This window comes from Cannabis sativa, chromosome X (genome assembly GCF_029168945.1).
Source record: "Cannabis sativa cultivar Pink pepper isolate KNU-18-1 chromosome X, ASM2916894v1, whole genome shotgun sequence".
Lineage (NCBI taxonomy): Eukaryota > Viridiplantae > Streptophyta > Magnoliopsida > Rosales > Cannabaceae > Cannabis > Cannabis sativa.
Window position 1 is genome coordinate 3,719,473 of NC_083610.1, and position 62,188 is coordinate 3,781,660.

General features: G+C 28.3%; 4 protein-coding genes across 8 annotated transcripts; 2 read left to right on the forward strand and 2 right to left on the reverse strand.

The window, feature by feature from the left end:
* Positions 1 to 7,859: 7,859 nt before the first annotated feature.
* On the reverse strand, positions 7,860 to 9,039 carry LOC115707579 (protein ENHANCED DISEASE RESISTANCE 2-like). The gene has a single exon (XM_030635595.2). It carries the CDS (start codon positions 8,978 to 8,980, stop codon positions 8,069 to 8,071), a length of 912 nt encoding a protein of 303 aa, XP_030491455.1. The 5' UTR covers positions 8,981 to 9,039; the 3' UTR covers positions 7,860 to 8,068.
* A 21,160-nt stretch (positions 9,040 to 30,199) lies between these two features.
* Positions 30,200 to 32,176, reverse strand: LOC115707564 (uncharacterized). Of its 2 annotated transcripts, XR_004009754.2 has the most exons (3): positions 31,977 to 32,175; positions 31,772 to 31,881; positions 30,200 to 30,587 (listed from the first exon to the last, which is right to left on the reverse strand). XR_004009754.2 is itself a non-coding variant. In XM_030635579.2 (2 exons), exons 1-2 carry the CDS (start codon positions 32,070 to 32,072, stop codon positions 31,822 to 31,824), a joined length of 156 nt encoding a protein of 51 aa, XP_030491439.1. In that variant the 5' UTR covers positions 32,073 to 32,176; the 3' UTR covers positions 31,562 to 31,821. The 2 variants fall into 2 exon arrangements, 1 of the variants encoding a protein (XP_030491439.1); XM_030635579.2 differs by lacking the exon at positions 30,200 to 30,587 and having other exon boundaries at positions 31,562 to 31,881; positions 31,977 to 32,176.
* A 2,391-nt stretch (positions 32,177 to 34,567) lies between these two features.
* LOC115707555 (uncharacterized) lies at positions 34,568 to 41,007 on the forward strand. The gene is made up of 14 exons (XM_030635567.2): positions 34,568 to 34,813; positions 35,276 to 35,402; positions 35,486 to 35,732; positions 36,211 to 36,252; positions 36,818 to 36,889; positions 36,983 to 37,118; positions 37,273 to 37,430; positions 37,822 to 37,906; positions 38,855 to 39,057; positions 39,198 to 39,359; positions 39,575 to 39,724; positions 39,838 to 40,098; positions 40,182 to 40,454; positions 40,569 to 41,007. Exons 1-14 carry the CDS (start codon positions 34,759 to 34,761, stop codon positions 40,815 to 40,817), a joined length of 2,220 nt encoding a protein of 739 aa, XP_030491427.2. The 5' UTR covers positions 34,568 to 34,758; the 3' UTR covers positions 40,818 to 41,007.
* An 11,110-nt stretch (positions 41,008 to 52,117) lies between these two features.
* Positions 52,118 to 56,071, forward strand: LOC115707545 (probable protein phosphatase 2C 59). Of its 4 annotated transcripts, XM_061106563.1 has the most exons (10): positions 52,150 to 52,301; positions 52,515 to 52,559; positions 52,659 to 52,815; positions 53,710 to 53,837; positions 54,410 to 54,508; positions 54,607 to 54,765; positions 54,921 to 55,007; positions 55,092 to 55,183; positions 55,290 to 55,364; positions 55,465 to 56,071. In XM_061106563.1, the coding sequence occupies exons 3-10, from the start codon at positions 52,736 to 52,738 to the stop codon at positions 55,612 to 55,614; spliced, it is 870 nt and encodes a 289-aa protein (XP_060962546.1). In that variant the 5' UTR covers positions 52,150 to 52,301; positions 52,515 to 52,559; positions 52,659 to 52,735; the 3' UTR covers positions 55,615 to 56,071. The 4 variants fall into 4 exon arrangements, with proteins under 4 accessions (XP_060962544.1, XP_030491415.1, XP_060962546.1 ...); XM_061106561.1 differs by lacking the exon at positions 52,515 to 52,559 and having other exon boundaries at positions 52,118 to 52,301; positions 52,602 to 52,815; XM_030635555.2 differs by having other exon boundaries at positions 52,143 to 52,301; positions 52,515 to 52,815.
* Positions 56,072 to 62,188: the final 6,117 nt, after the last annotated feature.

A 62,188-nucleotide genomic window follows, 5' to 3' on the forward strand; every position in this document is an offset into this window, starting at 1 on the left:
TACCTTAGCGATGACCTTATAAACCACATTACAGAGTGCAATTGTGCAAAGATCACCCATTCTTTCCGGATTCTTCTTCTTTGGAATGAGCACCAGATTTGTATTGTTCAAAGCTTCAGGAATAGAGGCGGAAACAAAGAAATCTCGAACAAGCTGAACCACGTCCGAACCCACTATATCCCAACACTTCTGAAAAAAAAAACCCGGAGTCATACCACCAGGACCAAGAGACTTGTCAGGATGCATCTGGAAAAGAGCCTTTCTTACTTCTTCAGTAGTAACCGGAGCCAACAAATCAGTATTCATTTCTGAAGTAATAGCAGGAGCAATACCATCAAGAATATCAGTATGAAGACTACCCGAAGTGGAAAATAACACAGAGTAGAAACTAACCATATGATCACCCAAACCCAACTCCCAATCAAGCCAGCTCCCATTGTCATCTTGAAGCTTATGAATCGTATTTTGACGTTTACGAGCACTCACTGAAGCATGGAAATTACAATATTTCAATTAAAATAATAGGTAATCATCTACAATTTTTTTTTTAACTTTTATACACTTAATCCTCTAAGCTTTGGAAGCTTTAGAAATCTAAAATTAGATTTTAAAAGCCCAATTAACTAGCCCATAAGAGTAATCTTATTTAATCAACTAATTCAAATGTAAAATAAAAAAGTGAAGAGATAATTACATCATATATTGAAATTTTTAATTTTTTTACTTTTATACTGTGGTGCGGAATTTTTTTCAAAAATATTGTGTAAGTTTTATATTGTGTACTGTGTTAAGTTTTTACTGTTGTTTTTAGTTGTTCTGTTTTGTGTTACACTGTTGTTTTATAAAAACACAGTATTTTTGAAAAAAAAATTATGTGACAGTATTTCTGTAAAAGTTAACTAAAATTTTAATATTTTTATAAATTTTCCTAAAGCAAATTATTAAAAATATTTCAGTCTTTATAAATATTTTTAGTAGTATACAATACATAATAATATACATAACATAGATAAATATCTTAAATTCTTTAGTGGGATACCTTATTGTATCACATCTTTTTAATATCTTTATAAACACTAGTCGGAGGCACACGTGCTCCGCACGTGTATTCAACACGATTTTTTATTTTGAGGGGACTCATTTATTATAAAAATATAAAAAAATTTATTTGCATCCCACAAATTAACTACAAGAAATGTTATTTTTGTCAGGACATTTTTGTTTTGGCAAAAGTTTAGTATTACGCTGGTAAAATAAAATTTACTCAGATGCATTGGCAAAAGAGATTGGCAAATCAACGTTGGTATTAGAATTTTTACCAGCACAAAATGAAAAGCGCGGGCAAAAATAACTTTTCTCAGTGCGTAAATACACTGAAAAAGTTAGATTTTAGTCACTACAAATATGCACTGGTAAAACTTTGACTTTTTTGCCAGTATAGTTTGCGAGCGCATTAGCGAATTGTGCTGGTAAAAGTGACATTTCTTATAATGTATAATAAGTATATAAAAAATAAACTTAAAATAATTTTTAAAAATCACTCTTAATATTTTTTTGATTTATTTTTCTCACATTATATTGTGTTAATTTTTGTATTTATTTTAAAAAAAAGTCATAATTATTTTTCAAATTTATATAATTTTTTTTTTTATTTTTCTAATAGAATTTCGTATAATTTTTTATTATAATATTTAATTTTTTTTGATAGATTTATTTTTTAACAATTTAAATTGAAGGAATTTTGATTAAAAAAAAACTACTATAAATACAGATATAAATTTTATTTAAAATAAAAATTATTAAAATAGTGCATTTATAAATTTTTTAAAGTGTAAATAAAATTCCCCTAAAGATATTTGTGCTCACTGCCCACATTAAACAAAAATTATAATCACTTATACTAAATTAATTTTGTGGAGCTTTCTTACTATTTTACTTTACAATTATGAAATTAGAAAATACATATATTTTTTAAGTGTGATATTTTTTTAGTAAAGGTTATGGCTCTCACACATCAATAAATGGGTTTATAAATCTATTATTTTAATAATCTAAAGTGACGGAGAGAAAAGTAATTATCACATATATATATGTATTTATATAACTAAAATTGTGTTTTTTTTTATTTTTTATTTAATAAAATAATAAGTAAATTATTTCCATTAATTGAAATAATTTTGTAAATTTTTTGTATAAAATAATATACTTTTAAGTTATTTTGTACAAAGATAAATTATTATTCATTAATTAAATGTGGGATATAAAAAGATTTCAAAAATAATTTTTTTTAAAAAAAAGATTACAATATGTATGGTTGTTTGACTTAGATTTTTTTTTTTTTTTGAGTTATAAAAGAACAATTTATTATTTTTTGTAGTTTAATATTTAATAAAAGTTAATTAAGTTTACTTAGTGGAACCCAACAACATTCTTTTTTTTATAAAGGTTATAGATAGAAAAAAAAAAAGGAAAAAGAAGGAGAATTTGGTAATTTACTTTGGGAAGCCCAAAACCACATTCTCCTTTTTATATAGTTATAGATTAATGTAGTGGGACCATTTTTGCTCACAATGATACTAATTAATTATCCATTAATCAACACCCCAAATAAATCCCTAAAATCTATATATAGGTTTTAAATTAATGTAGACGCTTTTTCTGATTTATATACATCAATATATTTATTTAGAATCAATGCTTTAATATTTGATACCGACATGACAAAATTATATCTTCTCACCTAAATAAAAATTGAATTTTTGCACTTCAAAATGTCAAAATTCATTTTAAAGATTTCCATGAAAAGAAGATTTTGCTTGGGCATCAACAAGGACTGCATTCAAAGCTTCCATTTATAGCATTATAGTCTTAATTAAAAGTGTATTTATATATATAAATAGAGAAAAGCTAAAGGACACTATTATTGCTTAGCACATTCCTATGTGTCAATATCGCTATTGGTACAACTAAGTATCGGGTCCCATATAATTTAATATAATAGTTTTTATCGAGTATCGCTAACAAATCGCAACGCGACATGTCAAGAAAGTACTAGACACCACTGGTGCCTAATAGCAATGCTCATATAAATATATATAGATATTAAAAATGTTTTAATGATTATATCAAATATATAATTATGATAGTTACATTTACTATTAGTCATTAGTTCATTATATTAGACGATTGCGATTGATTTAAAAAATTATTAAAAATAATTAATAAATTACTTATAACTTGAATTTATTTATTTTCTTAAAATAAAGAAAATTATAAATGTTAATTTTTGAAAAGATTTTATTAAATATTTTAATTTTAATTAAAAATAATTTATTTTAAGTATATAATTAACATTAGTTTAAAAATAGAAATTTTACTTGTGATTTGTTAAAGTAAGTCATTAAAAAATATAACTATCATGATTATATTTTTGCTACAATCATTAAATAATATAAAAAATATGTATTAAATATTATATTATTACTTTTATAAAAAAAATTATATCTCGTGGTGGCTATATAATATTATCACGTGATAATCTTTTAAATGCACATATTACTTAAGTCTTATTTCATCTTCTCTTCTTTTCATATATTTATTCTATATTCTCCATTATGTTTTTGTAATACAACGTATCACTCTTTTTATCAAGATAGACCATACTAATATAAAATTTGAGTTTTAAGTTTTGTCTTGTTTAAAAACATGTCCTTTATCTTTAATGTATTTAGAATAAAGTTTTTATATAATTAAGTTTAGAATAATTAATAATAGTGTGATTAATTTGATCTGATCACTAATGAAATAGTTGTTCATACTCTAAAGTTTGACATGCATTATGAGAGAAAATTCAAGGAGTGTTAAAAAATCAAGTGCCCAAATTTTGACACAATTATTAGAAATTTCACATTTTTTATATCTCATATTAACACTACTAATGAAAAAAAAAATTAATTAGCAAATTTTTCAGTTCATACATCCAATGCCAAGAAATTATAGCCCATAATTTGGAAAAAAAAGTTTTGATTAACATATTGGACTAATGTTACTAGTTTATTTTCTACAATAAATTTAACATTTTAATACAAAATTCAAACATAAATACAAAGTACTTTTTTTTTAAAAAAAATCCCAAGTGAAATTTTGATTCTTTGGAGAAAAACCTCTAAGAAAAAAAGACATAAAAACTGTAGTCATTCACCCTTAAATTTTATTAATAATTGTCTTTTCGAAAAGATACGTTCATTTATAAAATACTAGACCTCACGGTTGTTACACCAAATATTCATAGGAATACTAGCAACATCAAGACGTTTATAATAGTTGAAATAAAAATTCATCTAATTACATTATGAACCATAAAATTACAAGTTACTAATATTTGTCGATAAAGCATAAGTGTAAAGTTCTATAAGTACTTAGATTGCAATTTTGAGTAATAGATTAAAAATTGTTACATATAAAATCCAAGTTTTCATTCGTGTACTTTCATTTATTTTATGGCCGACCATATCATATAAACAATAAAAAAAAAATCAAACCTAAATCAAAAGTTTGGATGACATATTTCTTTTTGACTTTAAAAATGAAAAAGTAAAAAACAAAAATAATAAAATAGTAAGTATTTTTTTTTTTGCTGAAATAAATAGTAAGTATTATTATTGGCCATTTTGTCACGAGTGACGTCCAAGACCATTATTTATTTTGATTCGAGTTTTTGTCGTTAGAAGTAATACGACAACTTACAATTCTTCTTCTTCTTATTATTATTGTTATTATTATTTACCAATTAATAAAATAAATGTCTTATATGATCCCACCACCAAAATCTCCACACCCCATCCTATTTTGGACCTTTATGCTATATCATTTTGTTTTTATTTACATTTTCTTTTTAATTCTAGCCTCTACTAAAAATAAATAATAATTGAAGAAAGACAACAACAACAACAAAAAAATCAATAATTGGATGTGATATTTCTACGAAATAAATAAAAAGATAACTTTTTGTTTACTAATTACTATATCTTAATTAATCTTTTATTATTGATAAAAGTACCTCTAATTTGTTCAAATATAAATGGGTAAATGGCGGCAAAACTCCTAATATTTTCGTTTTAGTTTCACTAAACCCCTACAACCTAAATTTCTGCGGGTAAACCCCCAAAATCACTATTCTGTTAGCAATTTACCCTTTCCATCCAAATTTAACTGTTAAGTATCAGGTTGGCTTGTCCACGTGGACACAATATACACGTGACAATTTTATTGGTCCACGTAAATAATTATATTAAAAAATTAAAATAAAATTAATTTAAAATTAAAAAAATTATAAATAAAAAATAAATAATTTTCTTTTTTTTTCTTTCTTTTTTCCTTTCATTTTTTTTTATTTTTTTTTTCTTTTCTTTCCGTTTGAAAACCCCAACACATCTCTCTCTCTCTCTCTCTCTCTCTCTCTCTCTCTCTCTCTCTCTCTCTCTCTCTCTCTCTCTCTCTCTCTCTCTCTCTCTCTCTCTCTCTCTCTCTCTCTCTCTCTCTCTCTCTCTCTCTCTCTCTCTCTCTCTCTCTCTCTCTCTCTCTCTCTCTCTCTCTCTCTCTCTCTCTCTCTCTCTCTCTCTCTCTCTCTCTCTCTCTCTCTCTCTCTCTCTCTCTCTCTTTTCTCTCTTCGGTTTTGATGATGATGATGATGATGATGATGATGATGATGATCTTCGAACGAGATTTGGGGGTGGGTTGATCCCTCGCCATTGACGCTCGGGGTGACAACGCAGGTGGCCGAACGCCACCAGTGCCGGAGATGGAAGCAGTAGGTGACCGAGATTTGGGGGTGGGTTGATCCCTCGTCATTGGCGAATCGGACGGAGAGGTCGTCCCCAAGAACGGCCTGGAGTTCGGGATCCGGTTGAGGATCTGGGGCTTGATTCCCCCTCTGTTCGGCTCGCCCCTTTCCACAAGGCCAACTCGTTAAAGCTCAGCTCCTGGCAAACCATTTCTGGCTTCAATTCGGTTCTAACCCAAAAACTCTCCGCAGTCACTCCTAGCCCTAATTCCCCGCGCTCTCTCACAGTCGCTGCCAAAGGCTACAAAATAAAAACCCACAAGGTAAATTTCTTTCTTCTCTAGTAATTATGATCATAATTTTTTTCTGGGTTGGTTAGCGAATTGGGTTCTGTTTGGTTCGTGAGAAAACGTGGGAAAATGAAGATATTGAATGAAATTTGAAATCTTTGTATTGTTTTTTTTGTATTAGGCTTCGGCTAAGCGGCTTAGGGTGACTGGTAGAGGGAAAATAGTTCGAAGGAGAGCTTCGGCTAAGCGGTTTAGGGTGACTGGTAGAGGGAAAATAGTTCGGAGGAGAGCTGAAATTTGAAAATTTGAAATCTTTGTATTGTTTTTTTGTGTTTGTTTGTTTGTATAGAATTGGGACCCTAATTTTGGTAAGTGTTTAGGTCTCTTTTGATGTGTTTGGATCTGAGATGTGGGGTTTTGTTTGGATCTGAAAAAGAGGTTTCGGTGATGGTTGTGGTGTGTAAATGTGGTTTTGATGGTGGTGGGCAGATGTGGTGGTCTTGGCGGTGGTCTGGGCGGAAGAAGTGGGCGGTGTTCTGTCGATGTTGCTTCTGCATATTAGAAAGAGAGAGAATCGCATTGAAGAAGAAGAAGAAAAAGAAAGAAAAAAAAAAGGAAAGAAAAAGAAAGAAAAGAAAAAAAAAAATTATTTAATTTTTTATTTATAATTTTTTTTAATTTTAAATTAATTTTATTTTAATTTTTTAATTTTTTAAATAATTATTTACGTGGACCAATAAAATTATGCCACGTGTATATTGTGTCCACGTGGACAAGCCAACCTGGCACTTAACGGCTAAACTTAGACAAAAAGGGTAAATTGCTAACAGAATAGTGGTTTTGGGAGTTTACCCACAGAAATTTGGGTTGTGGGGGTTTAGTGAAACCAAAACGAAAGTATTAGGAGTTTTGCCGCCATTTACCCAATATAATTTTATATTTAGTCCTATTATAGATTTTCCTCTAAAATTTAAGAACAATTTGATGTATGTCAAAATTAAAGTACAATTTTATAAAATTAAACAAAAATCATTAAATCTAATAATAATAAAATTTTAGGCTAATTAATATTTTTGCCCCTGAATTTTAACATGTATCAAATTATACCTTATGAACTTTTAAAGTCGTTAAAAATAGCCCCTGAACTATTGAGATTGTTAAATTTAAGGACTTTTATCTAATTTCATTCAATTTTGCTATTTCAGTGATTGTTTATATACTAAACCATGCTCCCAGACTTTGATATCTACCAAAAATTTTGACATGTACTACATTATACTCCAAATTAGAAAAAAAAATCTTTAAATCCAACCTCTTAAGGGGACATTTTTAATGACCTTAAAAGTTATGGAACATAATTTTGTACAAGAGGGCAAAAATTTTAGTTAACCAAAATTTTAACATAAAAAAAAAAAAAATTAATTCAAAGAGCAAATATCCTGATAGTATGCTCAACAATACTACCAAAAATATACTATGTAATTTCATATCATTTTCTGAACATTAAGAACACAACATTGCAAAAATAAGTGTATACTTTGATTTTATATTGAGTCTAACTTAACAAAATATAGCTAATTAGAATTTTTGTTTAATTTTAAGATATACAAAATTATACTTAAACTATTAAAATTGTTGAATTAAAAAATCTTAGATGAATAAAAGTTCAGAAAACAGAACATACTTTAATATAACAAAATTAGTAAAAATGAATAAAATTAATCAAAAATCTTTAAACCCAATAATTTTAATAATCTACTAAATATATAAATATAATCTACTAAATATGCACTAAAAATTCGAATCCATTATCAAATATGTTTTGGGTGTTACTTTTCTCTTTTCTTTTTTTTTTTTATTATCTACATGATTCAATATCCACCGTCCAAGTGTTGACCCATTATACAAGGGATTCTTAAATCACAATTACAAAAAAAAAATTAAAATAATTATTTAAAAAAAAGATTAAAAATATCTAATTAATTAAAAGGTTCAATTAATTATCGTCATAGTCACCATCGCCGGACCTATGATGATTCACCTTCGCTATACCACGCACTACACTCGGCGCGTGAGGCGCGTCAACCACAGCAGCTGACGACATCTCCATTTGACAAACCCTAACTGCACCGACTAATCTCTCCGGCAACTCTTCCTCCGTCTGCGCCTCGATCAAAAACCCCATATCGATCGCAACGCTCGTAACGTAACCAAGCGCGAGGTGAAGAATCGCACTGGCTATGGCGGAGCTTCCTATATCAACGTCGATCTCAAGATAGTTCGTTCCTCTATGGTAATTACAGTTCAATGCCTTACCTAACAAACAAGCACTGTAATTCCCCACCGTTTTCTTGACGATCCACGGTCCTTTAACGATCCGATTCACGATCTTGAACCGTTGATTTCTAAACGCATCGTCACCGTTAACGAATCGGTAAAGAAGCGAACCAGGAGAGATAGGATCGTCTGTGGCGAAGTAAAACACAGCGCTATGCTGATCTTTACCAGGAACTTGAAGATTCACAGCGAATATAAAGCTCTTAAGAGATTTTCCCTGACCTTGAGATCTCCTTAACGAGTTCGCCACGCGATTATCGGAACGAGCGAGAACGTTATCGAGTTTAGTACTGGATTTGAGCCAGTCCATACCGATCGGAGTGAGTAAGTAATCTCCAGCAGGAGATTTTTGTCGTTTAGTGAGATAATTCTTGGCTCTGAGTGAGAAGAGATTACCTGGTGGTGAAGCCCAGCCGTTAATTCCAGTGATTAGGTCAACCTTGTGTAGAGATCCGCCATTGATCGATTCCGTCATCCAATCGGTTTCTCCGGTCGTGGATTCATCGGATCTGGAGCTTCGGCCGGCTCCGGCGGCGGAGCTACGGTGTTTTTGCTTAGTTGTTGGACACATTATTTAGAGAGAGAAAGTAGAGAGAGAGAGAGAGAAATTGAGAGTGGTGAGAGTGAAAGGGAAAATTGGGTCTTTTAAGCGAAAAAATTAGAGAGATTGGAGCTTCGAGGAAATTACGATAATGCCCTTGGTTATTCCTCCAGCTTTTTTATTAAGAGGACCAGCTAGCCTTACTTACTTTCTTTATTCTTTATTTTGTTATGATTTATGGGACTTCTTTTTGGGAAATTCTAAGTAAAACCCACACAATATTTAAAAAAGTAAGTTTAAAATATTTTTAATTTTTTTTTAAAGAAAATTTTAATATTAATTTATATTAATTTCAATATTTAATATTTAATTTATTTTAATAATTTTTAAAAAATATGTATAATTTTTTTTTTATTTTTTTAATAAAAATTCACATAATTTTTTGTTGTAATATTTTAAACATAATTTATATTTATTTGATAAATATATTTTTAAGAAAATGAATTGGAAGAAAAAATTAAAATAAACTAAATAAATAAATATATATTTATATAAAATAAAAATTATTAAAATATAGTCCATTTATAAATTTTTGGATGCAAATAAAACTCTCATTCTTTTTTTAATTAAAAAAGTGGATAAGTATTATTTTGAAAAATATACAGATTGGATTTGTTTTTATTTCCTTAAATGATAAATTGAACCTATATTTTTTAAAATAAAACAAAATATTAAAGATATATTTGTGACGAAACTTTCTTAACATTTACCATTGTTACACATATGATTCTAGTTAAAACTGTGATAATAAAAGTACCTTATCTTATAATTTTTAAGTGTTGACTTAGAAACACGTAATATATTATTAGACCATATATTAAATAATTACTATTTATTTTTGATTTTTTTTGTTAAAATAAAACTTAGTAATAAGTTATATGTAAAGGTGTTATGATATGACTAGTTAGATTTTTTATATCTGTTTATGTTAGGAATTATCTTTAAATTAATTATATTAAATAAAAAATATTATCAAAAATTAAATTTAAGATACTATTTTATAATATTTTAAAAAAATATATGAGATTTAATTTCTTAATTAATAAGGCATAAAATTTGATTAATAATTTTTGTAAAATAGAAAATTAAAAATGATATTAATTAAAATATATCTTTTTAATTATTTGATTGGTGGATGGATAATTATTTAAGTTACTCTTGCACATTTAAAACGACCTAAATAAATAAATTTTGGTTCAACCAAGTAATAAACAAACAAAAAGATTATGATTCCAAGATGATAAATTTTAAAATATTATTAACTAATTTCAGTCTTGGAGTCCAATAATAAAATCTGTATGTAAAAAAAATATTGTTTTGAGTGTCAGATTATTATATCTCAAAATAAAATATGACTGTTTTGATAATTAGTAATAATAAAAAAATACAAAATTATTAGTAATAACTTATAAGTCACACTCCACACAAATATATACATACTTTTATTTTATTTTTAATAAAGAATATGTGATATTAATTGAATTTTTTTTTTTTGTTTTTGTGTAAGTTAAGAGTTGGATAAAGGTTATGTATGTGATCAAAACAGCTTTTATTGGCAAGCCAGCAAGGAACTTTAAATTAATATATAATAATAAAAATATTTAATAAATTATATAGTTTTTTTTTTCCTCTTGCTAGGGAATAAAGTGCTGTGCAAATTATTATTGTTAGAGAATTATAAAAGGTACTAACAGTCTTTAGTATTTTATTATGTAAACACATTTAATATTTTTAGATTTATTTAAATTCGATGTAATTATATAATGGATATTAAATTTTACTATCTCATTTAATTTAAATTAATTTTAATCATTCAATCTATTTAACATTCGTTGATTATTGTATTGGATCGGTTCTATCATCTAGATATTTTTCATGTATATTTGTTAGTTGGGTAAATAGTAGTATAAGTACCTAAAGTTTTGGGTTTATAAGCAGTATAAACCCAATAATTTTTTTAGCGGTACTCAATGTTTATAAAACTATAATTTTCTTCCAGTTTTATCAGTACAGACTTTGTTATTGTGAGCCTGTACTAATAAAAATAGAAAAAAATTACATTTTTACAAACATTGGGTACTTATACCACTAAAAAAAAAATCATTGGATTTATGCTGCTTACAGACTCAAAATTTTAGATACTTATGCCGCTATTTGCCCTTGTTAGTTTGATTCAACTTTATTCAACATCCACAGAATACATCTAATATTTTAGTTTCAGTATACATTAGATTCCAATCCAATTCAAAAAAATTAGAATAAAATTTTAATGTATACATATATACTTTATGTATAACATAAAATTTAATTACTCATTCAAATTAAATGAAAATAATAATTAGTTTGACTGGATGTTATCCAACCATCTCATCCAAATCAATTGCATAGTTAAAAATAACATCCAAATCCGATCACAATTAGATATCAAATATTTAATATTTGGTTGTAATTAGATCGGATCGATTTATCCACACCCCTACATAAAACTTAAAGTAATGACTTTTAAATAATTATAAGGCGTTACCTTTATATGATAATAACCACTATTGGTGCCTAATAATAATATTATTAAGAAATAGAGTGATTGTGTAATTGTTGATAAAATTATAATTTAATAAATATTATCCACAAATACAAAGAATTCAAAGTTGAGTTACCAGTATGTTGGCTTAAGATTTTTTTTATTGTTATTTAAATATTATAAATTTAGAAAAAGAAAAAGGGAAAAAAACAGAAATATACAAAAAAGGAAAAAAAAAATTACAAAAATACTATGGGCCGGCCCATTAAATATTTATACAGTCCACATACAAATATTTACAAAAATACCACATGCACTAAACCTTCAGCTGCACGGAGCGAACGATGAAGATGAACATACCTCGATCATTTCAAAACAGCAAAACAACCAAAACGAAGGAAATACAACCATTTATTCCGGCGAAATCAACTGGAAAAGAAGACCTGCAATGATCTAAACAGAAAATGACGAAAAAAAACCAGAAAAACTGTGAAGAAATTGAAATTACACATTTATTTCTGTTTATTCGATCAAAACAACTCCCCATAATATCAAAATCCAAATTCATGAAATGTAGATCTGTAACAAACAGATTTGAAGCTCCCACTGAATCCAAAACAGTGTATGCTGTGATTTTTTTTTAAAAAAAAAATCTCATGAATAATAGATCTACGTTATATACAGTTGTATTTTGATTGATTACTAGTTTCCAATGTGGAATATATTTTTTAAAAAACACAATAAGAAGAGCAAATTCGAATTAAGGTACAACCAGTTACGTATAAGTTTGTTTATTTTTTGTTTTGGTTGCCTTGTAGTTGCATTATCGTTTTATGATAGTTTATATATTATGCAGGAATTTAATTTGACGGGGACCAAGAAATAGCAGTTATACATAGTAAGTTTTGTGCAAATAGTTGCATATTAGTTTTATAATGAAATAACATATGCAAGTAGCAAAACTATAATAAAACTACAAAACAACTTTTATACAAACTAAAATACAGGAAAAACTCTTTGAACATCAACATCCATGATAAATCTCATTGTTACCCATTGATGATATAAAAATGGACAAGAAACAACTAGACAAAAAACATATTAAAAAAAATACATACAGAAGGTGTTTACACTATTAAAAAACTATGAAAAAACTATTACAAAATGAGAAATCAATAAACACAAAACCCACAAAAGTTGAATGTGAAAAAATTTCAAAAATGGGGGAAAACCAAAAAGAAACCGAAAACAAACCTGCGATCGAAGAGGAGCACCATCCTAGTCAATTTTTTGAGCAGGAGCATGAGAAATTTTTTCATGGGCAGCAACCTTTGATATCTTTTTAGGAGGAGCTCGGTCACGTTTCGACAATTGATGAGCAAAATCGGAGTCATCGTCTTGAACAACAGGATGTTTGCCCTTATTCCTATTAGCTACAGATTTTAACCCCATTTTAGAATATTTTTTTTGGCACAGGGGAATGAGTGGATGAAGAACGAGTAATAGCCATATTTATAAATGGATTAAGAGCAAAAGAAAGAGAGGGAAAACAGTTATGTAAATCGGTTAATGTGAGTTGAAAAAAAAAATAGAAGAACAGAAAGAAGATGGAAAATGGGTTGGGATCCTGGAAGGAGAAGAGTTCAGCTATGGAGGTTTTATTTTTTTAAAAAAGAAAAACTGAAAAAGAAATTGAAAATAATAAAAAAAAAAAAAAGTGAGAAAAAGAGTGGGAAGTGATGTAAGATATGATTGATAGAAGTCATCAATCAATGACGTGTACGGCTGCATGGAGTGTGTGTGCAAGTGGTAAAAGTGTAATAAAATAAAGTTGATAAGTATAAATGTTGGTTTGACCGTGTGAAGATATATATGTAATAAAATGTGTATTTTGTATTTTCGGTGTAAAAATTTCAAAAAAAAATCAATAAAAAACGAATATAGTAAATTAATTTGATTTGGTTTGAGTATTTGTTTTAGTCAATAATCTAGTTTGTTTTGCTTTTAAAAATTTACAAAAATCACTTAGTTCAAAAAAAATATTTGTAAAATAAAAAAAATAGACCAGTTAATTTGTGGACAATTTTACTTTCTTCTATGGGTCTGTTTGGCACGCAGGATTATATTGAATTGGTATTCCTTCGAAATTGTTGTGCCTCCCTAAGCTCGTCCAGTTTCATGTCTTCGGGTCCATTAACAGTGGGCATCCCAGATGGATACGGCTTCGATTCTCCGAGTTCGCTCCTCGGTTGGGTGAACCTTCTTTATAAATCAACTTGGAGGGTCTTCTAATCGGGCCTAACTTTCATATTAGGCCTAGAAACGACCTATTTCTTGGTTATCAAAAAACACGAATAATAAGTTCTAATAATTTAAAGAAAACATAATGTAGCACTATACATGTTAACTCAAAATTAATATCATTTTAAAATTTTAATAACGTATATATGATAACTCAAAAATATACATTATCACCAATTTTGATAGTTTCATGTATGGGAGGAGCCTCAGCTGGTAATGTGACAGTCAGTAGTCCCGTGATCCGTAAGGGAAAATACCGGGTAAGCTGTGCAATCCCACATCGCTTGAGGACAGTCAAGTGTGATGATTCTGAGGCTGTGTAGGTATGTGACTACGCAGTTGAAGAGAGGTTAATGAATTGATTGATACTATCTATATCAACAAAGTGCATCTTGTTTTTCAGTAGCCCATCACGAAAGAACTCCACAGTTAAACGTGCGGGCAATTTTAGTGTGATGATTCTGAGGCTGTGTAGGTATGGGACTACGCAGTTGAAGAGATGTTAAATAGATTGATTGGTACTTACATCTTGTTTTTCAGTAGCTCATCATGAAAGAACTCCTCAGTTAAGCGTGCTTGACCTGAGTGAGAAGTTTTCTCAAGAAGCGTGTGAGTGAGGACAAAGCACGCTGAAAATACTCGTGTATAAGAGTCATAAATCTGTGGGTGTAAGGGCCTTATGAAGACTTGAAGCGGGAACGTTACAAGTAACCATCTTACAAAATTTATATAAGTTCAAGTTTTCTTTTTTGTGGTCTCTGAAATTGTTGTTAACTCGAAAATGGATGAGCAACACCTAACCTCTTTTCAAAAAAATTTAAAAGTAATGGATTTTTTTTTTTAAATAGTAACTTGGGAAGATGTGGAGAAAAACAAGGAGGGGCCGGTTGGAATTTTCTGGTGTATTGATGAGTTTGCTCAATTCCAAAAAAAAGACTGATTTGACTTAATAGATATGACACGTGTCACAAATTAATAATAAAATAATGATATAATTAACACTGAAAGTTACGACCGAGCTGTGCACGGTCACCGAGTGCCTCACCCTCCACACGTGCCATTTTCAATTTATTTGAACTCGCCACCCTACACAATTATATAATATATTAATTTAAAAAATAATTTGTGATATAAATACAATTTATTTTTTTTTTTTTGAAAAAAATACAATTTAATTTTTAATTGTAAATAAATATTTTAGTTTAATTTTTAACAATATTAATACTTAAGTTATTTTATGAATTTTCTTAAATATTTAATCATATTAAGTTAATAATGACGTAGTAGTTCTTGATTAGTCTACATTATTAATTTTATATTTTAAAAAAATTAATTTACCTATGAAAGATCAATAAAAAATAATACATACCTGCGAAAGTTACGAAAATATAACTTACAGATAAAAATTAAACTTAAGTATTTATGCTGCAAATTACTCTAATTAAAATATTAAAGCGAAGAATATAATTGTTTGAGAATTTATAATTGTATGGACTCACATCCTATGTCTATTAATCCTGTCTACTTTCCTGTCTACCCAATTAAAAACACCTCATTTAATGAATTAACAGCATTACATAGCTCCTAACTTGCCGTTAGCACTATTTATAACTTTCCGTTTATTATTTTAACAATTATCTTCTTTCAATAATTTTTTTTTTCATTTTGAAATACATATATTAATTTAAGATAGTTCGACTTGCCATACTTTATTAATTTTTTTAATTCTTCGTTTTTCTACTTATAAATATTGTTAGAGATATTATTACAATGGAAGATAAACCAAGATATATACAACTCAATTGTAAAAATAATACAAGGACAATAAAAGAGATTTGATGAAATATATGTTACAATACATATATATACACTATAAATTATATATATATATGAAAGGTAGAAGAGAAGATTACAACACATGCATGTAATATAATATATGTATATATAACAAGAGAATAATATATATATAAACACTCACTCACAACCTTGAGTGTAGATTAGTGGGGATCACCATGACTTGAACAAGGTATTACACCTTTGTCCAAAAGCTTATTTCCCCCTATCTCTAAGCACTAAGGGAACTCTCTAGGAAATAGCTTTGGGAATTATCAAGCCTTTTAGGGTTTTCTAGCAAAGTGCTTTCTTGATAGAAAACTTCTTCTCCAAAATGAGCATCTTAGACCTCTTTATATAGTGTTTAGGATATCATCACCATTTGAAATTCAAACTCATAACCCCATAGATGTTATGGACTCAAATGTAACTCCTACACACACCATAACTCCTATAGCATTAAGAATTTCAAATTAAGATGTGTAACATCTTTTTACACTCTTAATGTTGGTGATGATGGTGGAGGTTACTCATAGTAACAAGTAACTCCCAAATGTTACAAAAAGATGACAACTAATATACATTGTCATATGTTACATATTATTAGTTTATTACACATATTTAATCTATATATTATATTATTATAAATAATATAACAATCCCCCACTAGATTAAATATTATCTCTTTAGTAACAAACTTGTAACTTTTGTAACATTTATTTAATCAATCAAAAATATTATATCAAAATATAACATTCCCCCACTTTGATTGACTAAATACACACTTTTAAGAAGTCTTGCTTAGGTGCATTAGATAAAATGTCTTTCGACTTGAATTTTATTTTAGTGTAATTACCACAAAGTTTGATGAAATTTTGGTTGCCGTAGCATTGAACCATTATTCCTTTAATACAAACCGGTGATAACACACACACCCTCGCTAATGCTCACTTGAGACCGCATGTCTCGCTCTTGCACCGTTAATGGCCATGTGCAAAATTCCAATTCATGGACTCTCTAGAGAATAACTCCCAATTCTCATAAAAGGCGGCACCACCTCTAGTCCATATAGGTGGATTTTTAGTGTCTCACCACTCGTTAGACACTTCTTAAGCTTAAGTGAGTTTTCTTAAGCTTAAGCTCCATTAAAAAACCTTTCGGTTTTAACCCTCAATTTTCACAACATGTACTCATCCATAGATGGGACAATTGAGTACAATATTCACTCTATTGACTTGTTATTACCTATTGAACTTAAGACTAGATGTTTACTAGTGTTAAGATAGGTTACCATCAATGAGAGAAACACTAAGGGAGTTTAGGTCCCATCCCTCGAAAATTCATGCTTTAATCTTGTACGGAGATTAAGCGATTTGTTATAACCTCTCACTATTGATTCCATGTGAATCATGCATGCCAAAATATAGTGTTCACTTTGTGACCACTTTTCTCCTTAAGTACTTAAGCTTGGAAAATTCAATCATAAAAGATTAATTTTCACACAACTCAAATTCTCAATAATTTTGATACCAAGCATATCAAAATTAAACACTAATTTAGACACTAAATATGTCTAAATTTTCTCATATTAGAGTATACACCCCCACACTTTCACATTTCATTATCAAGAAAATATCTTGATTTTAAAATATAGAAGACCACTTTGTCTCTATAATTTTTCTTAAATTTAATTTCCTTCTTGAAATTATTTTTACCAAAAATTTGACACCAAATATGTCAATATTTTCACTTATGCACATAGCCAAACTTGATTTAGAATTTGAATTCAAAATCAAATAAATTAATCAACAATGTCTAAACACATTTTGATTAAATTTGTGGCTCACCCCCACATTTCTAGCATAAAGTGTATATAAAATATCACTTTTGTGTATTTTCCTCTTGAAATGACTCTTTAAGGACACCTCAAAATACCATTTGACATTTTTAGTTTTCTCAACAAAACTAAAATATCAAACTCACATTACTACTCATAAAATCATGTGATTATTTTTACCCATAATTTTAAAGTTATCTCCTCAATGAGAGTAACCCAAATATTATACCAAAGTTAACAAAATTTTCATCAATTTTGTTCACAACTTTGATTATTTAAGATTCAAAATTGCTCTCCAATTTTGTTATCTTTTTACAATTTTTGAATCCACCATGATTCACTTTGATTTGGGTCTAAAATTGCTCTTCCAATTTATGACTCATTTCATAAGTTTAGATCAACTACTTTTGATCTATTTATTCTTGCTATGACAAGACAATTCTCATAAGTGTAACTCTCATAGTTCACTTTTCTTATCTCATAAAATGAGATAATTATCACTTTTTATTCAAAAAGAATGTAACTTCTCACAAGTTACAATTTTTTTTTTTTTAAAATCACTATTGAAAAAGAATTTCAAATTCTCTTTATTCACAATATATATGATAATAATCTCCACATCAATAGTAATTAACACTATCAATATTATCATCATATACATTATATAATTTGTATATTAATGTACAAAATTAATATATAACTCCCATGCATGAATTATAACTCTCAAATAATAATTCTATGCCTATTAATATAATATGTATGTGACATACACAATATTAATTATATAAATATATAAGTTATATATCTCATATACATATAACATATATACTTTAATATACATATATATCATATACACATAATACATATATATATTAATTACACAACTATATATGCTACATACCTCACACATATATAACATATATATACATATTAATATACATGATATATATTATATACACATATATAACATATATTATATATGCATGTCTCAAATAAATATATAGAGATAATTATTTCTACATATTTAATCTCACTAATATATATTATATCACATGCTCTACATATATATAATATATATTACTCATATATATACATGTTATATATTATATATCTCACATATATACATACAATAACATGATATAAAATTTAAATATCATATATATAATATGATATAAACACATGATCGCATATATATAACTCATATATATATCATATATATTACTATCATATAAAAAATATAGTAAATCACATAATATACACCACCATGCTCACCCATGAATGGTTTTCACATATAATCTCTTATCCTTGTGTTCTCACACTTGATTTATCACCTCTTCCATTGAAAAGGGATAAGCTTTTGATTGTTAGAGATATTATTACAATGGAAGATAAACCAAGATATATACAACTCAATTGTAAAAATAATACAAGGACAATAAAAGAGATTTGATGAAATATATGTTACAATACATATATATACACTATAAATTATATATATATATATGAAAGGTAGAAGAGAAGATTACAACACATGCATGTAATATAATATATGTATATATCTTGGTTTATCTTCCATTGTAATAATATCTCTAACAAATATATGTACAGACTATAGTATACATAATGAACAATAATATTATAATTATATAATCTTTCTTATAAAAAAATAAAGTATATCTGTAAAGCAGTTTTTGCAGTTTTTTTTTTTGTTATTTTTGTGTTTTTGTGAAATTATTCCTTAAAATATAAAGCGGTTCTTTTTTATTTTACATTTTAAAGCAACTGTTTTATATTTTTACGAAAATTCACGTAGTAATTCATATAATAATTTACGGAGCAACTTATATCGCAATTAAAATCCACATATCAACCCACATAAAAACTACTGAAGCAACCCAAACTAAAAATTAAAAAAAAAATAGTATATGGAGTAGTTTCTTAAATATATATATACAGTAGAACCTCTATATAGAATATTTAAGAATAACCTTTAATTTATTATAAAAAAATTAAGTCTCGATACGGGTAAGTAATAAATAAAAATAACCTCTAAATTATAATTAATTAGGGATAATTGCACCAAAAGTCTTCAAAATTGATACAGATTAGTCCCCAACCTTAAAAATCGACAGTGTAAACCTGTAAAAATATAAAAAAAAAATCATTAAATATAAAAATATAATTTTTTTTATAAGAAAAATAGTACCTTATGTAATTATCTTTTTAAAAATTATATAAAATTAACTTTTTTGATGAATAAATTATACAATACAATTTTTTTAGGCTAATCAATTATATCATACAAGGTGATTTATAAAAAAAGATTTTTATACCACATACTGAAATTTTTCAATTTTTTTACTTTTTTTATAGGGCGGAATTTTTTTCAAAAATATGGTGTAAGTTTTATACTGTGTACTGTGTTAAGTTTTCACAGTTGTTCCACGGTTATTTTTTAGTTATTCTACTATTATTTTAATTGTTCTGTTTTGTTGTTTAACGGTTGTTTTATAAAAAGACAGTATTTTTATAAAAAAAATTCGCCCTATAATAAAATTATAAAATTTTGCTCAAAATTTAATATTTTTGTAAGAATCTCTTATAAAATTATATAGTTAGAAAAAAAGAATAAGCAGTAAAAGAATAATTATTTTTTTGCTGCACAGTGCACCTTATATATTATTGTATTTAGAACAATATATTAATGAGTGAAGGTTAGATAGTTGTTAGACGGAAAGTTTCCAATAATGCAAACGGTAAGTTAAGGGCTATGTATTAAAGCTATTAATTCATTAAATGATGTGGACATTTCTAATTGGTTAGACAGGAAAATAGACAGCAATATTAGACAGAGGATCTGAGTCCTAATTGTATTTGGTTACGATGATTTTCTTTTGGAAACAAAATTATGCATGAGAATTTAATTAATTAGATTATATTGTTTTGATTATTGTTTTGTTGAATATAGGACTTTGATAAAGTGTTGTAAAATGTTATATAAATTATCAATACATTAAATTTATTGTATAAAATTCAAAAATATGTTTAGAATCTACCTTTTTGAAAGATTTTAAGATTACTCTCTTATGGAATAATTTTATTTCAATAACAATAATTTTTTGGACTTAAAATAAAAAAAAAAAAATCCCATACCAATTATGGGAATGTAAAAAATTACAATTCTCATGAAAATATTACATCATACCAAACAATTAAGATTAGTCACTTATAAAAAAAATTTCGCAATAGTCAGGCTTAGTATTTGAGAGTTACAACTTTATTATTAGAAGTTTTTTGGTATTTTTGGCTGGACTTTTATAAGTTAATTTGAGCTTTTAAAGCTCCAAAAATACTTTTTTTATTGTCGTTTAGATAATCAATGAGTTTCAACTTTAGATTTAGGAAATTACTTTAACATAAGTCAACTTCAGTAGTTTTTTCAAAAAAACTTTTTAAAAAGTAAAAATAAGCAAAATCTCAACCAAACAGGACTTATGAAACTAAACTCTTCAAATAAGTTAACATTACTCTATATAATTGACTGAGACAAAAAATAAACATCTACCTAAAATTTTAATCCAAACAAGAAGTACACTACACATTCCCTCACATCCAATCTTTACCCCTACTAAACATTTTTGTAGGGAATTGTTAAATAACACCGATAGTCCTAACATTATTTAAAAGTATCATAACATAGTTAGTATAATAATATTAAGTTTCATACATTTTTTTTTTTTTTGACGTTGAAATTTCATATATTTTAATTTAATAATTAATTTAACCACTTATAACTTATAAGATATCACAATTTATTAAGGTTGGACACTATTGTTAACTTACAACAACTCATAAATTAAGAATTCCTATTATGCATCATCAATCCAATATAATCTAATTCTATATAAATAATCATATCCAAATTTATGCACCAAATCCTCTATCACTAGAAAATAGAGATAAAGAGTTTGTTCATGCACATAAACTATTTTTTACTAAGAAAACAACAACTCTTAATTCTGCTGTGAATGATTATTATACAAGTTTAATATTAAAAAACAAGCCAAAAGATAAATGCCACTCAATTAAAAACAATAAATAATGTAATTGATGATGATATTATACACTCTTACAAATAAAATAAAAAATATGCAACTTGCCTAGATGATTGGCTTATTATTATTATTTATTATTGTGATTCGTTGGATTTGTCCTATACATTATGATTAACTCTGTTTCTCTACTCAACATTCCCAATGTTTCACCATTAAACTATAATGAAAAAATTCACTTATTTATCTATTTTTATTTTTCTTATGGTAATTTATTAAGAAATGCTAAACAGTACTACTAGTGTTTAGTACTCTCCAGTCTCCTCAGTGTCATATTATTATTATTTATTAGTATAATTAAGTATCGATTTTTATATAACTTTAAAAATTAGTTTTTAAGAAGTATCACTAACCAATTATAGGCAAGGCCGACTCTGAAATTTAATAAATCATATGAAGAAAAAAAAATTAGACCCTTATTTAGAACAAAATATGATATTTTTTAAAATCAGTAAAAAAATATATAATTTCTAAAAGAAAAAAAAATAGGCCTCTGAGCTAAGTGGGCCTAAGAAACAGGCCTAGCGTGCCTATGCACAAGGTTGGGCCTGATCGTAAGGCACCACCAATAAAAAGTGTTACGCACTAGTGGTATCTAATAACGATACTCTAATTTATCATATAATTATCTTGTTAATTGACTATAAGGCCCTTTGGTTGGTAGGTTGGTCGACTTGAATTATTAGTTGTGATTAAATTGAGTTGGGTTTGTAATTATGTTGATACTATGAGTTGTATTGGTAGGTATGTATTTTTTTTTTTATTCACATAAATATATTATATATACTTTTGAATTTCTAATTAAGAATATATTTAGAGCCGTTTAAAAAAAAATATATTTAAAATTAAATAAATTATATTCTAATTGAGATGCTATAACAATAAAAAAAAATACTTAATACCATATTACAATAAAATTATGTTTGTGTAAATATAGTATTTGTATTTGTATTACAATTTACAATAAAATTATTAATTTTACATAAATAAATTTATAAACAATATATATTATTAAAATATAATTATTTTTATATAGATATATTGTTATAAATGTATAACTAATTAAAATTTTTAAAGTTCTTTTTAGATGAAACCCCAAATGACCCTTTCAAGCAAAAAGCTTGAAAAAAAAGTGGAGCAGATACTAATTATATTAAATCATCTCATAAAAAATAAGATCATAGATACAAAAAGAGTAATCAAACTACCATATTTTGCTAAGAAGTTCTGACAATACATATTTAAAAATGACCAACAACATTAATAGATCTATAATAAAAAAAAGGATTAGCATAATGAAATTCAACAAAACCATGTCTAAAATCTGCAAGGACTAAACCCAAAGAAGAGGCCAAAAGAAACCTAGTTGTTAAACTTCATTACTACATTTAAACAATTAGATTCAAAAATACATTTTGAAAACTCAATAGACAGAATTGGATGACAACATTTTTTAAAACTAAAGCTTCTATCATTTCAGGAAAAAAAGTACCAAAAATATATCAAATAGTAGAAGGCATAATCTTACATGTGGAGTCACGAACCACCATATCCAAACCACATCTATCATTAGAAGCGTCAAGAGCAGCATTTGCATTATTTTTCACTGTTCCCCTACCCGACAACACCCAATTAGGATTGGAAAAACCATTTGGAGAGGAAGGCAAGTTTCCAATCAAGTGAGAAGCACTAGGACCTTTATCTAATCTAGAGTTTATTCTTGAATAGAGTATTAGGACTACTCAGAATTCTAACTTCCAGTTTCTTAACCTAAATCCCAAGCATCCAAACCATAGTTGATTTGTGTATTGGTAGGTGTATATATTTGTATTATTGAATTAAGTTATAATTAAATTAAATTGTTGGTTAATGGTTATTATTCAATTTATTTTAATAAATATGTTATGTGTTATGGATTGTTTTGTGAATGGTTTTATACTAATATGAAATTGTAAATGTCAACATAAGCCTACCTTTTTTCTTTACTAAGAAAATAATCTCATTTCAATTGATAATATAATACTATAAATAATAACTAAAATTCCTTTAAAAAAATATTTGAAATATTATGTGGAGTCAACATATAACAATAAATAAATTCAGAAAAAAAAATCCCAAACCTAAATTTAATTCTAGATATAATTTTAGATTTTTTTTTTTTTTTTGACAAAGTGATTAAAATCACTCTTGAATTTACGACGCCCACGTCCGCCACCGGCGCTGGAACCTCCTCGAACCAGGATAGCTCATCGTCTAACCGCAGAGCATGCTTTGCCAACCATAGGCCGCTAAAAACTTAGAGCGAGCCCCATGGGACAAAACTGCCCCCGGAAATTTAGACAATAAAGCTATAACATCTTCCAACAACGCTCTCAACTCAATAAAAAACTGAAGTTCCGCCTGAAAAAATATCAAAAAAATAGAATAAAACTTTAATTAGAAAATTATTCAAACTGAATAGAATCAACTAACCACCAAGACTAAGCAACTAGATCTCCCTATAAAATACTAGAACTAGCCAAAGGGAGTACCCTTTGGCTAGTAATAACTAAATTATAGCATTCTACTTCATAAGATCCCTATTCCTTACCTTTACCCTTTTAAAAACAAACATAAATAAAATTTTCCTTTTAATACCCATTATTCCTTAAATATTCAAAAATATTATATACTAATTCTTTCATTTATTTCTTAAAAGTATTACTTATTTTTAGACTAAAACATGTCAAAATTCTTAATAAGTCAAATTGTTTATTATTTTATTTATAGCGTAAAACATGGTATCTATAATCTTTATTCAACCTAAATTAAACCAAAATTGTATTAATATCCTTAAAACTTAAGTTTGTACTCTTCACATTCAAAAATACATTTTTCCTAATACCTCTTAATCATACATTTAATTAATATTAATTAATCCAATTTGGTATTATGACATAATGCTTCCTTATTTATTATTTAAAAATATGATCTCCTAATTATTATACCATTCAAATTATTATAAAAACCATTAATATTAGTATCTTCCTATACAACTAATAAGACAATAATCTCAATACTTCATTAGCATTTACTTTCCATTAATTTCAATATCTTTCCAAAAATAAAAATAAAATAAAACAAAATATTCTCAATTCACAATAAATGTTCCTACCTCCAATTAATTACAAAATCCCACATTTATAATTTATATACCAAAATTAATATTATGTTATTTATAATATTATGTTATCTATAATAAACTCATATTTATAATTTATCTAGCCAAAATTAATATTATTTTATCCATAATAAGCTAATAAGGCAATAATCTCATAATTACATATTGTTAACTATTAAATTTTATAATATTTTTATAATTAATGATATCTTGTAATTTGAACCAAATTACCCTAAATAATTAGGGGCCAGCCATAAATCAAGGGTGAAAACCTTGAAAGGCACCAAAGCCATAATAAAGGGGCAGCTCATCCATCAAATTTGTACTTCTATTTCTTCCATAAAAAAAGCTAATACCACTCATCCAGAAATTATTTAAAAATACAAATAATGTAATAATTTTGGTGCATCCCCATAATATTGATAACAAACCAAAATTCCATAATAATTTGACTTCCCAAATATATCTGAAGCAATATATTCTCATTAGACCATTGGTATTACCACCTCCCTTTATTACAAGATCCTCAAGATTCTTATTCTTCAATTTATTTAATTAATTATAATATTAAAATCTGAATACTAAAATTTCAATTAAACACGAAAATTCCTAAAAAAATATAAACCAAAATATAGCTAATAGGAATTAGCATTTAAAGTAAACCCTCTTAAACCTTATTTCAGTTTAAAATATTCTTTAATTCATACCTTAACCCAAATAATCCTTTTATTCCGACTAATAAATCTGTATAGTGCATAACTTTAACTTTAAAATATTATTAAATCGTCAAAATTTTCTTATACATTCAATACCGGAAATCGTGAAAATTTAAACAAACTACCCTAAATAATTAGGGGCCCAACCATATAATAGGTGCTAAAGCCTTGTAAGGCGCCAAAGCCATAAATAATGGCACAAAATAGAACAAAATCAATATAAAACAAACCTATAACAAAATTACCACTATATCCTATTATATCAGCTCACCCAAAAAAGAACAAAATCAATAACAAACAACAAGATGAAATCAACTATTCACCATTTCAGCCTTCAACCCAACACGACACTGACTGAGATCTCCCAGGCTCAAAACTAAATTTAAAAAATTTAACTCAAAAACTTCATCACACTGTGCAAACATTTAAGCAAAAATTCTAAAATCTATAGGTCTTTCACTAACTCAAAAAGAAACAAGCATAAATTCTCAAACAAACCAACTACAAACAATCTTAATGAATCTAAAACTAAAGGACTAGTGTTATCTAGATTCACATACTGTATGTATATACAATCTGTGGTACAAAAATGAAAAATAAAATAATATAAACTAGAGGAATAGTGTTACTATGTTTTAGAAATCCGTCTCCTATGGAGAAATTGGGGTCTCACGGGCCAAAAAAATTTAGAATATTAAAGATTTTGGGTTCGAAAAGATATTTCTAAAATTCATAACTCATATGAATATCTAAAAAAAATGAAAGATTTAATTCAAAACAAAAAAGAAACTCACCTTATAATCGAGTTTTCAGTCCAATCCAAAAGAGGATCTGAGATATCATTCAGATTTGATCTATCTTTTGTTTTCACAGAGTAATATAGAGAGAGATTGAACATATAGTATTATATAATTTTAGATTTGATATATCATACATGTAATAGTATGAATTTTCAAAAATATATCATACATTATATTTGATCACGGACTTCCATTCTATCAAAGATATCATTTTTTTTTTTCCATTTTCTAAGTTTTCTCAAGAAAAAATGAATCACCAAATTATCGGATGAAAAACCTATTTTAAGTGGTGTTTGGTTGGAGATAATAAAATGGAATGGAATAGAAAGGAAATAATTTTTATTTCATTCATTTATTTAGTTGAATATTAATAGAATAATCTTTCTACCATTAGTAAAATGGCAATTCCGTTTTGAAATTAAAGAAAATATCATTTCATTGCATGGTAACAAAAAATTTAATATTTTTTTTTATATATTTTAAATTTTATTTCTTTTCATTTTTATTTATATTCTTATATTTTCATTCATTTTAACCAAAAGTTACTCTATTTTTTATGGCTATCTACAGAGTCCGCAAGCACAAAAAACCCATCAATGGCTATAAAAATTCAATCTTTAGATGGCTAAAATAAAAACTATAGTAGGTGAACCAATATTGTTGTTTATGAAAGATATGTTGAAATATAATACTTCAGTACATGAAAAATAATAATTAAAAAAATTGATAAGTCATGCCTTTCTTTCTCAAGTCCCAACACATTTGATTATATTATAATGAAAACTTTTCTTGCAACCTGAAATGAGTGGCCAATGAATGCTATGAAGCCTATCTTGCTCTTCCTATTTTTTGTGGTTGTTCTAAGAAAGAGTTTTTTTTTTTTTAATAATGATATTTAGGATAAGGTCTTGCACAAATGACCTCAATGTCAATACCATGCAATATTATTTCCAATTACATATAAAATAGAAAAAATGTTTTGTTCAAAATAATGATGCAATCCATCTTTACATAATACACAATAAGTCTTTTTTTTTTTAGTTACATATGGTGGCAGATTTTTACTTTCTAACTTGTGTGATTTTTAGTTTCTAAACTTTTGAAACTTAATATTATGGAATACTTATCATTATTAACTTGGGTTGGGGGTTTAGAGAAATGTTATAGGGAAATTATGGTGCCTAATATTTTTATAAAGTGTAATATCACTATTAATGTAATTTAATATCGGGTACCACTTATTTTAATTTAATAAAAGTTATAAAAAAACTACTAACTAATTATACTATGTATGTCAAAAAAGTGTTAGGCACTTTGGTGCCATATAGCAATGCTATTAGAAAAAATACAATGAAATTAAGCAATGGCATCAAACCAAAGCCACCAACACAAATTTTGTGGTTTGAGTTGTTTATTTTTTCACCAAGCCCAAATCAAGCTTTCTTTCCCTACATACAAGTGTACAATTAATATCAAATTATTAGCAATCTTTCTTGTCTTGTGTTATACAAGTTTTAATTTTATGTCAAAGAAGAAGAAGAAACAAGCTTTAATTTCAATCTGCTGATACCTCTTGTTTGACTTTTTTTAGCCAAAATATTAAATGGTCATTACACCCCCCAAAGAATTAGTGGCAATTTTAGTCATTAATGAGTTCTACACCCTTGAAAATTGTAGTCAATTTCAGCTGCTAACTTTGTCAATTCTCTTAGGCTAATTAGGATTTTTATCTCCCGAATTTTGACATGTACCAAATCATACCCCTGAACTTTTAAGGTCGTTAAAAATGCTCCTTAAACTATTGAGATTGTTGGATTAAGGACTTTTGTTCAATTTTAGTAAAAAAAGTTTAATATGGATGAAAGTTCAAAGGGCATGATTTAGTACATGTAAAAATTCGAGGGGCATGATTTGATTGATATCAAAGTTTGGAGAACATGGTTTAGTACATAAATAATCACTAAAATAGTAAAATTGAATGAAATTAGACAAAAGTCCTTAAATCTAACAATCTCAATAGTTTAGGGAAAATTTTTAACGGCCAAAAAAATTCAGAGAGCATGATTTAGTACATGTTAAAGTTTAGGGAGCCTAATTAGCCATTCTCGTATTTATATGAATCTCTAGCAACTAATCAAGCATGCTTTATTTTTTTCTTTTTCTTTTTAATGATAATATATAATAAATGATGTGTGCTTTTCTGTTTTATTTTAGTGTGACCCATTACTGGATTTATTTATTAGAAAATGAAATTGTGTAATTTAATTGAAAAATAATATGATATTTTTGTTGGTATCTTCGAGCTTGCATTATTAAGAAAAATGACCACATGTGACCCATATTTTGTAGAGTATGGAATTTTCTCAAAAAGAAAAAGAAAAAACAAAGAAATAATAGCAAACTAATAGTGTAAAGTTAAACTAGCAAACTAATAAAAAAATTGCTAAAGGCATCCAATAATGTCCAACACTTAAAGCCGAGTAGGCGAGCTAAGCGTGCGTCTCAAATATTCAAATGTTCAGGCTCCAAAATTGTAAAAAAAATTATTAATATATAAATAAAATATTGAATAATAAGAAAATATAATAAATATTATTTAGTGTAGTAGTAAAAATTCTTACTTTAAGCTAAGAGCTTTTAAAAACTTTACCATTACACTAAAACACTAATACTATCATCTTGATAATAATTAAAAGAACCCTAAAATTTAATTTTGTACCTTAAACCCCATATACAAGACCGGCTTGCCAATACCCTATAATTATTACTATTATTATTTGAGGGAATGTTATTTAATATTAGATCCTATATATTAATTAAAATTCAAATGTACAAAACACCATATTAAATTGCACTATGTCGATATCTTTTAACAGTGCTCAAATTAATATTAGTGAGAGCTTAAACAATATTAGTGTGTGGTGCACTTTTATGTTTCAAGTTGACTTGTGACCCAAGTAACATCAACTGAAAAAGATTATCAACTCTAAAAACACACTTCACTTGTAAATTGTAATTGAAGTCTTTTATCACTTTTAAGAGTAAAAAGAACAAGAAGATGCTGACAAATACAGTTGCACATTTATACAATCGATGCCATTTTTGATGTAATAAAGCCACAAAACTATGTTCAAAGATATTATAAAGAAAGAAGTTCTTCTATTCAAGTAAAGTCTTCATTTATTTTCTTCCCGTAAAATTCAAAACTTGTCAACATGAATGGAGTACAATGCAAATCGGTTACCAAATAAATAGTAAAACTAAAACTTGGAAGTTAATATATTCCAAGGTGAAAAATACTTCATACCAAAAATACAAACAATTACTATTAAGCCCACAAGTCCAACCATTAAACTTACACTTGTGGATCTCTAAGTTAAGACCGGTCCAAAACTATTTGGGATCCCTTGTCGATTTTAATTCATTTCAATATGTAAAATGAAATTTTGGGACCCTATAAATATTTTTTTTTGGTCACTTATGGTGGTTTGGTGTAGTGGTAAAAAAAATTTGTTTGGTAAGAGTGAGAGAAGGGAGAGGAGAGATGGAAGGAGACTATCCTCTCCATTCCTCCTACTCTCTATCCTCTCTAAACTCTCCATCCATTCTACCAAACATAGCCTTAAAGTACTAATGGTCAAAAGTTCGAAGTTCTTTAGTTTGTAAAGGGAAGAAATAGGTTGAAGCTTCACAAAGGGGGTCATAGGCCTAGTCTGCCTTAGCCTAGAACCTGCCCCACTTTAACAAACCAGAAGGAAAAACGCCAGCATCTCTATTCTAAAACAGCCTTGAACTTAGATCATCAAAGGCTTTTATTGAAATTATAAGCTTGTGAAAACACTACCTATGAAATCTCTAATATCAATTAGGGGCTAATGCACTACAGTAACTAGAAACAATAAAAACATACAAGAGGAACATCAATCTCTTAATTTATTGAATTACTGCAGAAAAGAATTATGGAGTATTGTTTAGAAAAGTTTCTCAACGAAGGGCTCGGTATGGGGATTGTTTCTACTTTAGAAACAATGAAAGCATACAAGAAAATCATTCTAATACTTTTTGAAATTATCGAATTGCTACATATAGAAGTAGGAAGTATCGTTTACAAACATTCTCATTTTACCTTCGCAGAAAGCGTGAATTGTTAACACGACACACAATACACGGGGCATGCTCAAGACTCGTAGCAAGAACTAGGGAACCTATACTTTATTGTCCAATATAGGGCCAAAGGAGCTAAGCACATACCATATTATCAACCACATGAATCCAGTAAAATCTGTAACACTCCAAACTGCATTCAAAACAATAAAGATAAGAGAATAAGACACCAACTATAATAGATCATCAAGTTCAACCGCTCATTCACTAATTTCTCTTTATATTTCAGTAAAGCACATAAGGTTTCAAACTCTTATTTATACCCCTTTATAGCCCCAACAATGGTGATATATATAGTTAATGATGCTTAACCCAAATCTTGAACTTAATTTGCCCTAAACCTCTTATACACAATACTCAAATCAATACAGCAAAGTGGATAACTGCAAAGTTGTGTTGTGTAAATTGACAGCCCCAAAGCATAGATTCATCATTAAAGCTTCTAATAACCATCTTTGACAAGAGATTTACTACTGCTTAGAAATGTTTATATTGACTCTGAGCTGTGTCCTATTTGTGAGGATGGTAGTGATAGTCTTCTTTTAGTGTACTTTCGCAAGTCCAAAATTGGTTGGGGCACTCTACTTGGCTGTGGATCATGATGCTTGGCTAGGATAGCTCAACATGAAAAGACAGAGATAGTTGCTCTTGGACATTACCTCGGTTGCTATGGCAGCTACAGTTAATTATATTTGGATTAATAGAAATCATAGCATTTTTTTATGGAAAAGTTTATATGACTACTTGTATAGATAGGTTGATTAAACAGTCGATTAAGGCCATGTTTGAGTTTGTTTGTAAAATGTAGCTGTGGTTAATTGAGCAGCTTCTGGTTTGGTCATGTGGGTTGTTGTAGTGTGTTCTTGTTGGTTTGATTAATGAAATCATTTTCCTTAATAACAAAAGCCAAGCATGAAACATATAAGGGCTTAGAATTACAAGAAAACTGCATCCTTACTTTTCTTTTTCTAAAACTATTCAATAAACGAAAACGACCAAATGGGTTAAAATGAAACAGAAATTTGAGCATCATGGAGATTTTAGCACATAAAAACACACTGACAGAATCATGACAAATTATGCACATTCTAGCTATAAAGAAAATAATGAAAGAAAGGATCGAATCATGGTTTATTCATATACTCAAATCTACTGAAATCTTCCAAATTCGTGTAAATATAGAATACACATCAAGTGAATTTAGTTCACAATCACAAACAAGTAAAGCACAGTAACATATCGATCGCTCTACAACCAATCTAATCAACTCTCATTTCTAAAATTTAGAGCAAATAAATATTAAGTTATTCCACCAACCTCCTCCTCTTTCTCATTTTTGATTCTCCAAATCGTAGAGTTCATCATCCTCAATGTGCTTTTCTCCTCTGTGGCTGTCTTTCAGTAGCCAATCTGTAAATCCAATACACCTGAAACAAGAACAATCAAATACTCAATCTCAAAGATCAGCTTCGTATAAAAGAAATCAAATACCTAAAGAAGAAAAAACTAAGATCGATAGTACCAAGGCGAAGACATGAGCTGCTATGAGAATGACCACCATCAATGGAACCGCCTCGAGTATCCATGGCCGTGTCGGTGATAACTGTTGTTTCACCATTTTTGAAATCAGAGAAAGATTACTGTGAATTTGAAAAGCCCTAACAGAGGGTTTTAAGCTATTTCTTCTTCTGTACGGAGTGGAGTGGGGAAGAGGTTACTACAGCAAAATATTAGAAGATAAAATTGCATATTCAGTCCTCAATTATAACTTATTTCCACATAAGGCACATAGTTTAGAGAGCTTTTAAAATTTACCCCTGTAGTTAGATCATTCATTTGGAATTAGGGGTAGCAAAACTGGTTTCGACACTACACACGAACACGACACAAATTAATATTACGGGTTAGGATCAAGAAAATTAGACGCGGATTAAAAATAGATCGATATGAAATAAAAATAGGTCAAACAAGAAACTTATAACACGAATTTGATATGTTTGACACAATTTTTTTAATAAAATAAAATAAAAAAGATATTAATAATAATATAATTATATAAAAAGATATGTTTAGTGATTTATTGTTGAGTTAAAAAATAATTAATTTAATTTTCAAAATTGAAAATATTATAATTTTTTAATTTTTATTATATATAAACTATATATATAGATGAATAAATTTTTTTAATAAAATCTAAATCTATTATTTTCTCTATAGTTCCAGCTTCGATAATAGTAAAATACGTAAAAGTGGATCAACACGAACACAACACAAATTTTTTAGATTTGAATTAAAGTTGAGAAAATTAGACACGAGTAAAAAAAAGGTCGGCACGCCTGACACGAAATATAAAAACGGATCAAATAAAATATAACACGAATACGATACGATGACACATTTTGTCACCCCTATTTAGAATATAACAATTGTTTTTACAAAACTTATTTAGTTTGTAATTGTTTTTAGAAACTCAGGTGTAATGCTTCTTGTATAAAAAGTTAGAGTAATAACAATAGTTTCTCTAAAATATAGAAGCTTTAAAAATATTTAAAAAACAGTACTAAAAATACGTTATAAAAATGCTCTAAATTTCTTTTTTATTTTAAAATTTACTAGTCATGCTCTACATTTATAAAATACTATTAATTGCTCTAAATATATTTTATTAATTGTTTTGAGTTTTTTTTAATTATTTAAATAATTATGATGATGTGGATCAATAAAAATTTGCCACATGTACACTTATGTACACTATGAAATGTTTATTGTGACACTTAATAAAGTTTTAAACGGAAGGAGTAAATAGCTAACAGAAGTGAAATTCAAAGAGTTTTACCACTAATAAATCAGTTTGTGGTGTTAAGTGTATTTAAATGTGTAATTCAAGTAGTATTGTTTTATCCCCTTATCTATTTGTGTGATTAGGTAAGGTTACTTTTTTTTTTTTAACATTTGTCTATTAAAAATGTATTTTGTGGTGTGAACTCAATTTAACTCTTAACACTAACTACCATGTGTTGTGTAGTATAACGGTAGAGATTATTTTTAGGTTAATTATGATTTTTACTTTCTGAACTTTGACATGTACCAAATTATGCCCTCTAAACTTTTAAGGTCGTTAAAAATGTCTCTTGAACTATTGAGATTGTTGGATTTAAGGACTTTTATCTAATTTTAGTAAAAAAAGTCTAACATGAATGAAAGTTCAGGGGGCATGATTTAGTATATGTCAAAGTTCGAGGGACATGATTTGGTAGATATCAAAATTTGGGAGTATAGTTTAGTACATAAACAATCATTGAAATAGTAAAATTGAATGAATTAAACAAAAGTCCTTAAATCTAACAATCTCAATAGTTCAAGGGGACTTTTTAACGGCCCGAAAAATTTAAAGAACATGATTTGGTACATGTTAAAGTTTAAGGGGTAAAAATTCTAATTAGTCTTATTTTTATTGGCATTTTTTCTTAGTTGAGTAAAATTTTCTAAACACACACAACTCTTTTGAAAGTATATTGTAAGTGGTGATTATCGATAATCCAATTAAAAGAGACCCAGATATAAGGTTGTTATAACTGATACGTAGTTCTAGTACTTGTCAAAATGATCGAAGAGTGGGAAAGAGATATACAGTAGAACCTCTATTCAAGAATACTCTATTCAAGAATAACCTCTAATTTGTTATAAAAAAATGAAGTCCCAATTGGGGCCAATTATAAATAAGAATAACCTCTATATTGTAATTAGTTATACATTTTTTAAGTCCCGTATTAATAAAATATACCTCTATATAAGAATAATTAGATCTTAAATAAATATATACATATATTTTATAAATTTACTTATGTAAAATTAATAATTTTATTTCAAATTATAGTACATGTATAAATATTATATGTACTCGAAAATAATTTTAATATAATATAGTATTAAGAATTGTTTATTGGTATTTTTGTTACATTGATATTTTTTGATATTTTGATTTTTTTTTTCAAGTGTAACTCTATTTAGTTATAACCTCTCAATTAGAATATTATTTTCTTAGTCCCAAGTGTATTCTTGAATAGAGGTTCTACTGTATATTGAAGGCGAATCGGTGTGGCCTGTCGTGGCAGTTTGATGGGCCACCAAGCACACTCACAACGCAACACTAGTCACTCACTCACTCTATTATTTCTCTTTTATTATTCCCTTCAACAAACACCTTTCTTCTCATACAAAATTATCTCTCCCATGGCTATGCCTTCCTGAACTAAACTACTCTTCTTCTACAATCCCCTTTCCTTTCATTTCCGCCGACCACAATGAGGAATGCCCTTCCCATTCTCAACCGTCATCGCCGCCGTCTTCCCTTTACAAGTACTCTTCTTGATTTCATACATTTTCAACTACTTTTTTTGCCTGATCGAATTTTGGTTGGGGACGAAGATTTATCCGAATTTGGAATTTGGGATTATATAAATATAGCTGATTGGAAGCTTGCGACTTGTGTAGGATTTCTATATTGAGTCTTGAATATGTTTAATTAAATTATTTGTACATATTTGGGCAATGTGAATATTTTGTTTGATTTTTACTGTTATTCTGAATTGTATCAGTTAGATGTATTTAGGATAAACCAATTTAGTATAAGTCAATGTAAATTAGGATCTGTATCATGATGATCGTGATATCATACTCTGCAATTTGTTGTATGTGGGGGAATTTGAGGATTTCATTTTTTAGGATGTTGAAATTTATGGAAACAAATGCAACAATTCTATAGTAATTTCATATATTGGTTTAGATAATAATGCTTTCGATCTTGTTTATGAATTTTAGCTTTGCGCCATGGGAGCATCATAGAGACCATATTGCAGAAATGTGGATCATTGAGATATAAAAATGATATTTTTATTTGGGGGAGTCCATTGAATCGGTTTCCCTATAACTTGTTACTCCAGCATTCGTAAGTTATTTTAATTTATGGTATTGTCTGAATTATTATAGTATATTATTTTGTAAGCTTAGAAATCCATTGCTGTGGTGCAGATATTCTACTGGTTTTACCAGTGTTCATGGTGAAGGAACATCTGCAGAGTATGCGAAGTTGCGGAAAGAATCATTAGAAAGTGAGTTTGGACAAGCTCTAGGGACATATAGCTCCAAAAGTTTTTCTTCTGTCTACCGTTTTGGTCCATTTTTGGCTTTGTATAGAGCAGCCATTGTGTCGTTCCATGTTGTTAAGCTCACTATTTGGCAACTTTTTATTCAAGATGTTGAAAAACGTGCCATCAAGGTAAACTAACCACCAAGTTTCGTTTTTTTTTTTTTTTTTTGATAAGGACATTGCTTAGATTGTCATATCGTTATTAGGGTGTAATTAAGTATCGGGTACCGCATGCCCATGCTAATGCACAATAGCAATGCCCATGTCATGTTTATTATTTCAATATGTGTGTTAACTGTTCTAATGATACTGCTGATTAAATTCTTGATTTCTCATCCTAGTTTGAATGTAATGGTTTCTCTTCTTTCAATCAGCTGAATGTGAAGAAACGTTAGAATGTTACTGTCACACAGTCTGTAACTTTTTTCTAGCTTCTGATTCACATATTATTGAAAATGAGTTTATACGGTTTCAACTTTCAACTTTACTCTGATAGTACAAAAGTAATTCTTCCTGGAATGGGGTTGGTAGATTTGTTTCCATTGTGCTTGTATCCCTGTTTATATTGCTGATATGCAAGTGTCATAACATAAGCATTATTCTGCAGTTTCGAGAAACTTTGATCCGGTTGGGACCCTTTTACATCAAGGTTAGTCATTATCTTTGGGTGAAATTATGTGAATATTTATATATTACAAGATACAATTATTTTTTATCATCAGTTTTTCAATCACTTTAAAAACCTACTTGCATTGTTGGGGATTATTCATGTTCCTTCTAGAATGTTGTATTCTGTTATGTATATGTCATGATTGATTGCTCTCAAACTATGTGATCGAATTTTGTCAGAATCAAGATTATTCTTCCATTTAATCGAAAATACACATTCACACCTGGGTAAAAGGCATAATTACTGCTCCAATCACTGATTATTTCTCATTGTTTAAGATCTTGATTGGTCAGCTAGTTGTCTATTTAAACTTTATCTTTTAGTTACTAGCATTTATCATTTTTTTTTTCATTTCTCCATGTGAAATCTTATTTTTCTTTGATTCATTTGACAATGAGAGAACCTCTAGGTTTGATAAAGACAGCGATGTAAAGATAATGGAATGAGTTCTAGTTTGGTTGATTTATTAAGAAGTATTTAATCTCTGTTCTTTTGTTATTATTATTCAAAGTTACATGGTTAACCAATGTCATTTGAATTACAGCTTGGGCAAGCTCTGAGCACGAGGCCTGATATACTACCAACTATATATTGCAATGAGCTTGCTAAGCTACAGGTTGCTGGATTGTTTTATCTCTACTTGCTTTAGATGTTTATGATTCTTTGTACTTTTATATTCTTACACTATGAAGTTTTTCTCCACTGCCAGGATCAAATACCGCCATTTCCTACTCGTACTGCAATTAAATCCATAGAAACACAATTTGGTGTTCCAATTTCTGAAATTTTTGCTGACATAAGTGCAAAGCCCATTGCAGCAGCATCGTTAGGGCAGGTCTATAAAGGTTAGAGAGTGGTTTTGGAAATTAAAACACACTATGCTCTCTGGACTGACTTGCAAGGATACCTCCTTACCTTTGGACAATTTCAGCTGATCTCTATATTTTGTTTTGGAGAATGCAAACTAAATGGTTTATGTTGTTACTTCAAGTTTTGCAGCTCACCTGCACACTGGAGAGCTAGTTGCTGTCAAGGTTCAAAGGCCTGGTATGACACTTCTATTGACCCTTGATGCCTTGTTATTTCATATGATTGGTGGCCAAATGAAGCGTTTTGCCAAGGCCCGCAAAGATCTATTAGTAGCAGTAAATGAGATGGTGAGCCTATTCCATCTTTATTTTTATTAGGTTGGGTTTGGCTACTTCTATTTAGATGAGCTTATGATGCATATTTGTTTCCTATGAGGAATATTCTTCTATTTATGAATACTAGTTATGTTGGCTCTGTTTATAGCATCAGATGCATGTGTGAAGCTGAAAGTCAATATGATTATGTCCTATGTTTATTCCTAATTGCCTTAATTGTTTTCATCATAGAAGTGAGAGAAGATTAGTGTTGTAGGTCCACACTTTTTGTTTTGTGTGTTAGTTTTAAGTAGAATTTCTCACAAATGTACTAAGTGGACTGTTTATTTCCCTCTTTTTATTCTTACTTAGTTAACTTAAGAATCTTGCTCATGAATGTTTCTTGGTTTCTATTGATAAACAGGTAAGACATATGTTTGATGAAATTGATTACATTCAAGAGGCAACAAATGCTGAGCGATTTGCTTCTTTATACGGTTTATACCCTTGTAAGTTCTTATGTCACTAATATTGTATTTGTTCATTTGATTTTCGGTATAGTTTTATTAATTCCATTAACCTAATGAATCTGAAAAAATATAACTAATGCAACGAACTCACTAACATAGTCATAGATGGAGTTGACCAATTACTAAAACATCATTTCTTCAAGATATGTGCTTAACGTTTCTATCTTAAAGAGGCTAGAATATCTTTTATCTACTTCTCTTGTGTGGACTTACTTTTTTCTCATGTCCAACTTATGCTTTCTTATTCCTACTGTTCTAGGTTGCTTATTTTTCTTTAGGATGTTTTAGGAAAGAAATTAATGATGATAGTTTTCTTTTGTTTTAAAGAGAAAAAATGTCTGTACTTTCCATGCTAGAACTTTAATTGAAGCAGCTTTTTCTACTTTCACTGAGTTTACTCTCAAATGCAAGCCATGCATGCTAAGACCATCTCCAATGGAAGATTGAAAAGTTAAGCTATATTTTACAACACAAAAAATAGTTTTGTGACATTTTCACATCAACTTTTACTATTGTGTTTTAATGTATAATTGTAAATCTTGATGCAAAATTTACTATGTTATTTAATGGTCACTTAATAATTTATTGAAAATTATAAAATAACAATAATAATGTAAAGATAAATATAAAATTTAATAATAATAATGCAAGTCATTTAATGCAAGGGAGCATGTTAACTAAAATTAATAATAAAATATTAAAAATAACACAATGGTAAAATAAATGCAAATTTTAAATCATGCTATATTGTGATAAAATTTGGATCACTTTTTGGTATGTGTGACATCTTTGCATCACAATTTGGCACACTATTGGAGTAGATTTTTAACAAAGTGAGTTATATTTTGCATCACTCATTTACACTCTAAGGATTCATTGTGTAAATCAAATTTAGGATGATTTCTAACAATTCATTATAATATGCAGCTGACACCCAAACGAGTCACCAAGATTCTAAAGAAGGGGGAACTGTTCATCATAGAATAGGAGATCGTATTAAAGTTCCAAAAATATATTGGGACCTTACCCGCAGAGCTGTGCTTACTATGGAATGGATTGATGGAATTAAGCTTACAGATGAAAATGGCCTGAAGAACGCCTGCTTGAATAGAAGGGTTTTAATTGACCAGGTATTAGGCAGGAATACTTCATCTCTTTCTTAATGATTTTGTTAGCACGAGCATTAAGACATACTAGGCATTGTTACTGGCTATGATGCATTTACTTTAAATTTTCGTTGTTGTTTATTTATTTTCTGTTATCTTTATAGGGGTTGTATTGCTCTTTGAGACAACTGCTCGAGGTGGGATTTTTCCATGCTGATCCACATCCGGGAAATCTGGTAGCCACTAAAAGTGGCTCACTTGCATATTTTGATTTTGGAATGATGGGTGATATTCCACGACATTATCGTGTGGGGCTGATCCAAGTGGTAAAAACTCTGGGACAATTATGAAAAATGGTCATTTTCCTTTCTTTTTTATCCCCTTTAAAAATTACACTAATAGAATTCATTAAACATCAAAGGATATTCACGAAAATGTATCTGTGAAGAATCGATTTAAATACTGTTTTTCTTGCTTTTTCATCCCTTTCATTTTTCCCGCTGCTTGTGAACTTTGTTGATAAGTTTCTATCTCTTTTCAGCTTGTGCACTTTGTTAATCGTGACTCACTGGGTTTAGCAAATGACTTCCTTTCCTTGGGATTTCTTCCTGAGGGAGTTGAAATAAAATCGGTTTCAGATGCCTTGCAAGCCACTTTTGGTGATGGGTCTAGACATTCTCAAGATTTCCAGGTCTGCAACCAACTACAGCATTTTGGAATCCTCGTAGTCTTTTTTTTTATAAAAAAAAATTGTTTGATGTTCCTAATGCTTATGGTAAACTGTTTCCTGTTATTCTTTTCCAGGGAATCATGAATCAGTTATACGATGTTATGTATGAATTTGAATTTTCTCTTCCTCCTGATTACGCTCTCGTAATAAGAGCATTGGGATCACTAGAAGGCACTGCAAAGGTTCTGGATCCTGATTTTAAAATCATTGAGAGTGCATATCCTTTTGTGATTGGAAGGCTTCTGGCAGACCCGAATCCTGATATGAGGAAAATTTTGAGGGAGCTTTTAATTCGCAACAATGGATCGATAAGGTGGAACCGACTAGAACGCCTAGTAGGTTTCTCTCCTCTTTCTTTATTCTAGAATCCTAACGAATTGTATAGTAATATTCATCAGACATTTATATCTTATTTCAGATAGCAGCAATATCTGAACAAGCTTCTGCATCTGCTGATGAGCCCCCTGATATGGATGAAACTACAAGAACTCGTCTCGGATGGAAATCTTTTGACATGCATTCTGTTGTTTCCGCCACTGAAGATCTTTTACTGTTCATTTTATCGAGAAAGGGTCAGAGAGTGCGTGTTTTCCTGTTACGAGATATAATTGAAGCTGCTGATGCTTTTATGGATGATGAAATTGTTGGTTGCATGCTAAATGACACACTTAGAGCAAGAAATTTCGAGGAGGTTTGTTTCCCATTCATGTTTTTCTAACGTATTGAGCTACCGCACAACCCCGAAAAAATAAGCCGGAATAATGTTCACTTGTGCTGATTTGATTCTTCTCATAATCTTTTTCAGGAACATGACATGTTGATGAGAGTCCTTAATGGGTTTCAGTCTCTCCGACGAGCTATGAATTTGGCCCCGGATATCTGGACAGCGATGTTTCTCCGATTGGCAGTTAAAAGTGAGCTTCATAACTTTGGATTAGACTTAATTTCAGCCTTAATGATTCATTTTAGTCACAAAATTCCTGAAACTACTTGGGTCTGTTTGTCAAGATTACTACATGAGTTGACCAAAAAAGACAGCTCAGTTGAACAATGATATAATCAGATAGGTTTAGCCTTCTAACAAAATTTTGCCACCATTTTATTTTTTCTTTTTCTTTCACTCATTATAATTAGATTTTGACACATTATTAGCTAACCAAATAACAATCTTTATAAAGTTGTCAGACAATACTTATTCTTTGTTAATTATATAATAAAAAAATGTGCTGACATACATGATTCAATTGTTTTTATTTTAGGATATGTAAATTTATTTTTTAAATTTTAATAGGTTGGAATTGAAATTCTTGTTACAACTTTGAAAATTAAGAAAAGAAAAAAGTCTTATTTCAGTATAATTATATTGTCCTTGAACTATTCTTTTACAACTTCATAATATTGAACTTTGTACGAATATTATTCATTTAAAAATGTAGAAATATGAACTTCACAATCATATGTAACAAATAATAAATTTTAATCATATATATTTTTTTTAGAAAGACTTTCTGTGTATATATATAAATGTAGATATAGGAATATATGTATAGATTGTGTGGTGTGGCATCAACATTTATGGGTTTACAGCATTTTGGCCACATGGCAAGTTGGCTGGCATATTATATATTCCTGCAAATTCCCATAGTAATAGGTAACGAAGATGAACCAGGGAAAATATAATAAAGGAAAAAAAAATATATATAGTATCTATATATATAGAGTTGGTGGTCTCATCCAATAATCCAAACTTTTATCTTCCTCTCACTCACACACCCTATTGATCACTTGTATTGATTACCCTTTTCTAAGGGTACACATATAAATATATTATATAATTTTTTGCCACCTCACTATACTAGTTTAAATTTGAGAAAGAGAAAGTACATTGTTATTAAACATCAGTAGTGCTTAGTACTTTTTATAAGTGACGTTTTTATGATTGATTAACAATATTTTTCAAAAGTTATTATCTTATATCATTGCTATTGTGTTCAACACATCCTATAGGTGATGTCTTACGATTAATTAGAGATATTTTTTAGAAGCTATTATATTAAGTTATATGAGATTTGATATTTAATTACACCAATAGCGATATGACACCGAAGAAGGTGCTAAGCACCAGTGATGCCTTTTAGCAATTCTCATTATCTTAAGATATATGAGATTCGATATTTAATTACACTAATAACGGTATATGACAATGAGGAGTGTTAGTATTGATATAATTAAGTATCGAGTCTGTAGTATGTTAATGAGAGAGAGGCATTAATACAATATTAGATACCAGTTTTAACATCAATTATATTAATGCATGTGTCCCTTTTCCATTTTGCTGATCAATAATTTATATAGAAATGCTAAAGGGCATTAGTGGTGCCTAGCATCCTCCTATGTGTTAATATTACTATTGGTCTAACTAAGCATCGGGTCTCATATAATTTAATATAATAGCTTTTAGGGAGTCTTGTTAGCCAATCGCAACGCGACATGTCGAGAAGGTGCTAGGACAACTCTATTGGTGTGCAATTTTTATTAAAGTTGGCTCAAAATCAACTAATAATATTTAATTTGCCGAATTTTTGCAATTATGGTCCAATATATTTGGTGCAATAACAACAAAAAGTATATAAAAAATGTTAAATAAATAAATATAAAGTTTTTTTAAAAATAAAAAATGAAAAAAAAATGGAAAATAATATTAATTGGTTGTAAAAGAATAACCATAATAATAATAAAAAAATAATATTTATTGTGGTTTATTTTATTTTTTGACAAATATTGTGGTTTAATTTAGGTTATTATTCCCTAATACAATTTTTACATCCCTGCCCATTTGAATATCATTGGTTTGTAAACTATTACTTTTATAATACTTTATTAAAGATGCTTTAAGATAATTAATAATAGTCTTGCACTGCTAGTGATAATAAAATTTAGAATAATTAGTATTTTATCCTAACTTTTTATACTATTAAGGTGTTATTCGACTTGTTAATAATATCACTTAAAATATAATTTTACTAATAAAATCTTTCTATTATATTTTATTTAATTTTATTGTGAAATGAGTGAAGTGATGAATGATAATTAATAAATTGATATAAAGCAAACACCAATCATCATTTTTACGTGAATGAATAATAATAAAAGACTTTTTTATATATAATATAATTTATATTTATATATATTTTTAATTTTTAATTTTTTAATCATTGAAGTTAAAATGGTGAAAGATATTTAATTTGCATTGATTTATTAACTACTATCCATTACGTATTAGAGTTAGTCTCACATTGTTAATGTGTGGAAATAAATTATTATATATAAGATGAATGAGCTACTCTTTTAATTACCAATTGGTTTTAAGATAAAATACCGCATTCATCTTATCCCAAACTCTAACATTACCTCATAATTTAATAGTGTAAAAAATTGAAGAAACAAAAATGCTAATTGTTTCAAAATTTATCTAAAAAAAAAAAAAACTAAAATTTAGAGGATTTGCTACCTAAATAAGCTAACTATGCTATACACTTGTAATGAAATTGGAAAAGGTAGTCCTATAATAGATAGATTATGAATATATATGATGTGAATCATGATGATGATTATTGTTATGATGACATTGTTAAGTGAAGTTAATTTGTACATACGTGTATGAAGTTGTGTAGTATATAATATAATATAATATATTATTGCATGATTGAGATCCATCAAAATCAATTCATATCATTTCCATACAATCAATAAAAACTTTATCCATATCAATATTGAGGCTGCTGGTGCCACATTGAACGTGTTTCTTCCTATATATTATGTCATTATTATAATATATAATTCTATTAGAATTTAATAATTTATTATATATGTTAAAAAAAATTAAAATAATTAATTATAATTTATATGTGGAGTAATTTGCGGCATAAATATACTTATGTTTAATTTTTAGTTACAAATAAATACTTAAGTTTAATTTTTGGCGGAAATAAACTTAGATATATTTTTTGAACTTTGTAAGTACCTAATAGTTAAATATTAAGTCATTATCTACAAGTCATTTTCTTATTGGTATATTAAGTATTTATGCCGCATATTACTTCTAATATGTGTATAAAACATTAGATGCATGAAATATATAATTATTTAGAATTTTGAAAAAATTTGTAGTAATCTCCTATTCCTTTATGAAATCTACCTGGTTAATTCAATAATTAAAAAAAAAATACAAAAAAATATCATAGCAAAAAAATTATATGAACGATTTTACATAAGGTATATCATCTTTGAAGTAACAAAAAAAAGCTACTAATATGAAGCAAAAGCTAATAATTATCTATGTGTCACTACTATATGCATCATTTAAAAAATTATTATATTAAAAGTAAAATTATGATAATTATTGAAACTAATGGAAAAAATAATATTTTAAAATTAATTTATTAGGTTTATTTTTTAATATTAAAAATAAATAAGAACATTATTCCCACTAATAAATGTAGATGAATATTACGATATGCCACTAAATATGTAAAATATTTACGATAAAATTAACTAATTAGATTAAGGCATAAGAGAAAGTGTCAAAATTTGCAGATTCATATTTAAAATGAAATTAATTAATTAATAAATTCATAAAGTTTTGAAAATTTTCAATATTTATCTTAATTAATACTACTTAATTTAATAGTGTCAAAGTCTCAAGAAACTCTCAAAGAATACCAAATTACCAATTCTAATTATTATTATTTTTACACAAAAGTTGTCATTATTTTATTGGATTATACACATAAGAACATTCAATTATTATATAAATAAATATTATTTACAATATAAACCGGTCAACTATCATATCATCTAAGAAAGAAAAAAAAAAAACATATATTGAGAGAAATTTGATCCCATCATATTTTGAATTGTTGACTTATATAATAACAAAACATTAATTATATTCATTTTAATTTGTTAATTTCCTTATGATATTTTCCTAATTAAGACACGTAAACAATTGTAATGTAAAACTAATAATTAATTAATAGAATTTGCAATGAAATCAAATGTATTAATAGTAACCAATATGAATAATAACAATAAGTTTCTTTTCGTTTGGACCTTTATTACATTAAGCTATAATTTAGATTTTGGTAACTATTCTTTTTCACTTTGTACATTTTTGTTAACAATTGGAAATATGTATATTTCTCTATTATGTTTTGTCCAAAAAAAAAAAAAAAAAAGAAAAGAAAATTATGACATATTACATATATAAAATTTAATTTACGTTTAGAGAACATCAACAAATAATTTAATTAAACAGCTAATACTAATTTATACTTATTTCTTTTATAATGTTTTAGTTAATAATAAATTGATTTTTTTTCAAAAAAAAAAAACACAAAAAAATTATAACAATTTCATACCATAACGATTCATTGAATTTCAGGCATAGTTATTCCCAAGATAATTGTAAATTTGCATGAAAAAGATGGTAATGTTATTAAAAAAAATATTGGTGAATAATAATAATAATAATATGAGGTTGTATTATTGTTATATTTGTTATACTGAATTATTTACTATTTTTTTAATATTTGTCATGTTTATTTATTTTTTTATTTATACGAAAGTTAATAATATATTTTAATTTAAGTTAATTATGATTTTTATCTCTTAAACTTTAACTTGTGTTGTATTATGTTTTTTAATTTTTTTTTTAAAATTTTACTATTTGAGTGATTGTTTATGTACTAAAGCTCCTCAGACTTTGATATCTACCAAATCATGCCCCTCGAATTTTAACATGTGCTAAATCATGTTCCTGAACTTTTGTCCATATTAAAATATTTTTAATAAAATTAGATAAAAAATTTTAAATTCAACAATCTTAATAGTTCAAGAGTGGTGTTATGAGTTTGTATTTTTTATTTAAAAATGGTGAACAAAAAAATTGTTAAAATATAACACTATCCTCGGTGTTAATTAAGTATCGAAATTTTTAAAATAAATCACTAACTAATAGTACCACGTGAATTAAAAAACCTCTTATGTCCAATAACAAATTAGTGATTGTTATAAAATAATATAATATAATATAAAGTAGATGAGAAGAAAGAAGAAGAAGATGAAAAGAGAAAGAGAAAGTGAATGAGAATTTCTGAGTTGTTTATTCTAATGGGGTGAACCCCTATTTATACAAATACAAGAGTGAGATATTAAGAAACTAAGAAAAAGGGAAACTAAGAAAAAGATGAATGTTGATTACAATTAATGGTAATAAATAAAATATTTGGACATCCACATAATTAATAATATTTATAACACTCCCCCTTGGATGTCCATAATAACTGTCTTATTAAAAATCTTGCTGAAAACTTGATCAAAGGAAAAAGAGTATAGTGTAAACTAACTCCCCCTCATTTAAGCATTTGTGGAGATCTTCTAATCGACGAATTTTGATCTTATCTACCGTCTTCTCAAATGTAGATGTTGGTAATAACTTTGTGAATAAGTTTACAAGATTGACACTTGATTAAATATGTTAAACACCAATATGTATTTTCTTGAAGCGTATAAAGAAGAATTTCGTGAAATGTGTTCTAACTCTATCTCCTTCAATGTACCATCCTTTTAGTTGAGCGATGCAAGCAATATTATCCATAGAGAATTGCTTGGGTTGATACTTATTTATTGAGTGCAATCCATATGTTTCCCGAATATGCTATGTCAATGATCTCACTCACACACATTTTCTACTTGCTTCATAAAATGCAAGTATGTTAACATGATTTATAGTTGCCTCGTTAAAAACCTTGCCAGAAAAACCCAGTGGGACAAAATCTGAGCTAAGGAAAAAAGAGTACAATATATATTTCATATTCATAACTATTTGCAAGTTGCCTCGTTAAAAACCTTGCCAGGAAAACCCAGTGGGACAAAACCTGAACTAAGGGAAAAAGAGTGCAACATAAATATGTCTCTCCCTCATGCACATATGATCCATAATTATTTTGGTGATAATAGATCTCATAAGATTATTGTTATCTTTTAAAATATCACCATACATAATCTTTGATCATATATTTTCTATAACTCTTACAGAGTATGTATGGACTTCTAAATTATAGATGAGGGGTTCGTGGAACATTAGTCTTTATCCAACTAATTGTATCATTCATGTGTGTACACAACTTTGTTCATACTAAAATTTAAAATTTCAAGTAGATATGAACATAACACACTAATGGTACTATAAATTTTCATTTGTGACAATGATGGTACTCCAAGACCATATATTTGTTCCATCTTGTTGCATGATCTTAATTTCCATATCAAATGATCATATATATATATATATAATTCTTGATACATATGAAGTACTTCAGGACTTCAATACTAATGAACAAACTTTATACATATAATATTTCTCGATATACAAAAGAAATAAAAGTTTGTTCTTCAATTAATCAAAAACTCTTCAAGAGTCTATCACAACGTATAATTTACGAATTTATATTGCATAGACAACCATAGGTATTTTTCAAATAATAATTTACTTACATGTCTTTATTTCATACAAAGATCTTTGTCATATAGTGCGCGCGACTTTGAATTTATATCACTTAAGACATGTATTAAATTCTTCTAGAATTTTTAGATAAGGCTTATTTCAAATTCTCACTATATTAGGAGCTCCAAATAAATAACCTTTTGTTGCAACATTTATGTGACGCTTATAAATCCTCATAAAATATATTCCAGGCTATAATCAAATCATGATTATATTTTCTCAATATTTAAGCCTTATTTTAATCAATCTCATGTCTATGCAAACTTTGTACAACAATTCATTATGTACAAATACATATATGCAAATTTCTCATTAGAAATATTTATTTGCACACCCTACAGGTCTTACTTCACTTTATGTGAGTAAATTTGCCTGGATTGCGTCATAATATTTTGGCCAAAAACAAAATGTATGTCGATGATTCTCGACAAATCTAATACAATGATCCTTGCTATCTCATGTTAGTTTATTGCATATGCACACATTCAATATTTATTGTCGACAAAAATTTCAATAAATGATAATTTCCTCCCATATTGACATAACTTATAGAGATCTCTTAAAATTACATATTTTTCAAATATGTTTATCATTTATATGTACCTATATAGAATCACTTCAGGGATTCAATTATGATCAAATGTGTTATGTCTAACTTCTTTTGGGAGTCTCTTCAAGTACCGTTTTCATCACGGTTATCATTTTAATACTTTATAACATTAAGGTATCTCCATGAGTACCTCTAAATTTAACAACTTCAGGGCAAATCAAATGAACATTTACTAATAATTTCTATATTGTTCATTTACGCTTCAGGCGTTTTCAACTCATTCTAACTCAACTTTAAATAATATTGATTTGCAGTTGGTATATATCATTTTGAACTATATTGTTCTTATATACTTTGTGCAAGGATCATTTTTCAAAAATTATCATCGATCCCAACTACTTCTCTCCCCCTGATCGAGAGAACTTTTAAAAATTGTGATATCTAATAATATTAATATACCTGTAGGGATTTCAGTATATCCCAATGAATCAATATTTATTTAAACTCATATATACTATATGACATTGAACTTCAGGTTCAATAAACTTTAGTTTCAAGTTCAATCCTTATGAACTTAATTCATTTCTAAGAATGATTCATACATGTATAATTAGAAATACATAAATTTACACATTTTGTAAATGCATGATCATATAATCTTATTACATCTATAAGAAACTATGCAATAAAACTCTAACAATGGCTCAAGATTGTTAAAGAAATATAATTTAAATATTTTTTATGTGCAAATATATGCACATTCTTCTTTTGAGCCTTATTAAGTAACAATGAGAAGAATCTTCTGGTTCTTCAACAAAATTTAGTCAAATTCTTTGACAATTTATTGCATATGATTGATCATGTCAAAATAATTCAATTCATGAACTTCAGGTTCACTATAATTTGTATTTCAATGAAACTTTCATAAGGTAATGTAAAATCACTACAACATAATCATTACAAGTTTCATTTTTATATACACGAATAATATAATTATATTATTCTCCAAAACATATACACTCTTCAGGAGTCACTATTATGTTTATCAAGCTTTATATTTCTTCAGGAATCACTATCATCAATTCAATGATGTGTATAATTTAAAAGATACATGACAACTTCATCATGTTATTGTAATGGTTAAATAGATATAACCATAATATATCATTTATTTTTCCTGGTATCTTTTTAACAAGTCGTCTAATTTATTAATAGACTATTCATTAGTCTAATTATCATGACTTGATATATTATATATTTAAATGTACAACCAGTACATACAATAAGATATTTCTTATTACTTTCATAACTAGATAAAAGTTATACATCTAGGTACATACAAATATATTTTACTACTCCAAGTAGCAATTGTATGTAAGACTTCTTCAGGAAGCTTTTCAAATAATCATTTTGTGATTCTTTATCACTTTGATTATATTGGATCACTAACAAATATTAGTAAATTATATATCCACTTTTGGGAATATGCAAACTGAATTATATAGTAACTATATATATACATATCCTGTGCCAACAATAGTTTGAAACTATTGATTTCAAGAAATAATAAAATATGTATATATTAATTTGCTTCTGGCAGTACCAATATATGTGAAATCTATATTCTTTGAAATAGAATTTCATGTCTATTCATTCTCTTTAGGTAATGATATTTAAATATTCTAAATGTACAATAAGTTTGTACAATTCACATTCTATTAAATAATCAAGTATACTTTTATCTTGATTATAAGTGTGTCCGTACTACAGGTACGCGACCACTATTATTCAATTCCACACATGATATATAGATTTCATGCACTTTGATTGTGTGTGGTATCTCATCTTTTGGTTGTTTCCAATTTCTTCTGAAAATATTTGAGTAGCAAACAATGCCATTGATTATTTAAAATCATTACATTCACTTCGGGGAATGACGTTGAACAAGTAGAACATTATTATAAATTTCTTAAAAATTTATTACTTGTTCATATATAAAAAGAAATTACTCAGCAATTTCTTTAACAATATTTCAAAGAATATATGAATACAATTTTAGCATAATCTCCAAGATGTATGCAAAATTTGATCTTTAATATATGTCACATGCAATAATTTTTAACATTGCAAGTAATAACAGTGTATAATAACATGACTAATACAAACAATCTTTAAAAGTAGTTGACTTCAATTGGTATCATTCTCTGCAGGGAATGGTGAACAATAAATACATGTCTCATGTATTTAAATAACATTAGTCATGCTTACTGTTATTCTTATACTTTGATGTTTCAATGCAATTTTCTTAATATTCTTTTTAGGTATTCAAAACCCACTATAAAATTGCATCAATAATAATCATTTTTAATGATTCTTTAGTTGTATTCACATAAATACAATCTTTTTTTTTTGACAAATATAAAACATTTACTTCAGAAAATGTTTGTCAAAATCTATATCGATATTAAATTACTTTTCATTGTCCTCAAAGAATACAAGAGCATATATATATATAAATATGTATTCATCTCTTTCATTATATATCCATCAACTATATAATGAATATTACGTTTGCATAATCTTCAGGATATATGCAAGATTTTATTGAGAACGCATAATCATGAGGATATATGCAATATTTTATCGAGGATGCATAATCTTCAGGATATATGCAATATTTTATCGATGATGCATAATCTTTAAGATATATGCAATATTTATCGAGGATACATAATCTTCAGGATATATGTAAAATTTATATAGATTTTCTTTATCATATCATAGGCAAACATATATTGTAAATATTATGAATGATAAGTACATAACATGTATCTTTATATATTAAAAGTGTCTATCTAACGGCATTTCTTGGTTTAACAGAATATACTTAAGAATATTCTGTTAAATTTAACGATTAGGTTTGATCTCTCGTTAACAAATAAACCCAATATAATTAAACCCAAAAAATTAAACAATCTTTTAAATATTAATAATCTCTTTTTAAATTAAAAAAAAATCATCTAAACCACATATCTCTCTAACAAACCTATCTTGGGAGAATATTAATAATTTTTTTATTTATTTTTAAAAAAGAAAAATCTTTATATATTAAAATTAATCTAATATTTTCTCTGGATAAGCATAGGAAGCAAAAATACCAATTGTATCTTTGTGTGATTGCAGATATACCACTTCTGTCATTGACCCACTTTTTAGCTTTATAAATGGAGATGTTCATATAATATTAACACTTTACAGAATATTTATAGATATAAAGTTTATAAACTTACATTACAATGCTATGTTAAAAAAAGAACTAAATAGAATAATCTACTACTCCAATAATAAATTTATTTACAATTTTATAATTACACTAATATTATTTTTAATACATTATTAAATAATATTTCAAATATAAATATTTAATTTTTTCACAAAAAATTTGCAATCTTTAAAAATAAAATACATTCAAAATCTTAAAAAGACTAAAATCTTAAATGGAACTAGCAATACGTGGCTCGGCACGTACATTCAGCTAGTATATATATATGAATCAATAATAAATACATAAAAATATATACATACATATATATTAGAGATATATATATATAGATAAAAAGAAAAAAGAAAACAAAGGATTCTTGAAATTGTTTCAGTCAGATAAGTATATATATAAATATATATTTAGTGTATCGTGACTTTGAAACAATTCAAGAATTTTAACAAAATACTTACATTGGGTCTTAGGAAGAGACTCATGCTTGAAGCTTGGGCAGAGACTCGTGCTGATAATGTGTTATAAAATAATATAATATGATATAAAGTAGATGAGAAGAAAGAAGAAGATGAAGAGAGAAAGAGAAAGTGAATGAGAATTTCTGAGTTGTTTATTCCAATGGGGTGAACCCCTATTTATACAAATACAAATATTAAGAAACTAAGAAAAAAGGAAAATCAGAAAAAGATTAATGTTGATTACAATTAATGGTAATAAATAAAAGATTTAGACATCCACATAATTAATAATATTTATAACAGTGATGCTATAGGGAATAATAATAATAATTTTGGATTGTTTGTGCATGTGCGACACGTGTGTGGTGTAGCCACGGCGGCACCATATAAGCCGCTCCAGTCGGCTTTTTCGGCTCATTGACCGACTCAACTCCCCTCTTTCCCACATTTACTAATAATAATAATAACCTTTTTCCATAATTAATAAATTATTATTTATTTTATTACAAAACAATTTTAATTAATTTTCCCTTTTTTATTTTAAATTAAAAACCAAAACCAGAAATCGAATCCCTTTCTCTTTCTCTCTCTAGAAATTCCCTCTTTCTCTCTCTCTCTTGAAAAGGCTCTTTTCATCTCACTTCGTTCCAATCTCTGATCTTTTTCTCGGCCATTTTCATCTGCAGGTAGGGTTACTGTTACGTTTTTTCTTTCTCTAAATCATTGAATGTATTAAGAAAATTCTTAATTTGGTTTTTATTATTTAATTTGGGTTGGATTCTTGAGATTTTGGCATGTAGTTATATAGAAATGGATCTGTGAATTGGATCAAGAAAAAATAATGAATCTGAAAATTGGATTTACTGTTTTTTTTTGTTTTTATATGAATCACTTTGCAGGTCAGTTAGTGAGTCAGAAAAATTGGGGTTTTCGATCATGAATACGTAATGATTCTTGGTTTGTTTGTTATTAATATTCCAAAATAGGTCATATTATCGTCAAATTTGTCTATATAGCAACAGCAGCAGTTGTTGTTTTTGTAGCTATAGGATTTCGTTTTCTGATTTTGACCAAGGAAAAAAGAGCTGCTGGGCAATCTGGGAATCCATACAATAATAACATGGGTTATCTTAATTCGGTTCTTTCTTCTTCAAGCCAAGTTCATGCTGATGATGCACCTGTGAGCGGCGGTGGTCTCAGGTTAATTTCTTTTTATTTTCTTTATCTTTTTCCTCATTTTTTTATGGATCTGGACCTGTTTTTGTACGTAGCTTTGTTTGATTTTATCATTTGAGTCAAGATTCCTACCTATTATTTTGTTATATTTCTTTAAATTGAAGTCCAAATTAGGAAGCTTCAGAAAAACCCAATGGAAGTGTTGATTCTTTATGATGACTAGTTAGGATTTGTTTTCACAATTCACGAAATTTGATTTAAAATTTGGGGTTTCTTTGGTTTGGACTGCTTGTAATTTGTTTATGGTTTTAAAGACCTTGATAAACACACTCACTCCTAATGTTTAGGATCAAAATTAAAATTCCTTTATTTCTTATGGAAAAGAATTAAAGAATAATACTGATATTTCTTCTCTGTGATATAAAGGATACTCTGGGACTTAGATTTTCTTATTGCCTAGTTATGATTCTTTATTGTTGTGTTATATTGGCTAGTTATGAATTGTGGGTGATGTGATGACTAGTTAGGATTTGTCTTATTATTTAGACTGCGTTTTGTTTGGTTCGGAATGCTTGTAATGAGTCATTTTTTTTATGGTTTGAAAGAGCCTGCCTGATAACCACACTAATTCCTAATGTTTAGGTTCAAAATCCCGTTATTCCCAATGGAAAAAAATCAAAGAATGATATTGATATTTCTTCCATGTGATGTATAGGATACTCTGGTACTTTGATTTTTTTATTGGGTTTTATTTGTTTGTCTGGTGATCTTGTTGTTTTGATTTTGAAATTAAGGGTCTTCAATCTGAACTAGTTTTGCTACTGCTTAACTAAATGCTAATAATGATGTATATAATATTTTAATAATGGGTCTACTGGGAAAGAGTGTGACATTGTTGTGATGTTTAATGTCAAACAGTCAGAATGGAAAATTCAGTTATGGATATGCTAGCTCTCCTGGGAAAAGGTCTTCAATGGAAGATTTCTACGAGACAAGAATTGATGGTGTGGAGGGGGAAATTGTTGGTCTCTTTGGTGTTTTTGATGGTATATCTCTTTCTCTCGCACTTTATAAAATAATGCAAATCTGAATCCATTATACTGTACTCAACACAGGATATATACAACGTTTTATGGAGATTGTGAATGCTAAGCATACTTATTTTCACCTTGAAATCACCTTCTAGTCACATATCAATATCACTGTGCATGTATAGTGTTATTGTACTCTTTTAAATGGTGTAAATTTATCTTTATCTGAGGAACCCATTGGGGCTGCTTTTATTCTAGCGGCATAACAATGCTATAGGTACAAAGTTATTATTATGACTTTTTGGCTTGCTTTATTTTGCATCTGTTTTGACTGTCCATGTACTAATTCTCTCGTGGGCAAAAGTTATTTGGTAGTTCACAAACCGGCTATAATTATTCCTAGTTAGTATGGTTTATGTGCTATTGGATGGGTATATGATAATATGCATGTATATAACTATGTCAGTCACAGTTTTCGTTTAGTAAGTGACAGTAAAGAATAAAAAACTTGTGACAGTAAAGAAGAAAAAAACTGCTTTAAGTAAGAGATGTTAACGAAACAAAACTGTTTCTGATGTTTGTTTCAGGTCATGGTGGTGCTCGTGCAGCTGAATACGTGAAGCAGAATCTTTTTAGTAATTTGATCAGCCATCCAAAGTTTATTTCCGACACAAAATCTGCTATAGGTTTGTCATTCTATATCTGTAGTAATGGTTCTAACTCAACATGCTGTTCAAAAGGGAAAAGAAAAGGGCTAAAAGGAATTATGTTTGTATTTCCGCAGCTGATGCATACAACCATACCGACTCTGAATTTCTGAAGTCAGAAAATAATCAGAACAGAGATGCTGGATCAACTGCTTCTACTGCCATCCTAGTTGGTGACCGTTTGCTTGTTGCAAATGTTGGGGATTCGAGAGCTGTAATTTGCAGGGGTGGTAATGGTAAGACTTTGACATTATATATTCTTTTTCGTGTTACCTTAGCTATGTTATTTTGTCCATAACACAAACTTAAATCTTTTGCTTCTAAAAATCTCATGTTTTAACTTTATTTTTCTCCTTTTTCATTGTTGCCTTTTACTTTTTATCTGTCATAGCAATTGCTGTTTCAAGGGATCACAAGCCAGACCAGACTGATGAGAGGCAAAGAATTGAGGAAGCAGGAGGATTTGTCATGTGGGCTGGTAAGATTTCAGACTATAGATCTTAAAGTTTTCTAATGTTGTAGCAAATTGCTTGTTCATTACTGATGGATTTCATATTGACAGGAACCTGGAGAGTCGGAGGTGTTCTTGCTGTTTCTCGTGCCTTTGGTGACAGGCTATTGAAGCAATATGTTGTTGCTGATCCAGAAATTCAGGTTCATTTCCTACCACTGGTGCAGTTTATTAACATGTAACTGTATATGCACTCTATAATTCCATATCATCTAATATAACATAAAAACACCGACTTTTTCACTACAGGAAGAAAAGATTGATAGTTCACTCGAGTTCCTTATTCTTGCTAGTGATGGATTATGGGATGTTGTCACAAATGAGGTTTGCCATGGTTTTCTAATCATTCTCTGCTCAATTACCGAGCACGTTGAGCTTTTCAACTCAATTTGATTATTTAACATTTTTCTTTTCTTATTATTAGGAGGCTGTTGCAATGATTAAACCAATCCAAGATCCAAAGCAAGCTGCTGAGAGACTGATGCAAGAAGCATACCAAAGAGGTAGTGCCGATAACATCACCTGCGTTGTTGTTCGTTTCTTTACCAATAATAACCAAGAAGGTTCGTCTTGAAGTAGTAGTAGTAGTACTACCGACCGAGTGAGAGAGTGAGAGCACCCCTTTTCTTTGCTGCAAAGCATATTTGATTTCCTGCTAAGATTGTTAGAATGGGTGCGCTTTGCTGCTAATAAAATTCATTGCTAGAAAAGTTTTAGCAAAAATCTATGTGATGATAGAATAGTATTTGTATAAGGATAGAGGCTCGATCGAAAAACAAAAAACAAACCAAAAAAAAAAAAACACTAAACAATTTACTACTACTAGTAAGTACTACCCTGCTAATGTGTATTTACGCTTCTTTCAAATTCACTTTAAGTCCCTCTAGCAATAGAGAATTAATTGTATTTTTAGTCTACTTTCATTCTGTATTTGGGTTTTTTTCTACTAAGTGTAGCTGAAATATATATATGTATTTGTTTGTTATGTAAAGAGGCTTACGTATGACTAAAATTCCCAGTTCTCATTGTTATTACTTGTGTAAATTTGGATTTTTCTCTCTTTATAAGCACATTTAATTTCAAATTTGATCTGATTTTAGTGTTTTGATACTCAATTTTACTATTATTTAGAGATGGGACTAGTCAATAGTGTCATGTTTTGGTGCTTAGCTCTTCAAAATTTTAAGTTCAATATTGATTGTGAGAATTTATATATTTTTCTTGGACAGGAAAAAATTGTCATCTTATGCTATCTTAAGAGTATTATACAACATTACCAATATAATATTATTTCTAAATTACTTAAATATTAATTTATGGATCAAAAACCACTTCATTTAGGGCTTATTCTATGTCCTAAATGTAAAATTTATAAATGGATTTACTTTGTCAATTGTGTTTTGCTTTCTTTTCAAATACAAGATAAACTAAAAGACTTGATTAACAACAAAATACAACATTAAATTAAAAATATATCTAATTATTTTTTACCAAATACACGCTACATTAGTAAAGTACTCCAATAACAAAACAAATTGATATGATCTTGATTTGTTTGCATTTTTATTATTAATATTATTATTTTAGATGATTAATCATTTCTTAATCTATACATCTTACTATATATGCTTCAATACTCCAAAATGAACTTGAAAAGGAGGAGCTCAATCTCATTTTCACACAATATTACATTGGATTTACTTGAATTTGAAAGTCCTTTCCTAATTGAATGTAAAAGTATTCAAGAATTAATAGTATGCAACAATGATATACAAGCTTTTGCTATACCGAAAACACATTCCGATTGAGTAATACTTGGATTTTTTGAGGATGAAATAACTTTCACTATGAATCAAAAACAATTATAAAAACGAGTTCGAAATATATTTGAACAAATAGTAAATTGAATTGATTCATGCAAGTATTTTACCCTAAGATCTTGAAAACACAATTAAGATCAAATATCAAAGTCCCCTTAGAAACAAGAAGTCAAGATTCCCTTGCTTCTCTTCTGCCAAAATCCCTTCAACACAAAATTTAAACTCCCTTCTGGTCCAAATCTAACTTTAACTCTTGAAGTATATTCATTAATATAAAACCTCAGCACTAAGAAAATAGAAAAAGTGTTTTTGTCCTAACAAAGTAAGAATCTACTTAGAAGATTCTATTGAAGAAGGTAGTCAGTTAAAAAATTATCAGAATCAACTATATAAGAACTAAGTACTAAAACAACCGACTCAACTTTTTAAGTGTCAACTCATAACAGCTGACACTGATATTTTTATCCACCAAAGCTAACAGGGCAAAAACGCAAAAATAAGCCCAAAATACAAGATGCATTTGAGAGGTCATTGGATGATCACCTCCACATGACAAACTAGATGCAATTAACATGTTAGGAGATGAAGTCCAAAACATAATTAGCACAACAAAAAATATAGCACTTACAAAATTAATTAGAGTTAATTTATACTTGTATGTCTAACGACTATAAGTTGATATTTTTATATGTACTGAGGAAACAAGAAATAAAAACTTGGCACTTCCTAATTAATATATGTTGATTTTTAGTCTATTTATATTTTTTATATATATATATATTTGATTACTAAGTTCATAATAAAGTACTATTCTATAAATTTATGAAATAAATATTTCTAGAAATAAAAAAAATACTAAAATAAAATAAATATCATATATGATGTTTCATTAAAATTAATACTTTTTGCTAAATTAATGTTAAAAATTACAATATTAACATTTTAAAAGTACAATTTTTTATACATGATATATAATACACACAATATCAAAATTTTGAAATAACAAGATCATAAGAGATCAAGTAATATAACTTAAATCTACTAATTTATTAAAAACAACGACCATATATATGAAGTTGGCAAAACAAAAGATAAAAATCATATGAATAGTTTGTTCCAAAAAAAAAAGATAATATATATGAAAAAAAAAAACGACAATTTAGTAATTAACTAAGAACAATACAATATATATTTAGAAAGAAAAAGAAAATATAATTTTTGCAATAAGTACTAAATAGCGTGTATATTTTGTATTATATAAGAAAAATTATATATATATAATAAAAATAATAATGAGAAGAGAAGGACTCAGAGTTGAAAGATTTATCATCAAGGCAATTTTGCCGTTATGTACGACGAGCGAACATTATCATCTTCATCGTCCATTTTCACTCAAAGAGAAATAAGATAAAAGAAAAAAAAAATTAAAAGAAATAAGCATTGAGACACATTGTGCCTAATGACCAAATGAGCATGATTCTCAATTGGGTTTGGTTTTGGGTTCAATTTATAATGAAGATTTAAAGGTGTTATTTATTTATTAATGCTACTATTATTATTTTATTTCCCTTGCTCACCACGTACATGATTATTAAAATACACAAGTTGGTCAAATTTATCGGTTATAGGACAACTAAATCATATATAAATATATTATTCAAAAAAAAAAAAATCATATATAAATATATATAAATTTAATAAATAGGACAAACAATATACATTAGGAAATGTTATTGGCACTAACATGTTTGTATACTTGCTAACAACTGTTGCTGTTTTCATTTATTTTTTCACAAAGTAGCATAATATTAATAGGGTCGAACTCTTATATGAGTTTGCCAATTAACCTAAAACCCTAATCACTCAACTTTTGCTTAAAAAATATATAGAAATATACTTCAAGGTAGTTGTATTGATAACCCTAATCACTCAAGTAAGGGAATATTGGAGAACATTGTCTCACATGGATTAAATGTAAAAATATTGAGCCATATATAAAGAACATGAGCTACTCTACTCATAGCTAATTGGTTTTGAGATGGAACCCCATGAATCTCAACGGGGAATACGTGCTAATTATAGGGGTTTTATATTTGATCCTTTTTTAATTGGGTCATCAGTATGTATCTCAAAAATTCACATCCAATTAAGGTTTAATATAAATATTCCATGAGAGGTTGTAGTGGGATTCAAACTCTTGATCCAAGCAAGAAATGATACCAATTAAAGTATGATTACCGCTACACCACACAACACGTTGTCCTTTTATTTAATATTGTTATTAGGTATTTTAAGGTGTCTAACATGAGATAACACTTCTTAAGGGGCTAACAATTTTCTATAAGGAAATTTGAAATTATATACATACATTTGGTACATATTAAATTTTTAGAATACAAACTCAATAAAATTAAAAAAAAAAAAAACATGAAGACACTTTATATTAATATCCATAATACCCTTCTCTTCTCTTCTAACTAATTTTATATTAGGTTTAGTGTATCAATCTTGCCCAAATTCATGAATGTTAATTTAAATTTTCCTTTTTATATTACTTGTATATTTAACACCGATATTAAATTGTATTACTACTAAAAATATGTCTTGCTTATATATTTGAGACCATAAGGTACTCACATTTTTTTTTTCATCTATCTACACTTAAAAAAGAAAAACCATTATCATTTTGCAACTTGTTTTGTATTTTATTATTTTCCCTCTAAATTTTGATGTTATTTTTAAGTGGTTCTTCTTTTACTCCTATCTTATAATTTGGGTATGAGATTTTTCTCAAAATTATTTATTTATTTATTATAGCTAGTTCAATTTATATATTGTTTTGACTTTTAGCTTTTATCTCAAAGCAACATAAAATAAATTCCTAGTCCAATAGGTGACACATTATCTACTCTCAATAAAATATGTCAAATATTTAGGTATGCTTTTAAAAGAAATAAACAAATAGGGTCCCCCCAATCAATGAGAATATTATTGAAGAAGCACCTTTCAAATACAACACAAGTATTCTTTTTCTTTGGTCAAATAATTTTTAAGATTTATTATTTGTTATGATAATGGTTGGTAATTAATCTTTAATCTATTGTCCTTTTTTCTTCTTCAAAAATATGAGTTTACATGCATCATAATACCTCGTATTGCAAAACTATGCCTAATTTACTAATCATAGAGAAAGTTTGCCCCAATAAACTGCAATTAGTATTGATGATTGAAATTATTATTAGTTTTTTTTTTTTATATTAGAAAAGGAAAATTTGAACTTGACACCTTATGATAAAACTACTCGAAACTATTATTAATTAGTACATTTTTTTTTTTTTGAAAATGAAATATCAACTTCATTGAAATTTAGCATTCATCATATATAAGAGCTAGAAGCTCATCAGGAAAATCAATCCTATGAATGCTACGATCAGAGAAAAATCGGGATCGCCTAGCAACAAAGTGGGCAACGCGATTTGCTGATCGTCTTACAAAACGAATACTAACATTATTTAAAGCTGACAATAAACTCTTACAATCTCTAATAACCAAACCAAAAGTAGAGGACATAATTTGATTACTAAAGATTGCTTGCACCGTTACCATACTATCAGTTTCCATGTCAACTTTATTCCATCCTTTGTCCTTCAACCAACTTAGAGCTTCTTTGATGCCAAGAGCTTCAACCACCTCAGCTGGGTAGTTTCCTCCCTGATATGTAGCTCGGAGATCAACAATGTGGCCCGTCGAATCTCGAGCAACAATGCCGAAACCATAAGCACTTTCTCTCTCAAATAACGCTCCATCAACATTTAACTTGACTGTGTCAGAATCGGGTTTAGTCCATCGCTCAATGTTATTATCATGTTGCAAGAGTGACAATGATAATAAACTAGTTTTATCTTGAGCAGTACGCCAGTGGTCAAGTGTAGTCCATGCTGAATGAATGACTTGAGTTGGAGCGGAAGTCTTCTTCTCCCAAACAAGCTTGTTTCGAGACTTCCAAAGTGCCCAGCAGATCATGATGGCACGGCAAGCTATATCATCACCATACAATGCGAATGTAGAGTCAAGCCAATAACCAATAGTTGATGAAGTATCGGATTGGATGGTGAACCCACAACGCTCCCAGCAACTGAAAGCAAATGAGCAATTCAATAGCACATGAGAAGCAGTCTCACCCGCATTATGGCAGACAGGGCACATGGAGGATAGGTCGACATTCCTTGAAGCTAGTTCAAGACATGTGGGGAGGGTATTGGTGATAGCGCGGCATATGAAGTTCTTCACTTTTGGTGGTATTTTAAGATGCCAGAACCTGTGCCAAAATCCAGAGTTTGGTTGATTCTGCTGACCATATTTACTAATCTGCAGCAAATCATAGGCACTACGGACAGAGAAGGAACCAGATCTTTCACCCCTCCAGGACCAACAGTCTTCAATTGGTGTAGCACTCAACGGGATTCCAAGGATCAAGTGAGCATCTCGAGAATTAAACATATCTTGAACCAGGGGGATATCCCAAGAGGTCTCATGAATATCCATAAGAGAGTTGACCATGTGGTTAGTGAGGCCGAGAGCATTGGATGTCACAAAAGGATTGACGGGATCGGGGAGCCAAGGGTGCTTCAAGATACTTGTTGACATTCCATTACCAATGGTTCGTTGACAACCCAATTTAACCAAGCTTTGTGCGCTCCAAATGCTACGCCAAACAAAACTTGGGTTGTTGCCAAGCTCTGCAGAAAGAAAATCAGAGTTGGGATAGTACTTGGCTTGGAACACACGGCTGGCAAAGGATGTGGGGGAGACAAGAAACCGCCACCCTTGTTTGGCCAGCATCGCAAGATTAAAATCATGTAAGTGGCGGAAGCCCATACCACCAGAATGTTTGGGAATTGCCATACGATCCCAAGACATCCATATGATTCCTTGACCTTTAGCACTTGAAGTTTTCCACCAAAAGTTAGCCATAAGCTTCTCAATCTCTTGACAAGTTTCCAATGGAAGAAGGAAGACACTCATAGCATAAGTTGGAAGAGATTGGATAACAGATTTAAGGAGAACTTCTTTGCCTGCACGAGATAGGAACTTGCCATTCCAACTATTGAGCCGATTTATAATCTTGTTTTTGAGGAAGCCAAGTATCACAGTCTTCTTTCTACCTATAATGTTAGGTAGCCCCAAGTAAAGAGAGCCATCAGTAGCTTCTGTCATGCCAAGAACATTACAAATCTCATTACGGTTTGGTGTTGCATTGTTGGGGCTGAAAAAAATAGAAGACTTAGTCACATTCACCTTTTGCCCAGATGCAATTTCGAAGGAGTG

Excerpts from the sequence above, each read along its gene's own strand:
- LOC115707579 (XM_030635595.2), bottom strand. The coding sequence starts at position 8,980 with ATGTGTCCAACAACTAAGCAAAAACACCGTAGCTCCGCCGCCGGAGCC.
- LOC115707564 (XM_030635579.2), bottom strand. The coding sequence starts at position 32,072 with ATGGTGAAACAACAGTTATCACCGACACGGCCATGGATACTCGAGGCG. Across the intron at positions 31,882-31,976 it reads CAGCTCATGTCTTCGCCTTG|GTGTATTGGATTTACAGATT; the intron begins GTACTATCGATC and ends TTCTTGTTTCAG.
- LOC115707555 (XM_030635567.2), top strand. The coding sequence starts at position 34,759 with ATGAGGAATGCCCTTCCCATTCTCAACCGTCATCGCCGCCGTCTTCCC. Across the intron at positions 35,733-36,210 it reads TTGAAAAACGTGCCATCAAG|TTTCGAGAAACTTTGATCCG; the intron begins GTAAACTAACCA and ends ATTATTCTGCAG. Across the intron at positions 37,907-38,854 it reads TTTATACGGTTTATACCCTT|CTGACACCCAAACGAGTCAC; the intron begins GTAAGTTCTTAT and ends TATAATATGCAG.
- LOC115707545 (XM_061106561.1), top strand. The coding sequence starts at position 52,736 with ATGGGTTATCTTAATTCGGTTCTTTCTTCTTCAAGCCAAGTTCATGCT. Across the intron at positions 54,509-54,606 it reads CGACACAAAATCTGCTATAG|CTGATGCATACAACCATACC; the intron begins GTTTGTCATTCT and ends GTATTTCCGCAG. Across the intron at positions 55,184-55,289 it reads TTGCTGATCCAGAAATTCAG|GAAGAAAAGATTGATAGTTC; the intron begins GTTCATTTCCTA and ends TTTTCACTACAG.